A 69,803-nucleotide genomic window follows, 5' to 3' on the forward strand; every position below is an offset into this window, starting at 1 on the left:
AGGAAACATGCATTGTAATACCCGGCTAGACCCCGGTATCGGAATTCGTACTTTCCGGCGGTTTTTCCGTTGGAATCCGGGATTCAAGGATGTCGGAGCTTGCCCTAAGGGTAGAAGAGAGGTTTTTAAAATGTTTTTATCATGTTTGCATGGTTTGAAATGCGTCAAAGCACAACTATTTCACATCTCAGATTGGACATGACCCCAAAACTCCCTCTGTCAGTGTCCGGCCCCCAAAGGAGCTCACACAGGTCTTTCGCTAACTACTCATGGTGCCCGACCCTAAAAGGGCTCTCACAGGACTTATCCAAGTTATATGCCCGGCCCCAAAGGAGCTCACACAAGTCTTACAATAATGACAGACTATGGGCTATTGGAGTCGCCTCGGTCCAATCCACATATACAAGTAATAATGCAATGCATCAACTTCGTGTATACTAGGGTAATGCAAAGCATCCTACATATCATGGCAGTAATGATGCATGAGGCATGCTAAAACATTTATTAACTTTAAAACAAAGTTCTGTTCCACTCACCTCTGTCAACTGCTGAGCAGTCTCTGTAACTCTAACTCTGTGGGCCTCCTTGGTCTCTCGGGTCCGCACCTACACAGGTGGACTCAAATGAGGACCAAACTTACTTACACATAGCTCTTAATATCTCCCCAAAACCCCTCTAAAACATCATAGGCATGCATGGAAAAATGGACAAAAGAAGGCTGGACAGGGCACCTTCGGCGGCACTTTCGGCGGCCGAAACCCCTCTCCAGAGACGAAACTCATGCATGTTCGGCGGCAACTTCGGCGGCCGAAAGTCTCGTCCAGAGACGAAACTCATGCACTTTCGGCGGTCGAACTCCCTCTTTCGGCGGCCGAAAGTCCCTTTCTAAACCGAAAGCCTAGCTTTCAGGGGCAAGGTTTGGCAGCCGAAACTGCTTCCACAAGGGGTTCGACGGCCGAACCTTGCTTCGGCGGCCGAATCTGGGTCCTCCAGAAAGGCAGAACCCGAGCACAACTCATGCTCTCAGCCTCCAAAAACCTATAAAACGCCCATAACATGCATACCAACACTTCTCAACTAACACATAACATATCTCATGCATATAGGGGCCTATAAACGAGCTCAAACCCCAAAACAACATCAAAACGCAACAAAACTCATATGTAGTAGTATAGAGTAATGGACATGATGTCCAGTACAGAGCTATGTAATGAATAGAAATGGTGTAATATTAAGTTATGTACTGAGTTATAGAATTGTGCTTGGCCCTAGTGTATGTGTATCCCTTTGTACATGATCTTTTTATGTCTTATGTTTATGTGGTTATGATGATGAGAGCTAGGCTTGGTGCATGATAGTATTACCCTAGTAGTTCCTGTATGGTACCACAGCAGGTATCACTCTCTGAGTGCATACAGACAGGGCATGCATAGTCCAAGCTTAGTGTATGAGAAAAGGTTAGAAAGCAGTGTAAGAAAAAAATGAGAAGAGAAAAAGTAAGTAACAGCTTTATGCTTTAATTTGATCATGTATGGGATTTAGCAGGTTCACAGAGTTTACAGTTGGCTTACTACGGGTCCCAGCGGCCTTAAGCCGATCTGGATCCTAGTGCCAGTGGCGGTCCAAATTCCGGGCTGTTACATGCATCGGTTGATATAGTGATAGATAAATGCCAATTCTCGGATGTTAAAGTTTATATGAATTTCTATTTTTTTTTAAAAAAAAAGTTTATATAAATTTGTAATATATTAATATAGCTCAATTTAAAAAAAAAAGTTTATATAAATTTATAATATATTAATATAGCTCAATTTTAAATAAATATTTTTTAAAAATAAAATATTATTCTTATATAAATATTTTTTTATCTTTCATAGATTGATAAAAGCGATTTATTTTTACTATGTAAAAAAATTTATATTTTCAAAGATTATTGAACTAAAACATATATAAGATGAGGGATAACTCAAACTAAGAAACCATGAACAAATCAAGCCAACTACAATCTACACTTAAGTCCAGTAACACCAACTAAAAAAATAACCCAAAATCCAGAATAAACGGTTCAAAATCGAAATTGTAATAATCAATAAGACTAATATATACCATGCATGTAATTTTATTAAGTTACAGCGTGAAAATTATAATGCTGAATAAGTTAAAAAACAATTGACAAGCAGTGAGAACTAAATTCAATACCACAATCACCACAGAAAAATCAAGAAAAAGGAAAGCGAAGAGCATGCATACAACACAAGAGAACTCAGCAAATAGGATTGGATAGAGATATAGTCAAAAAAGAGTTAACACAGCGAGAGAAGAGGTATTGCAAACTTAGCCAATCATTAGTCTATGCGAGCCTTACCCAAGGATGAAAGGCTTAAAAACACCAAAACAAACCTTTTCTGCCCAAAAAGCATAAATGGAGAATACAATCACACAAAGTCCATACAAAACCACACCAAAAATGAAGCTTCCTATTCACAACACTTTGACAAAACTCAGACACTGACAACAGCCTGCCCATGCGCTCGAATTATTCACTTTCCTTGGCATTCTCTCTTTGCTATACTAGGCTAGCCTATACTAAAACTTGCTATAAAATGCACACACAAAAAAGCGATTTTAAATCACATTTCATTTGGATGATGATGGCTTTTTTTAACATTTTGATAAAAAGTCTTAAATAAAGATTTGGTTTGACTTGGGCATTAAAGAGGATTTTTTTTCCTAAAAGGAGAAAAAACAAAATATTTCTTTTATCCAAATTTAAAAAAAATAATTTTTCAAATCAGACAAAAATGAAATTTTAATTAGTATTTTATTTTTTTTCAAATAAAATCCTTACAGCATATCAAACATGCAGTTAGGAGTGTTATTTTATATAATAATTGTTATTATTATTATTATTATTATTATTAATAAAGAATTACTATTAAATCTCTAAATTTAAGAAATTTATTTATTTATATTTTAAAATTATTTAATTAAAATATCTATGTATTTTATAAAATTGAATTTTTTTTATATTTTTTGTCAAATAAATTGTTGGTCAATTTTTTTTATTTTTAATTAGTGAGATATGAATATTCTAAATTATAAAATTTAAATAATATATATTTTTAATTATATTAACTAAATAATATAAATATTTTAGGTGGCTAAATAATAATAATATAAAATTATAACAATTAAAAAATAAAATAATTTCAAAAAAAATAATTTGAATAAAAAAATTCCATACTTAAATTAAAACACATAATTTGATATAATATATTTTTTATAATAGAAAGATCAACTAATAAATTTTTTTTATATTAAATAGATTAAATATTAATACTTAGTATTTAAAATTAATAAAATAATTGATTAATAGTCTTTTTAAATTTTTATAAATATTTTAATATATTTTTAAAAATAAAAAAAATCAAATGCATAAAAAATTAAATAGTAATTTTTAATATTATATATTTATATACATATATAGCACCTTATAAATGTGGTTTTGCGGCAAAATGCGTTGATTTAAGAAAACTTTTCTCTAAATTCAGGTTTAATAATTTTTTATTAACCTTATTAGGCAAAAAGCCTATTTAATACATTCAACATACTTTTTATTATGAGTATTCATCTCCTTTGTGATTCACATTCTAAATTTGGTGATAGAAGTTATAAGAAAAAAAAAATCACAGTGGATTTTTGCCTAACTAAGTGTTCTTCTATTGCAAATCCATTAAAGTGAGAAAGATACTAGTCTTAATTCACTAAGAGTAGGTAAACAAATTCTAATATTTTATCTCTATATCTTAGAAAAAAAATTATCTAGCGCGGGTCGATATAAATTAATTATGTAAATGTATGGAGTTTTATATGAGTTTTACTCTTATTTTATACTATAAGTATGATAATATATAAATAACATGACTCGTTAATATCACGACACATAGAATTCAAGAAGGTTCTGCAAATCTCATCAATTGGTCCCAATCGGCCAGCAGAAAATCCAATCTATGAGATATAAATATCGAGCAACACTCTTGACCTTACCAAAGAGCAAAACAGATGAATATACCCCTTTAAGACTTGGCATTGATACAAGCCTGACTATTATAAGTGATTAGGGGAATCCATTTCAATACAGGACCAAGCAGAACATGATCTGATTAGATCAAGGTAGGATGCTGACCTCCTTTGCATTGATTGCCTCCTCAGTGTACTGTCAAGGTCATAAATATGAGTATCGTAAAATAGGCTGACGTGACAAGTACAGTAGATAAAATATGAAATTAGTTGACTTCACATTTATTAGTCAGTCATTCATTATTTAATAAGTCATCCATTATTTAATAAGTCATCTGACACACTTGTAAAAAAATACCTCAGTCTAGTCCGATGAGATATAATACAAGAGATATCCGATTAGAGTCATCTGACACACTTGTAAGAAAATACCTCAATCTAGTTCAATGAAATATAATACAAGAGGTATCCGATTAAAAATATATGTACCACTAGTCTAAATCCAAAAAGAAAACGATCTCTCACACACTCTGACGTATACGTTTAAACATATCATCTTTCTTCTCGCTCCGGAACTCTCTTTTTCTTGTTTTTTTTTTCCTTTTTTTCTTCATCTTCACTTTGCAACTCTTTGTCGCTTTGGCAGGTTTCTGACTAATTTTTAATATTTTATAAACCCATTTCTCGAAATCAAACATGAAATGACCCATGTAAAATTTAAAAATTATTAACTCTTCATCAAATCGATTCCATTAGTCTTCCCATCAAATTAAACCAAAGCTCAAATGTCCCATCTAAGAACTACATTAGATGTCATATCATTTGAGTCCATATAATTTGAGTCTAAGCAAAAATTTTCCCACTCATCTAAGATATTATAATTATTATAGAGACAGTATTGCCACACAGCACTGATATTTTATAATTTAATTTCCCTTAATTAGTGCTGCATAAATTGTCTTGTCAAAAGACTTGCTATATTTGGATGGATGCCAATGTGTTTTACTTTTCTAACACCTGACTTATCTGCCATTGGGCTATTCACTATTAAAACTACAAGATTATCATCAAATTTCTCAGACCAATAATGCTTAATTATCTTAGGTTTATAAATTATATTTAATTAAATTTTTTTCCATCAATTGAAATGAATGAATTTAATTTTTTTAATTCAAAAATATTTTTAAATAAATGAAAATTATACATAATTTTATAAAAAAATCATTTAATTTTTTTCTATAAAATAAACTATTTCAAACAAAAATTATACAATTGGATTATAAAAATATTTTAAAAAATATATATTGTAATATACGAGCATGTCTCATTTGAAATTAAACTAAAACACCAAATTAAAAGTTCCCCTCAATTATTTCTTTTTAATTATCAAATTTTTATTTATATTGAATTGATTCGTTAAAGATTTAAAATTTTCGAATCATCTCTTTAATTAGTTTTTAATAACAATAAATTTATAAAAAAAAATTTAAATAAATCTAATTCCCTATAAACTTAATTTAAGAGATATTGAAGTAGCTTTCAACTAACTCATTTATTTTCTAATTCAAATTTATGTGGACCGAATTCAGGCAAATGGGTAGGGGAGAGCAGGGTTGGGTTAGAAGGACTCGTGCTCTAACCTTCCGGTCAACTGCTCATCCATGCTAATATAGATTTTCTCAGTTGAGTCAGCCGGCCGGTATTAGCTAACTTCCATCACGTGACAACTGACCCTTTTCTCTCAATAGTCTCTCTGGTAAAGCTACCACCAACACCCACAGTATTAATCTAGCTCCCTTCTCCATCACTCTCCATTAAACTTCTTGCCAATCTCTTCTGCCTTTTAATAATCAGCTCGCAAATCTCTAATTTAATTCAAATTTATTTAATTATATATACAACACTAAGCCTGTAGGCATTATATATATAAACCTTGAATCCCCAGCATTACTTCATCCACCATAAAAGCACTCGTTCTTACTACAGTGGTGAACCCGATGGCTGCCAGAGTTGAAAGCTTGTCGAGCAGTGGGATTCTGTCAATCCCAAAGGAGTACATTCGCCCACAAGAAGAGTTGACAAGCATCGGCAATGTTTTCGCAGAAGAGAAGAAAGTGGAAGGGCCTCAAGTTCCCACCATTGATTTAAAGGAAGTGGACTGTGAGGACGAAGTTGTTCGCGAGAAATGCAGGGAAAAGCTTGTAAGTGCGGCTAAAGAATGGGGTGTTATGCACTTGGTTAACCATGGGATTTCTGATGATCTCATTAATCGTGTGAAGAAAGCTGGGAAAGATTTCTTTGATCTTCCTGTTGAGGAAAAGGAGAAGTATGCCAATGATCAGGCTGAAGGGAAGATTCAAGGCTATGGAAGCAAACTGGCTAATAATGCTTCTGGGCAGCTCGAGTGGGAGGATTATTTCTTTCATCTTATTTTTCCTGAGGAGAAGCGTGATCTGTCTATTTGGCCTAAGACACCCACCGAGTACACGTAAGTTCATGTATTTTGCTTATTTTCTGCTTATTAAAAATTGAAATAACTAGCTTTTTAAAATTTATTCTCTTAATTTTAATATGATAGTACTAGTTGAAAGTTATCAATATATGAAATGAGATGATATAGGTCCTTGTTCTCTAACTAGAGGATGGAGCAGTTTGCCTTTTAATGGACTTACCCGGCACAAATTTAGATAGTGGAGCTAATACATTTCAGATAACAGATGGTTTATATTAAAAAAATATAAAATTTATTTAATTGGCATACATACTTGTTTAGCTTGGTTCATTAGATTAATTCATGCAAATCCAAAACATGGAAAACAAAAATTTTGCAGGGAGGCGACCAGTGAGTATGCAAGGCAACTGAGAGGCCTAGCCACCAAAATGTTATCAGTACTATCAATCGGGTTGGGGCTAGAAGAAGGGAGACTAGAAAAAGAAGTTGGCGGACTTGAAGAGCTGCTGCTCCAAATGAAGATTAACTACTACCCCAAGTGCCCTCAACCAGAACTTGCCCTTGGAGTTGAAGCTCACACTGACATTAGTGCCCTCACTTTCATCCTCCACAACATGGTTCCAGGTCTCCAACTCTTCTATCAAGGCAAATGGGTGACAGCCAAATGCGTCCCAAATTCCATAATCATGCACATTGGTGACACCATTGAGATCTTGAGCAATGGCAAATACAAGAGTATTCTTCACAGGGGACTTGTTAACAAGGAGAAGGTGAGGATTTCTTGGGCAGTTTTCTGTGAGCCACCAAAGGAGAAAATCATCCTTAAGCCATTGTCTGAGCTTGTCACAGAAACAGAGCCAGCACAGTACCCTCCTCGCACATTTGCTCAGCATATTGAACACAAGCTGTTCAGGAAGAACCAGGAGGCTCTTCTCTCCAAATGAGGCTGCTCCATTCTTGCATGCCAAAAACTACTCCCACATGTTAAAATAATTAATATATGGGTTTGGCCTTGATGTCTTGTGTTGATTTTAATTAGTAATTATGTGTATGTCCTGCACTTTTCGTTCATTTCTTCAGTCTACCTGCTTTGGTTGATTAATAAAAATTGTTGTACTCTGTTACTTCATCAATGCTCCATTCATCAATGTTCATCAATGTTGAATCATGAAATTTTATGTAGCATTTTGCAGCGAAAAGATCAATGCATTGGCAAGATGTTGATCTCAACATCTGAATGATTCTTTACCAGAGTAGAATTTATTGTAAAAACAGTTGAATTTTGATCAACTTACTAGTGGGATAGTGGAAATTTTATTCAATATATTTGAACAAGTGACTGCAGAGGTTCATTCGAAAAGAATGCCTTCAGGTTTGCACAAGTTAGATCTATCAATGCCTCCATGGATTCTGGAGTGAAAACAGCACGATGTGGAGACAACACAACATTGTCCAGACAAAACAGCTCCTTTGGCACATCAGGCTCATTCTCAAACACATCAAGACCTGCCCCGCCAATCTTTCCTTGCACCAAAAACTTCACTAGCTCCTTCTCATCAATCAGCGAGCCGCGGCCAATGTTAATGATCACCCCTTCTTTTCCCAAGCTTGTCATCACGTCTTCATTAATCATATGGTGAGTTTCTTCTGTTAATGAGCAAGAAAGAATGAGAATGTCACTATGAGCAGCAAGGTCCCCAACATTGGCATAGTAAGTGAATGGAACAGATGGCTTCCTCCTCCTTGAATTGTAGGCAATGCTGCAACCAAAAGCCACAAGCCTTTTTGCAACTTCAGAACCAATGCTTCCGAACCCAACAATCCCAACTCGTTTCCCCCCTAACTGCAGTTAATTTTTTGCTGTTTAAGAACAAATTTGATGATGATATGCTCTATGAGATCATGTATAAGCTATGTGTCAGAAAAGAATGAAGCAACAGGGCCCATTTTAATTAAGGAAGGTGCCTGAATCAAGGCAATCATGGAATCAAATCATGAATAATCTGATAAGCTTTTCTCCACAGTATCATCCATCTATATAGTTCTTGGTCCCAAGATTTGCAAAATTTGGATCAATCCTTTGAATAACCTTCCAAATTTCCAATTACTCTCACCATAAAGACATCAGGTTTCAAGTTGTAATGTTAGAAATATAAAAATATGTTCGTGTCCCTAAAGCTTGCAGAAGATTGGTTTTTTAAGGTATATCCTGCTTAATACGGTTCTATATAAATGAAAATTAACCAAGAAAGAGTCAATTTTAAATCTAAACTGAGAAAGAGACAAGAAATAGACCTTGGAACCAAGAGGGTAATCTCCCATCACAGGCCACGACCCACCACGGACAAACCGGTCAGCTGGTGATACTCTACGTAAAACATCAATCAGCAGCGCCACCGCATGGTCAGCGGCATCCTCCGCGAATGCCACACTGGCGTTGGTGATGTTAATACCACGGCGATGACACTCCTGCAGATCGATGTGGTCAACGCCAGCACTACCCGCTACTATGAGCTCCAAAGAAGGGAGGAGACTCAGAGTCTCGGAGGTGATGGGGGTGTAGCCCACGCAAAGGAGGGCTCTGACTGAATTAGCATGGATTGACAGGAAAGAGCTGATGGGTTCTTGTGAATCAGCAGGATCGAGGAGGAGGAAGTGAGGGGATAGGCGGTTTCTATGTGGAAGGTTGAGTGATGGGAGACGATGGAGAAGGACAAGAGGGAGGTTCTCTTGGTATTGCTTGGCAGCCATTCATGAAGCACTGAAGTTTCTATTGTCAGAACTCAGAACATAAAATTTCTCTCCTCTCTCCTCTCTCCTCTCTCCTCTCTCCTCTCTTTTATCCAGCTATTTAGGAAAGGCGTCCATTGGTGCTTTCTCTTTTTGATGTTGGCTGCTTATTTATTGATGGAAATGGCGTAGGCGCACTCATCAAATTTTAATGGAAAGGAGAGAAAAATCTTTTTATTTTTGAGCGCTAGTCTTATCTTCCTGATCAAGTCTTTTTACGCTCTTCTAGATAAGAGAAAGCCCTCTTTCTTTTATCTAATTGTGTATCTCCTCTTCACACGATTGAATAGTTGCTGAGGAAAAGTAAGCATTTTATGTTAATTCGTGCGTTCTACTATATTTTAAATAATTTTTTTAAATTTTAAATTAAATATCATACTTCCACTGGACGGATATATACATCCGGTGGTGGTGGAATTTTTCATTCTTCTATAAGATAAATTTTCTTTCTTTTTCTTTTCTTTATTAATCATAACAAGTTTATGAACTGATCCCTTAATACTTTGCATATATATATTCATCACTAATAGTCTTTATAGTAAAAATTTTGAAATTTAAATATAAAAAAATTGAGAATCTTTTTTAAAAATTTGAAATTATATATTATTGAAATTCAAAAGTTTAGTTTAATTCAAAAATAATAATAAAAAAATTATAATAGATTGATAATTTATCAAAATTTGCCATTGAGATAACTAATTTTTTAATAAAAAGAAATTGTATCTTGGGTTCCCGATGGATTGGATCAAAGACAAGTTTTTACCGCATTGAAGTTGGAGTGAAAAGAGATTCTCATGGGTATAAATCCACGAGAAAAGTGGCCGGTGGCATGTGTTAGAATTGAGAGTTTTTTCAATAAAAGTTTCAGAATATTTAGTAAATTAATTAAGTATAGATGTAGTTGATTCTAGAGAACTTTAGTAGTGTCTTATCAAGTCATCTTTTATTGACAAGTGTAAAAACTATAATTTTGCCACCTAAAATTTTTCGGAACTCTTGTAATACCTCTGTAAATATATATGTAAAGCAAAAGATGTTCTGATGATGATGTATGTAAATGTGCTTTGAAATATAAGAGAAAAGGGTTTTCGTCCAGCAGCTGTGAGTTTATTTTCTTTCATGTCTATGTTGTCTTCCTTTCTACTTCTTTAATGTCAGTTTATGTTTGATCTGTTTAGCTCCAACAGTGGTATTAGAGCCCTTCTTCCTATGGGTCCTGTATTTTCTGTTTGATTTATTAAGTCTTTGTTTTCTTTTTAATTTCGGTGGTTTCTCAAAAATGTCAGCAAGCATTTCCTCCATTTCAGCTCCTATTTTTACATGAGAGAATTATGATTTCTGGGCTGTCAAAATGACAGCATTCTTGAAGGCTTATGATCTATGGAAGGTTGTTTCTGCAGGTAAAGAACCTGCTCCATTGCCCACAGATCCTACATTGGCGCAAATCAAGTATCATAATGATGAGTGTTCCAAAAAATTTAAAGCCTTGAAATTCATCCATCAATCTGTTTCAGATGCAATTTTTCCAAGAATTTTGGGAGGTCAAACAGCCAAAGAGGCATGGGACAAGCTGAGAGATGAGTTTCAAGGAAGTGAAAGAGTTAGATTAGTCAAGCTTCTAACTCTAAAGAGAGAATTTGAGATGTTGAGGATGAAGGAAGGAGAAACCATAAAGCAGTATTCCTCAAAGCTAATAGAGTTGGTGAATCAAATGAGACTTTATGGTGCTCAATTTCCTGATAACCAGGTTGTTGAGAAGATTCTGATTAGTCTTCCAGAGAAATTTGAGTCAAAAATTTCTGCAATTGAGGAATCATGTGATCTCAAGACTCTCACAATTACTGAACTCATCAACAAGCTTCAAGCTCAGGAACAGAGATGCTCCATGAGGAATCAAGAAATCAGTGAATCTGCATTTCAAGTGAAGCAAAAGGGGAAACCAACTCCAAGCAAAAATGGAAAGAAATTCTCCCATGAAAAGCAGGGGAAGAGCAAATCAATTGAGAATTCAAGAGAAGAAGCAAGAAAAGGCAAGTTCCCTCCATGCAGCATTTGCAAAAGGACAAATCACTTGGAGAAAGATTGTTGGCATAAAGGTAAACCAGTGTTACAATGTTGGTATTGTAAAAAGCATGGCCACATTGAAAAATTCTGCAAAGCAAAGCAAAGCAAAACAAGGAGCAGCAGGAGAAGCAGCAATCAACACAACATGCTAACTCTGTTGAAAATCAACAACAAGAAGCTGAAGAGCATTTGTTTATGGCCTCTCATCACTCTTCTTCCTTTTTAAACAGCTCTTGCATATGGTTTATTGACAGTGGTTGCATTGTACACATGGCTAAAGATGCTGATTTGTTCTCTTCTCTAGATTCATCTATCAAAACAAAAGTTAAGTTGGCAAATGGCCAACTAGTGCAAGCTGAAGGCAAGGGGACTGTATCAATATACTCCAAGTCAGGTACAAAGTTTATTTCCTGGCTTGAATCAGAACTTGTTGAGTGTTGCCCAATTATTGAGAAAAAATTATTCTATCTTTTTCAAAGATGAATCTTGCATTATCTATGATTCTACTGGTGCTGAGATTGCTAAAGTCACCATGATTGATAATTGCTTTCCATTTGATATAACACATGCATCTCATCATGTATATAATGCTGCTGATGTTGATGTGAAGTTATGGCATAAGAGATTTGGCCACTTTAATTTAAGTGCCTTAAAATCTCTCTCTTCAATTGATTTAGTCAAAGACATGCCTGAGATCCATCTAAATGGTGATGTGTGCCAAGCTTGCCAACTTGGAAAGATGCATAGACAATCTTTTCCTATAAATCAAGCTGTTAGAGCTGGAAAAAAACTGGAGCTTATCCACACTGATGTTTGTGGCCCTATGTCAGTTCCCTCAATAAGTGGGAACAAGTATTTTATTCTATTTATTAATGATTTTTCAAGGATGACATGGGTCTATTTTCTGAGTGTCAAATCTCAAGCATTTTCTGTATTCAAGAAATTTAAAACTCTAACAGAAAACCAATGTGGCATGAAAATTAAGACCTTAAGGTCAGATAATGGCATGGAGTATAACTCTTTGGAGTTTGAGAAGTTCTGTGAATCAGCTGGTATTCAACATCAATTGACTGTGAGCTATACACCTCAATAAAATGGTGTCTCTGAGAGGAGAAACAGAACTATTATTGAAATGGCAAAGTGTATGTTGGCTGAGAAGAACTTACCAAAGCACTTATGGGCAGAAGCAGTATTTACAGCTGTTTATCTCTTAAACAGGCTTCCCACTAAGTCTGTTAAAGGAATGACTCCATATGAAGCATGGTTTGTTTGGAAACCATCTATTAAACACCTCAAAGTATTTGGCTCTCCTTGTTATGTTCATGTTCCTGATGTAAAGAGATCTAAGCTGGATGATAAAGCTATAGTGGGAATTTTCTTTGGATATGCTGCAAATTCCAAGGGCTATAGAATTCTTGAACCAAAATCTAATAAGATAATGGTTGCAAGGGATGTGGTGGTGAATGAGCAAGCTTTTTAGAATTGGAAGAAGGAAGAAGTTGAGATGCCTTCAAATGATTCTATCGCAAGAAGACAACAGGAAGATGCAATTTCAGAATTGCATGCTTCCTATGATGATGGAAGTGATTCTGAACTTGGTTCTCCTAATGTAAAAACCAAGTCAATTGCTGAAATTTATAAAAAATGTAATATGGTGAATATGGAGCCATCTAATTATCAAGAGGCAAGCAAGTTTCCTGAATGGCAGCAAGCTATGGAAGATGAAATGACTATGATTGAGAAAAACAAAACGTGGAAACTCATTGCCAAACCAAAAGAGAAGCATGTCATTGGAATAAAGTGGGTATTTAGAACAAAATTGAATCCAAAAGGCACCGTATTCAAACACAAAGCAAGACTTATTGTGAAAGGCTATGCTCAGCTGCCAGGAATTGATTTTGGGGATATTTTTGCACCAGTAGCAAGACATGATACCATCAGGCTATTACTTGCATTTGCAGTTCAAAAAGAATGGAGGGTATTCCATCTTGATGTCAAATCGGCTTTTTTAAATGGATTGCTTCAGGAGGAGATTTATGTTCACCAACCCGAAGGATTTATTATTGCTAGACATGAAGATAAAGTCTATAAACTAAAGAAGGCTTTATATGGATTAAAACAAGCTCCAAGGGCATGGTATTCTAGAATTGATGATTATTTGATCCATCATAGTTTTAGGAGGAGCTTGAATGAAGCCACTCTCTATATAAGAACATGTCAAGATGGAAATATCTTAATTATTTCTCTCTATGTTGATGATATGTTTGTTACCGGAAGCTCTTCAGAATTGATAAAAGATTTTAAGCTCCAAATGCAAATGGAGTTTGAGATGTCTGATCTGGGCTTAATGACCTATTTTTTGGGTATGGAGATTGAGCAATCACATTCTGAAATTTTCATTTCACAAAGAAAATATATATTTGATGTCCTTAAAAGGTTCAGTCTGAATCAATGCAAAGCTGTGGCAACTCCTCTTGATCCAAATATGAAGCTTAGTAAAGAGGATGATGATTCCATAATAGACACTACAAGTTATAGAAGTCTAGTTGGGAGTTTATTATTCTTAACTTCAACAAGACCTGATATTATGTTCTCAGCAAGTTTCTCGTCTAGGTTCATGAACTCTCCAAGTAATTCTCATTTTATGGCTGCTAAGAGAGTTCTGAAATATTTGAAAGGCACCTCTGATTATGGTGTGTTGTATTTAAAGAATGAAAATGCAAAACTTGAAGGATATGTTGACAGTGATTGGGCTGGTAGTGTTGAAGATATAAAGAGCACTTCAAGTTATCTATTTTCTCTTGGATCAGGTTATTTTTCTTGGATTTCTAAAAAGCAAGAAGTTGTTGCTCAGTCTACCGCGGAGGCAGAGTATATAGCAGCTGCTGCAGCCGCAAATCAAGGTATTTGACTTCGTAGGTTACTTGCTGATTTTGGAAATGATCAATCTAAAGCTACTTTGCTATGGTGTGACAACAAGTCAGCTATTGCCATTGCTAACAATCCAGTGCAACATGGTAGGACCAAACACATCTTAGTCAAATATCATGCAATCAGAGAAGCTGAAAGAAATCAAGAAGTGAAGCTAGTGCATTGTAAATCTGAGATGCAGGTTGCTGATATCCTCACCAAGGCACTTTCAAGAAGCAGGTTTGAATGTTTGAGAAACAAGTTGGTAGTTTCTAAAAAAACTCTCAAGGAGGAGTGTTAGAATTGAGAGTTTTTTCAATGAAGGTTCCAGAATATTTAGTAAATTAATTAAGTATAGATGTAGTTAATTCTAGAGAACTTTAGTGGTGTCTTATCAAGTCATTCTTTTGTTGACAAATGTAAAAACTATAATTTTGCCACCTAAAATTTTCTGGAACCCTTGTAATACCTCCGTAAATATATATGTAAAGCAAAAGATGTTCTGATGATGTATGTAAATGTGCTTTGAAATATAAGAGAAAAAGGGTTTTCTTTCGGCAGCTGCACGTTTATTTTCTTTCATGTCTATGTTGTCTTACTTTCTACTTCTTTAATGTCCGTTTATGTTTAATCCGTTTAGCTCCAACAGCATGCATGCCCAAACTTGCAGGAAATTCAGATTTTTTTTAATTATCCTTTCTGTTGCATTAAATGCACAGGAAATTATAGAATTATAATTTCATTGTCCGCAATCAGATATAGCAACAGGATTTTATGACGCAAGTCATTAGCTTGCCTACTAAGTTCAGGATAACTGCATCCTTTTTTCATTCGAACCTCACAGAGATTGGACTCCTGACAAAGTGCTTAGCAGAAACCCATGACATATATCCTTGAGAAAATTCACTTGTTTTGCCGCCATTTCCATTACGAGTGAATGTCACCGAGTATGTTGCCTTCTGGTTCATCCCTGAGAAGTAAAGTTTAGAGGGCTTGACACTCACACCAACTCCTGGCGGAGGAACAATGGTTGGCACGTAAACTGAATTTGCATCCCCTACATTTGTCACAGTCCTTGTGAAAGTCTGTGAAGGTCCAAGTGTGACTGAAAATGAAGGATAGTTCAGTTCAGCTTCAGGTATGCTCGGTTTGTCTGAGCACTTTATTGGTCTATGTGCAATTATGCTGATTTGCTCATCTTTGTAGCCCAGGCCACACAAGTAAGGTATATAATCGTCTGGTTGGATGTCATAAATTAATCCTGGGTCATTTGCTCTTGGAGGATTTACGTGGCCTGCACCAGTGGCGAAGATATCAGCTGCTTCATGTGTTTCATCAACAATGGGTTTCCCTTCCAAGTTCAGGATATCGGCGGTGGTCATTATGGCGGATTTAATGGCTGCTGGTGACCAGTAAGGGTGGGAGCTCTTGAGCAAGGCTGCAATACCGCTAAGATGAGGGCATGCCATTGAAGTTCCAGACATTATGTTGAAGGTTGATTTTGTGCCTGTGTTAGTATTGTCAAGTGGGAAAGGCCATGCAGCTAGAATGCTCACACCAGGGCCAATGATATCAGGTTTCAGAATTCCTGGGCTTGCCAAGCTGGGGCCTCTCGATGAGAATGAAGCAACAGCTGGAGATAATGGATCTCCAATCATAGTTCCTTTGAATAAGATAGTTGACATTGGCATCTTTGTTGAATTTATATATGCTTTGATCTTCAGCCCTGAAGAAAAGCTGACATGTGTTGCAGGAAGGACATGAGGATCAGCTATGGTGTTGAAGCCACTAGCCTCATCATTCATGAGTATCATAGCAGCACCCCCAGCGTTTTTTACTTCCTCTCCTTTAGCAATTCTGCCAATTCCTCCTCCTCTTTCGCACAAAACTATTTTGCCTTTCACATCCTCACCTTCCAATGCTCCCTCACCACAAAATGCTGACTCTGGTTTACCGTTCATGCCAGCATAAACGATTGGTAATAGTGTTTTGGAGAAGTTGCTAGGCTGGAAAACGGATTCACCATCTAATTCTTCACCATCACCGAGCTTTGCTGTTGCAACAATTCTTCTATCTATGGTGCTTGCTCCAACTGTGAGAATCCACGGAGCTTCATTGGATAATGTGCCGTTGGAAGGGCCAGCATTTCCTGCTGCACAGCTTACAAATATTCCTTTCTGAATTGCTGCAAACGAGCCTATTGCGATGTTATCTTGGAAAAATGGCATTGACACATCACCAAGGGAGAGTGAAAGCACATCAACACCATCCTGTACTGCTGTATCCATTCCAGCTAATACATCACTTTCAGGACAATCATCATTAGGATCTCCAAAGCACACTTTGTAAATAGCCAGATGAGCATAAGCTGCCATCCCAGCTGCTGTGCCTTTGGCATTTCCTAATGTATCAGCGTTGTATACAAATCTACCAGCGGCTGTGCTTGCTGTGTGAGTCCCATGGCCATCTACATCAATTGGCGGCTCGTCCGCTGCTCCCTTCATGGCCGTAGCTGCGAGATTGAAAGTCCTTGCACCAATTAGTTTGTTGTTACATTCTGATGCATTGAAGTCACATCTCCCTTTCCATTTGGCTGGCGGTGGTGGTATTCCTTCATCACTGAATGAAACATGGCTGGGGAAAATGCCACCATCTAGTACTCCAATGATCACTCCCTTGCCAAAGTTTGATTCTTTCCAGAATCCCATTTGCTGGTTCAAACCCAAGAAGCTGGGAGTGTGTGTTGTTTGTAAACGTATTTTCCTTTCAGGACGTGCTGACACAAAGCCGTCAATCTCCTCCATGGCCTTCACTTCCTCCTGTGTCAGTCTTGCAGCAAAACCACTGATTATATTCTGGTACGAGTAAAGAAAACGTTGCTGCTGCTTCTCAGAGCTCGCCATGTTAAATGGTAAAAATGACTTGTGCCACCTCTCCAGATCATCTGTCTGGGAAAATGTCCTTCCTTCTGGTTTACTGACATGGATAATGTAGGTCTGTAAGTTGTTCCTTTCAGCGAATTCATTAGTGTATTCAGCTGCGTGAGCAATCTCAAAGTAGAAGTTGGACAAGAAAATCAGAAAGAGAAAATGTATGGCAGCCATTTGTAATGAAAAATTACTCTTCTTCATGGATTGGAAGAGTAAAATTGCTCAGTTGTTTCTGTTTTTGCTGCTGCTCGTGCAAGCTATATATATAGCAAGAGAGTTGAGAAAGAGGCCGGCATATTCTTATTCTTTGTCTTTATGCTTTGAGCATTGCTATTGGAGCATTATGATTTTGCCCATCCGTTTCTTCTAATTTTCTGTGTACCATTTATAGTAAATATGATGACATGGATATATTTATTTAAATTGCTTTTGCTCTGTTGTTGTTGTTGGCTTTTTTTTTTGTTTTCTCTCTCTCTCTCTCTATATATATATATAAATATATATTTTATCAACTTGTGCAAGTGTTTGATCAACATGTCCAAGCTTTGCTGAGCCTGGAAGGTCTAGTCTACTCTTCATTTATAACATTAAGGCTGAAAATTTCTTTGAGTTCCTATGACTTGGTCTTCACTGTCCAAGATACATTGCTTTCCAAGTCTACTTCGCATTTGTCATCTTTTGCATGATTACGATGGAAAAGCCTTTGCAAAAGAACCTAGATAAGGAATTTTTGCCGCTTTAGTCGAAAACCTTACCTTCTGGTAACCATCTCAGAGTCATGCACCCTTTGAAACTTAGCTTTTGTAGTTGTCCTGATCTCGATCAATCTGTCCTAGATGAAACCAGAAATAAGCTCTTGTATCTCACGGATGAAATGGGTACTTTTACAAGGGAAGCATGTAACAGAACATTCTCCTGTAGAGATGTCAGATCCATAGCTGCTCATCAAAATACTTCCAGAAACATGCCCTGATCCTTTTTTGTCAGTTTTTTGTGAAGTTTTTGTGGTCTACTATGATTCGCGTTCATGTAGAGATGCAGTATTAATCCATTTAGAAAATTTAAGAAGGTCCCTAATAAGCTTTCCCATTGCCATGAAAAGCTCAGATCTTCAACAGGCCACCCTGAATGCCCCAAATATTTTCAACATACGCAGATTCTGAATTTAGATGAGTTTTCTCTTTAACTCACACATCAGTGTATTGTTCCCCTGTATTTGTGGCAGTTTGCTATGCATTTGCTTTCGTAAGATGCTTGAGAGGGAAAAAATTATCATACATTCGTGGTTGTGACTTTCTATCAAACTAATGATAGGAGGTACTGAAGGGGCCATGCTCTCCTTACCTTCGGCTACCTGAGCAACAATTTGGGCATAAAAAATTCACCAATGCTGAATACACAATATTGTCCCCTGTAAACTATTCTGTGGCAGCATTTAGCAGATGTGATTCTGTTTACTGTGTTCTAGTTATTATGAGCATGAAATTAGTTAAGAATATGAAAATGCCATTAATCAAATCTTAAAAATGAAGATCAAAACAATTTATTTTGGATTGTTGCAGGATACAACCTTGCTCAATAGCATTTCCACTCTTGGTTATTCCCTTGGTGGTCTAACTAGACAGGCTCAAACAAGCCAATAATTATTTTCAACTATAGAAGAAAGATATCTAGCAAAGGGTAAAGAGATTGTTGACATCTTTCATGGTTACCATCAGCTCTGGCACTTACTCCTCTGTTGAGAATAGGACCAGTATTTGGCTTCTAACTGAATGCTTATCAGAATCCCATTTCAGATATCCCTGAACAAATGTGTCTCCATTGTTTCCATTGCTTGATTTGGTAAATGTCACTGTGTATGTTGCTGTCTGTTTTTCCTGGGTGAAAACAATCTTAGAAGGCGAAACTGAAACGTCTATTCCGGGAGGTGGTGCAACTGAAACAGTATAAGATGAGGCAGCTGGGCCAACATTTGTGATTGTTCTGGTATATGTCTGAGATTTAGGACCAAACTGGATTGAGAATGTAGGATAATTCAGTTGTGCTTCAGGTATGCTTTGCACTTCTGAGCACTTAACCTTGCGCTGCACAATATATGTAATGTCTCTGTCAGTGTAACCCAAACCACACAAATATGGAATGTAATCATCAGGCTGGATATCATAGATAAGTCCTGGATCACTGGCTCTTGGTGGGTTAACATGGCCTGCTCCAGTGGCCAAGATATCAGCAGGAAGAAGCCTTTCATCAACAATTGGCTGGCCGCCAAGGTTTACCAAATCAGCAGTAGTCATAATGGCAGATTTGATAGCAGCAGGTGACCAGTCACGGTGAGCACTTTTCAGCAAAGCAGCAATTCCACTAAGATGAGGACAAGACATTGAGGTGCCTGAAATCATGTTAAATGTTTCTTTGGTATTCGTCTTGTTCTCCACTGAAACTGGCCATGCTGCTAGAATGCTTACTCCAGGACCTATGATATCTGGTTTTAAGATGCCAGGGCTTGCCAAGCTTGGCCCTCTAGAGGAGAAGGAAGAAACCATTGGAGCAGTTTTTACTCCAATAACAGTGCCTTCAAACAATAACATTGCTGTTGGTGATGATGTTGAGTTTATATAGGATTTGATGCTCAGCCCATCCTTGTAGCTCACATGTGATGCAGGAAGGACATGAGCATCAGCTAAGGTGCTATATCCATCAAAATCCTCATTTGCAAGAATCATGCCAATCCCACCAGCTTCCTTCACTACTTGTCCTTTCTCAACTCTTCCAATCAGTCCACCTCTATCACACAGAACTATCTTGCCTTTGACATCAAAACTTTCCAATGATTCTGGTGCACATACTGCTGCTGATTGGTTTCCATCTTTGCCTGGATAAACAAGAGGCCAAAAATTTTGAGTGGAAACTTGTGGCTGAAAGAGTGATTCCCCAAAAAATTCTAAATTATTTCCGAGTTTCACAGTTGCTCTAATGCTTCTGTCAATGGTGCTTGCTCCAACAGTGAGAATCCATGGGGCCTCATTTGATAAAGAATAATTATCTGGACCAGAGTTCCCAGCTGAACAACTCACAAAGACTCCACTTTGAATAGCTCCAAATGCACCCACAGCAATTGAATCTGCAGGAAAAGGAGCTGAACCACCACCAAGAGAAAGAGAAAGCACGTCAACACCCTCTTCAACAGCAGTATCCATTGCAGCCAATATGTCACTTTCAGCACAACCAAAGTCGGAACAGACTTTGTAAATAGCCAAGTGAGCCAAAGGTGCCATTCCAACTGCTGTGCCATTGGCATTACCAAAAACATTGGCACCACTAACAAAATTGCCTGCTGCTGTGCTGGCAGTGTGGGTGCCATGCCCTACATCATCAACAGGTCCTTCAGGATTTGAGGGATGCTCAAAACTTTGGAAAGTTCTTGCACCAATGAGCTTGTTGTTGCATTGAACAGTTCCATTGAGTTCACATTTTCCTTTCCACTTAGCTGGTGGAGGAAGCATTCCTTCATCACTAAACGAAGGGTGATCTGGTGTTATTCCAGTGTCCAAAACTCCAATAATCACTCCCTTACCATAATTTGAGTCTCTCCATAGTCCTAAATTTTGGTACAACCCCAAGAAGTTGGGGCTATGAGTTGTATGCAGGGGCAATATTTTTTGTGGTCGGACCGACACAAGACCACCTTTCTCTTCCATGGCTTTTGCTTCACCTGCTGTCAGCTTTGCAGCAAACCCACTCACCACATTTTTATAGGTATATATAATCCGTCGTTGCTGGTGAGAGATGCTAACTGGCAAAAATGATTGGTACCAGCTCTCTAAATCCTTAGATTGTTCTGAAACTCCACCTTCTGGCTTTGCTACATATACAATGTAAGTTTGCAAGTTGATTTCCTCATTGTCACCGATAATTTTCTTGCTTAGTACTCCCTTGTTAAAGATTGCTTGAGAGGAACTCAACAAGGAAGAGAGAGCAACAATAAAGATAACCAAAGTGGCTGGCAGCAGTTTAGGCTTCTTGTTCTCCATGGTAATAGAGAAACTTAGGAATGTTGATTATTTGAGTCAAGACAGCAACCCTATTGAGATATTTATAGTAGACATGGACGGAGAAAGAGAGAGAGAGTGAGAGGAGATTGTGTGGCTATGAACAAAGCTGATCTTTGTTTCTTGTAGCAAGAGCCGTCAATGGAGCCATGTCAGGGCTTTTCTGATAGTGTTATTTTGGCGATGCATACAAGAGATTAAAATTTGGAGTGTTGCATTTCAATTTGGTGCAGCCTGCTGATCTTTGTAGTTAACAACTAGGTGATGATAAATTTAATGCAATCTCGAGATATTTTTTCCTTTGTTTTTTTTTTTTTAGTACTTTTAATGTCAACTTTATTGTAATTTGCATTCGTTGACTTCACTATACAATTGCAAGGAAAAATCAATCCTTGGTTTTGCATTTGTTGACATCTATTGTCAATTGTCAACTTAATCCTTGATTTGCAGCATTATTTGTTTTGTGCATTATTCAGTTTGACATAGGTTTTTACAATTGAAGATGTATGGTTGATTCTAATTATTCTCATTCTTGTAAACTAATACTTAACTTTTTTTCCCGTTTGACATATCTTTTCTGCTGATTTAATTCTATAACTTCTGCTCTCTGCAAATTGGTATCAGCATTTTTTTCCAATTCATGTCTGTAATTAAATGTTGTAGGACATTAAATGAGACGTCCCATCTATTACAATTAATATTAGAATTACCTACTCAGAAAATTATGCGGAATCAGTGAATCTGCAACGAAACGCCGCAAGGCCGCAGATAGAGCGGTCCAAGATATTAGCGGACTACGGTACCCGAATATCCTAACTTAATAAATGTATTCGATTTGATTGCAATGAGGACGCGATAAAAATTTGACGAGAAGAGTAAATCCCACATAAGTGGGTGAAGAAAAATTGAAGGGACATATATTGGCCTGCTTAAAAACTATTAAATAATTTAATTAATCATTTTGAATTAGGTAATCAGTGGATACAAAAATTATTTGAGTAAATTTGGGTGGGTACGGTACGTTAAAATTTTTATGTTTTAATAAATTGTGAAAATATTCCAGCACATTCTATTGGTCAAATTTCAAATAAGTGACTATTTCATACATGAGTTTTTACGTTGTTAACAATTTCATCCATTTATTTTAGAAAAATAAACTAAAACATCCTTTTTCTACGGCGATATTTTAGTTTCTTTTTACTTATGTATTAACCACTAAGTGGATAAAGAGACAAAAATATTTAATAGAATAAAATATAAAACATATTATAATGGGATTGTGAAAATACAAGAGTAGGGGCATTGCCCAGAAACATTTTTTAATTACCAAAAAAAAAGGCAATGATGTTGGATCAATGAAAGATTAAAGTCCAAAAAAGAAAAGAAAGAAAAAAAGACTAATTTCAGAAAATTAGAGTCCAAATCCTGATTCTTTTCTTTCTTATGTTACCCCAGAAAAGGTGTTCTGTCAAATTAGAGCTTGTAGAGGAGAGGTAATAGTTAACATTAGAAAATGAGTTTCAGGATTGTGTGTGTATTCCCTGTTCTAATATGATGTAAATATAGTAAATCAGTTAGTGTCCTTGCATATGTCTTAGAAGATAGAAATGGACCACAGGTTTATAGAATATGAACAATCAGTTTTGTAAAATTCAGGAATTCTGAAATTGGAAATGTTCTATAAGAAAGAAAAGTATTTTAAAAGGTTATGTATGTAGTGTTAAGTAGAGTGGGCATGGCTCTTGATTTTGATTCATATTCCTGTGGGCATTTTATTGATTTTCTTTCACGGCCCAATTTACCTCTATTTTGCCGGTGAAATTTCTGGTGGTTCACAGCTTGCTCATAAAGGACTTGTTAGTTCTTAAAAAGATTTTCTGCTTGCAATAGGTTTCTTAGAATTGGAAAGCATGAAAAGTTTTCAGCAGATTTATACTTGGATTGCAATAGGTTTCAATCAATGTGTCAAAATCAATCAGTAAATAATTGGACATCCAGTAATAATTGTGTCATATTATTGAAATAATTAATATAAAAATCAAAATCAATATATCAAACCAAAGGAAGAGCAGAACAACAGATCATAAATACTTCAATCAAAATCAATCCCTTGAATCTTCAGCATTGCAGCTATGTTATTGTTATCAACCTGTGCCTTGTTTATTCAAATAAGACAGCAATTGGGCTTCTAACAGTATATCCATCAGCCACCCAGTTCAAGTATCCTTGAGCAAAAGCACCACTGCCATTTCCATTTTTGCTAAATGTCACCGAGTATGTAGCTTTCTGGTTCACTCCACTGAAACTAATACTACCTGGTGTTACCTTAACATCCACGCCTTGTGGCGCAACGATCTCAAGAGAGTATGCAGAGTTAGATTGACCCACATTTGTTACTGTTCTTGTGTAAGTTTGTGGAGTAGACCCCAATTTGATGGAAAATGAAGGGTAATTTAGCTGAGCTTCAGGTATGTTTGAATCATTTGAGCATGTCACTGGGTGCTGCACTATAAGTCCCACCTGTTGATCAGAATAGCCCAAACCACATAAGTAAGGAATGTAATCGTCAGGTTTGATGTCATAAATAAGCCCTGGATTGTTTGCCCCTGAAGGGTTCACATGGCCTGCACCCATGTCAAAGAAAGTAGCTGGAACAAACTGCTGATCAGAAATGGGCTTGCCTCCGAGGTTATTCAGATTAGCAGTGGTCATGATGGCAGATTTTATGGCGGCAGGTGACCACTCAGGGTGGGAACTTTTGAGCAGAGCAGCAATGCCACTGAGATGAGGACAAGACATTGAAGTGCCTGATATCACTGCAAACCTGTTGGTAGTATTGTCAACTGAAACTGGCCAGGCAGCTAAAACTTTCACTCCAGGGCCTATAATGTCAGGTTTCAGAATTCCAGGACTTGCCATACTAGGACCTCTGGAGGAAAATTCAGCAATTTGAGGAGCTTCTGGCAAGCCAACAACAGTTCCTTTAAACAAGATTGTAGCCATTGGTGAAGATGACGAGTTTATATAGGCTTTTATTGCTGATCCTGCAACATAACTCACATGTGATGCTGGGAGCACATGAAGACTGGCTGTTGTAACAAAGCCATCAAATTCGTCATTCATTACGATCATGGCAGCACCGCCATTTGCTTTCACTTCTGCGCCTTTGGAAATTGTCCCAAATCCTCCACTCTCGCACAACACTACTTTGCCTTTAACATCAATGTTTGTCAATGATCCAGGCTCACAGAGTGCAGAAGATATATTACCATTTGCACCTGGATAAACAAGCGGCAACAACGTTGCAGGAAAATCTTTTGGTTGGAAAAGAGATTCACCATTTAGCTCGGCATTATTTCCCAGTAATACAGTCGCTCTTATTGCTCTGTCTACAGTGCTTGCTCCTACTGTCAGAATCCATGGTGCTTCATTTGATAAAGAGCTATTATCAGGTCCTGAATTTCCTGCCGAGCAACTCACAAAGATCCCCTTTTGAATAGCAGCATATGCACCTAATGCAATCACATCATCATAGAAAGGAAGGGAACCAATTCCAAGAGAAAGTGAAAGCACATCAACACCATCCTCAATTGCTGCATCCATTGCAGCCAATATCTCACTATCACCAGCTTCGCTCGCTCTTCCAGAAACTTTATACATTGCCAAGTGGGCTAATGGTGCCATTCCAATTGCAGTGCCATTAAATTGCCCAAAGTAACTGGCACCTGGCACAGGACTCCCAGCTGCTGTGCTAGCTGTGTGAGTGCCATGTCTGAACTCGTCCAACGTGTTATTACTATCAGTAGCAAAATTTCTTGCACCAATAAGTTTATTGTTGCACAGTGTTCCATTGAACTCACATTTCCCTTTCCATTTTGCCGGTGGAGGAGGCATTCCTTCACCGCTAAATGAAGGATGATCAGGTGTTATTCCGCTGTCAATAAGTCCGATAATCACTCCCTCGCCGTAAAATGATGAGTTCCATATTCCTGAATTTGGCTGCAAACCCAAGAAGCTAGGTGTATGAGTTGTGTGCAGAGGCACCATCCTTCTGGGTCGGGCCGACACGAACCCTTCCTTCTTTTCCATTGCTCTAACATCCTCTGGTGTAAGTTTTGCAGCAAACCCTGTAACCACATGGTGGTAGGAGTGTACCATGCGTTGTTGATCAGAACTAAAGGTGTTAACTGGCAGAAATGATTGATACCAGCTATCTAAATCTTTAGACTCTGTGAAAACTCCAGCTTCTGGTTTCTTCAGGAGTACGATGTAAGTGTTTAAATCACTTTGCTTCGCATCTGCAGCATTCGTTGATTTCTTAATGGCTTGAGAGGAGCTAAACAAGGAATTGAGAATGACGAGGAACACAAGCAACATGGTTGGCGATACTTTGCACCTTCTGTTTTCCATATTATTAGAAAAACTAAGACAGTGCTGGTGGTTTGGTTTTGAGCTATAACAACTTGATCAACATATATATAGAACTCGGACATGCATGATAATTCATGGCCGGCATTTACAGAAGTTGAAATTCTTTTGATTGGAAATTTTATTTTATTTGTCCGACTTGTTTAACCATCTGGGAAATTGTTAGTTAGCACAAGGACTAGGTAATGCCGGCTCCAGTTCATTGCTGCGATGAAACTTATGTAGGATTGATTTTTCTTTAAATGTTAATTTTGGACATGGCTTTAATGCCAAGTGGTTCATCATTCCTCGTAAACAACTTGTCCTTCGAACTTTTCTTCATCAGAATATCAGATTTAACAAGGAGCAAGGAAGTATTAATTAAGAAGTTTGCATTAATTTGCTCTTTTCTTCGTAGGTCATCACGAATCCTCCTTTTTTTTCTCTTTTCCGGGATTTGACAATGTCTGCATCTTGTGTCTGTCTTCCAACAACAACAGCAAGTGTTTTGGTCATTAATTAGCTTAGTTTGGCTTTATTCTTTTTGCTGACGAGTTTTTCAATAAAGGGATTGTTAAGTGTGTGAATAACAGGTTAGCGCAAACTTTAAACGGAAGGTCAGTCCATGTGCTGAAGCCAAAATTAGCTCGTCTTTGGTTCAATTTCATTAAAATATTTTATATAGTTCTATGGTTTTCATATTCTTCAATTATGGAGTTTAATTAAATAAAAGAAAATAGATAATTGAAAAAAATTATTAGATACGGGCATTTTAATCCAAAACATATTGTGTATGTGTTTTGCAAAATTAAGTAATCTCAAATCACATCAAGAATTTATTTTAATTATAATCAATTTCAAAAAATTAAATTTATAGAATTAAATTTTAAGTTTTGTTCAAATCAAATAGACATTATGCAATTTAATTGAATTCCACCAAATTTTAAAAATTGAACTTAACCAAACCTACACACAAAATAAAGAATGAGTTTCTGGGATATTTTCCAAAGCACACTCCACAAATTAAGTTAGAATGAGCTTTTGGGGTATTTTCCGAAGGACACACCACAATCAGGTTAATGAGCCCCCTAAATTAGTGAGAGTTTAGAGTACTTGGAGGTTCTGAATTGAAAATCGTATTAAAATGTATTGTATCGAATTAGATTTATATTTATTATTTTAATTTAATTTTTATTTTTTATTAAGAATCAAAATGAAACCCTTCTATAACCATATCCAATCGAAATCAAACTGAATAATAAATTTTATACATTTGTCTTTAAATGTATTTATAATTTAATAAAGTGAAGTTAAAAGAAATAAAGGGATAGAGTGACGGTAGTCACATTCTCTTTATAGCCGTGGAGAGGCCTTAATTTCACCATTTGGCATCCACCCTTCCACCATCTTTGCTCAAATTTGCAAAAACAATCGTCTACGATAACCTATTCGAGAAGGAGAGAGTATATACTTTAATGATGGGGCCAAAACTAGAACAAAGCAACAAGAAGCATTCCTCAACCGGATAACAAGGATTGGTTATATCAAAGATACTTGTGAGAAATTTTCTCTCTAAAAGTTGGAGAGATATTCCCACATATAGCTCTTTTGCCAATTAATAACATCATATAATTACACCAACTTGGAAATATTGTAGCATGGATAGTTCCCTTCCCCAATTCATATTTATTGACATTATATTTCTACTTATAGAGGTTTTTTACTAGTCTTATATACAATTATTAACCTTGACTACACGCAAATAAATACATATATGTAAATTCTAGAAACCAATCAAAATTAAAAGGATAATATACGATAAATATTTCTTTTTGATCATGTAAATAAAATTGCATTAAAAGTAAACCGAACAACCTAATACAAAGCTGATCAGAGCAAAAAGTACTGAGTAAGTCAAATAATAATTCATATTAGTATGGTTATTATATCTTTGTAATTACTACTTTTCTGTGTAGCTGTTATAGATATTTGTAATTATTATATAAATAGCTTTCTTTAAGTAGGATTATAGCTACTAGTCAACCGAACCTAATTTCATATTTTCCTTAGATATAATTAAATATTTTGGATAACGTGGGATTATTTGATGCAATTAATTCTTTTGGAAGTAATATTGGTGAAAGTAATTCTATGGAAAGTGATGTTTGGTTAATTTTGGGGAATGAAGGTGATAATAGAGATGACAATAAAAATGATGATGAAAGCTATAAATGATGTATTTGTTTTTTAATTTCTTAAGAACTTATTATGTTATGGCTATTTATTATGGGTTTAAGTTACCTGAACAGTTGCATTAAGTTTAATATTTTAATTAATTTTATTGTAAATTAAATATGAAATTTATATTAAAATAGTACTAATATTATTATGTAGGATTTCATATTGTGCTCCGGTTCAACCTCAATCCACTGATTAAAAGTTAAACTCTGGACTCTTTGCCTTTATCCGTTCTTAGATTAGTCTAGGTCTAACAACCAAGCATAATAGAGAATTTTCTTCTATATTCTAGCTCAAATTTAATAGCCAAATATACACTTAAAGTATTAGAAAAATCTTGTGACATTTTAAATTTTAAAAACGTCTTAAAAATAAAATAATCTCAAAATCCCAATATTGATAGTACTTTTAGATCAATTTGAATTTTAAAAAATCACTTTTAAATGTTAAAAATAGAAAATGAATTTTATAAAATTATATATTACATATAATAATAATAATAATAATTATTATTATTAAATTATTGACTATTAATAGTAAAATTATTCAATGATTTGAGTCCTATAAATATATATCAACCGTTTAAATATATATCAGCCATTTATAATTCATGTTACTTTATATTAAAATTATAAAATAATTTTAATTATATTTTTAAACAGTTTATATATATTATAGAATATTTTTAAAATTTAAAATGCCACAACACCTTGATATAATTAAAGAGTCCACATACATATATTTGACCATGGTTTAATAGTGTTTTAATGCATTACCACTTTTCTAGTTTTTCTCATTCGGTTCTATGAACGGGTTTATATACTAATTTTTGGATAACAATCACAGCCTTCGCCATAGACCACATTTACTACCGTAGTCCCAGCCACATACTAGTATTTTAAGGTATTATCCAAGTCGAATCATCATTGGTCAATCTTGCACGATTCACTTCCTGAGAAGTCCTGAATTACTTCAATCTACACAATTTTCACGATCAAAATAATAACCCAATAATATATGATTATCATTAAAAAAAGCATGGGAAATGCTAGCGTCGGATAAAACAAGCAACACATTCGGACCCGTTGATTCCCGCAAGTCCAACATGTATTAAAAGATGACATGCACATAAATCAACGGTCTAAATACGTCAATCGTGTTACCAGTGACTACGCTAGTGCTCATACGAAATTGCTAATGTACTAGTCGATGCAAAAATGGTTGCTCAGAAGTCCATAAACGTAAAACTGAATAACCAGACAATGAGACTTCTCTATTAGATTGAGGAGTTTGGCGATCGGGCTTTGGAAGGCAAAAGTCCTCCTTTCTTTGCCATCTCATAAAGTGCAATTGCCATTAAAACCTTAGCATCAGATGTCATGCGCCAAAGATTACCATAGGGCACCACACGAACCTTAATCAGCTCACCGTGATCACGAAGGCCCGTCTCTTTGCCTTGTAGCTGTGTGATAACACCTTTATCAACACATCCTCTGTAAAGGAACACGCTAATTTCTTCATCACATCCTCCCTAAACATGGTAAGTGTAAACAACTCATGTAAGGTGCAGATTGTATCTTTAGCAAAAACTATTACTGTTTTTAATAATTGTGAAGCATGTCGAATTTCCAAAGCATATGATTCAATAACTCCCAAGAAATTTGCATGCATTACAGATACTTCAACTCCCTATGGATAATCTCAGATTGCAAGCACCAGCTCGTTCACAGGCTATTCTATAGCAACAATACCATAGACATGTTGACCAACAAAAAACAACATTCATGGCAAACAAAGCACATGTTTTGACACATGTTAAACTGTTAGTTCCAATTATTATTAATATATCAAAACACTTATTCAGCCCATATTATTCTAAGATGCAAGAACCTGGTCTTTTCATCTTTTAACAAAAATGCAGTTCCCAGTTAAAACTATTTTTAAACCCATTATAGCATGATAATCACAAATTAACAAGAATCCCAAACCCAGTAAACAGTCCCCAGTATTTTGGTGTACATTATTGGACTTATGAAAAAAATCAAAAAGGATTGTATCACAATCGGAAACATACAAGATGTAATCTACTATTTGGAACAAATACTTCCACAAATCATAACCAGAAAAAGATGAAACTTTATGCCAACATACTGGAGAAGGAATAACTCTGCCTCCAGTGGATGAGTCCAGGAAAGCTGTGAGGTCAACCATGTCTTCCAGATTCAAATGAATACCAGTCTCCTCTTCAACCTGTCAAAGCCATCTACTATATTAAACTTTTAGATCCACTTAATTACCCCAATCTCCTTTCTAAAAGAGTTACGCTCCCTGTACAGACAGAAACTTTCTGTTTATTTGCTGTTGTTTGGTTTGTCTTTCAGATGTTTTAAGAACAAAATTATTTGTTCACCAAACAGAACTACTTAAGAAAAGCATACCTCACGAACTGCAGTACCAACAAAGTCACCCTTGTCATCATCCAGCATCCCAGCAGGTAATTCCAAAACAAGCCTCCCAATGGGGACCCTAACCTTAGATGTTTATGAAAAACCAGCAAAAAAAGCAAAATCTGTTAAACTTGAATCTATTTTTGTTTGCATTAGATCTTCAAGAAATTCAGGAAATAAAAATTGCAAAAGTACCTGTTCTGTAAGAACAGCATAAGTTTCACCCTCAGATTCCAAAAGAATTAGCACAGCTACAGCTGGTCCTCGTGCAAATACTATACCTGGAACCTGAGCATGATTTAGTCCTTACAGAAGGATATGGGATCACAGCATTCATAGCTTTGCACATAGACTGCTAGCAGCATGGATAAATTTGTCTGTGGTGGAGGAAATGGCCATAATGCACTCCCTCCCTCCAAAAATGCAGAACACCTATCACAATTGAACTGAACTGTTTTTCTCAATTGATCTTAGGACTTTCTAAAGTTGGCTCTGTCATATTTGATCATATTAGGTGGAAGTTTTGTGATTTTCTTTTAAGGTGACACTATTAGTGCTCTGCCTATTTATATTCTTATTCCACATAATGTTTCTAACAGTACAAAATATATAAGTGAAATACAAATGCGCAGGTACAATAATATGATGGTTAGTCCTGAAACAAAAATAGTCATGCATAAAACAATGGCATGGGTTACTATTCTTCAGTAATTAAAACAAATAAAGAAGAAATGCTAGTAAACAATTAATGGTTTTCTTAGTTAAAGATCTTTTCTTGTAAAACATGCAAACACAGAGTTTACAAGAACTCCATTTAAATAAAATTTGTTGTGTATTGGAATTTTTTTTTCTTTTATAAATTATAAATTTACAATTAAGATCCCCCAAAAAAATTAAAAAATAAAATCTTTTTAGATTAAACCTGGTAAGCAGAAATATTTTTACTATTTTTTACATCTCCACGAACAAGAATGTAAAGCAAAAAGATTCGTGGATCTTATGAGGAACTGTATTCAAGAATGAACACTACACATTCATAAGTCTAGTAATCATTAAACATTGCATATGTTGATAAGGAAAAAAAATAAAATGGACCAAAAGTAAAATAAATAAATAATTATAATTATGTTTGCTAGACTTGATCACATATAAGTTAAAGATTCACACTCAGAAGTTATGCAGGCACACGGCCAAATACCTTATTCCCTGTTTGCTGACAAAAAATATTGCTAAGTTCAATCCCAGATAAGTTAAAATTCACACTCTGAAGTTATGCAAGGACATCACCAAATACCTTACTCCCTGTTTGCTGACAAAAAATATCTGCTTTGAATTTTAGAAAGCCAATGCGTTGTCCAAACATATCCACTCCCTACACCAACGGCACACTATCAATTACGATATCTATAAATCCAGAGGTCAAAAATAAAAAAGGGAAACACACACTGCAGATAGCTATGGTGAGGGATAATTAAGCTATACTAAGAAAAATAAGATAGTTTAATTTTACAGCAGCACCAGCAATTATGTGAAGTAATATTGATCAAATAAAGATTATATTGGCAACAGAGGAAATTGGAAATCAAGTTCATACGTTCCCACTGCAAAACAAAGAAAATATTCTTGTTCCTCAACAAGAGTTCCATTCAATTCCTAGAAATAGAACTTCAACAAATCCTTCCCCTTTTTATTCCCCTAAACATGACAGTATGCTTAAGCATGATCTCTACGGTATCGAAGATCAATGAATAAATCTGTAAACTAAAAGGCTAAAAGGGAGACCTGAACAAGTACTCGCTTTAATGAAAAACCGCCGCTACCTAAAATCCCAGTTTCAGATTGCAAGTTCTTTAGCCACTGCTTAAACAATGAGGAATCAATAGCACTCCTGCAACCAACCCCAATCAAAAACAAAACCATAAAGGTTCATAAATCTTTGTTCGAGTTTTCAATAAACATACAGTAACTTAGAATATTAAATAAAAAATGAGAAATTACATATAAAAAATACTCGCCTGAAATCGGAATCGGAGACGCCAGGGGCAGCGACGACCTGGACGGGTTGGCCGGGTTGACTCGCCAAAACGAGAGACTGAGTGAGCTGCGGCGGGGACTCTGCCGACATTTTGAGACAGAATGCTCTTCTAGTTCTGCGAGATTGATGCAGCAGAGAAAGAGATGTAGCAAGAACTGAGCATTTTGGGAGTAACAAAGACATTGACGATTCGAGAGGAGGATTCAAGTGAAAATGAGCAGCTCCAAAGTTAGTATTCAATACATGGCTTCGAACACGTGCCACTCAAATTTACATACCGTCATTATTTATATTAAGAAAATTACTTTTTAATCCTTAAAATATAGTATAATTAACGAATGTATCATGCTATGTTTATAATCAACACTTCCGTCCTTAATATTCAATTTGTTAAAAAGTCCTTTCCTTTATATTCTATTTTTTAAATAAAAATAAATTTATGAACTTATTAAAATAAAATATATTCTATTTTAATTTTTATTATTTTTATTTAATTTAAATTTTAAATTTATTAAAATTTTTATTTATTTATAGAAATTGAGTTTGAGATTTTTATTCTTAAATTTTAATAAAATTAAATTTCAGAAAATAAAGTATTAAATTTAAAAAATAAAGAGATAAATTTATTAATTATGTAATATTTTAGAAATAAAAATATATTTTTTTTCAATAATATTTTTGAGAAAAATATTTATAAATGTGTAGAAATTAAATTTTAAAAATTAAAGTGTTTCTTGAATAATTCGACATTTTTTCTATTACTAATAATATTTTTTATGAATGAATTTTTAATTTTGAAAGAATTAAATTTAAAAATAAAAATTTTAAATTTAAAAACATAAAGAGATAAATTTGATAATTACTCTATAAAAAAATAATTTTTTCTTTAATTTAATTCATTTATAATAAATTATACTTTAATTTCTAACTTTTTAATATAATTAATAAATCAATTTTTATATTTTTAAAATTAAATATTTAAATTTTTATAATTTTAATTTATTAAAAATTAATTATTTTACCTATTAATAGTGAGAGTTAAAAGTTTTTATTATTTTTTAATTTAAAATATCACCTAAAATTATAATTTTTATTAAATATTTTAATTTTTAATTATTGTTTTATAATATATTTTAATTTAATAAATAAAAATTTAATAAAAATTAAACATTTTAATCATTTAGTCATCATTACATAATATATCTTAATTTTTATAATATATCAATTAGTGATGGTTCCAGTTTTGGGATAGGTAACTGAAACTAAAATCGAAAAAGTTAATTTTTTAAATATTTTAGAATTAAAATCAGAATTATTTTGATATAGTTTTATGTATTTCGATTTTAATATCGATTCATTTTCGGTTTTAGTATTGATTTTTTTTCAATTTTAGTTTTCACAAATTTGTAATTCTTATAATAAAATTTAAATTTAAATAAAATAATTAAACACTTTTAATATAATAATAATATTATTTATATTAAACTAACAAATTTTACATTTTAATTTCGAAATAGTATTAAATATCTATAATATTATATAATATTTTCATCTAAAATATATTAAAAATTAATAACTAAATATAATATAATCTTTTATTATAATTTTTAAATTCTTAAAAGGTAAATGAAAAGTAAAAAAATTTAATAAAATTTAATAAATTTATAAAAATTTTTAATAAAATTTTTAAAAATTTTATTGCAATATTTTCATAAAAAATAAATTTTTATTTTTATTTTTATATGGTACAAATATATTTATTTTTTCAAAATTTTTGATGGTAAAATTACTTAATTTCAAATAAAATTATATTAAATTAAAAATTATATAATTTAATTTAATTGTATTTTTATTTTAAATAGTCATGATTATTTTAATTTATTTTATTTTTAAATAATAATAATAACGATTGTAATTAATATATATTATTAATATGAAAACAATATGTAATATAATATGTTTAAATAAAATAAAATATAATTAATGAATTAAATTAGTTGAATTAAATATTTATAGACTAATAACTACAATATATAATAATTATATATATATAAATACCAATAAAAATTATAAATACGCATACATATATCAATCTATATATAATTATTTTAATAATTTATATTTTATTAATACAATTCAATATTAATATATATACATAATTTATGCAGATAATATAAATTTTAATTAACTAATTAAATTAGTTAAATTATAAATTATAAATATTTAATAATTGATTAATAATCGAAAAGTATAATAATTTTATATTGTTATTATATATATATATATAATAATTATAAATGTATATATGTATGTATAATTATTTTAATAATTTATATAAAAATGTATATATGTATGTATAATTTTTTTAATAATTTATATTTTAAAAGAATAATTCTATATATATATATATATATATTATTTACATAGAATAAATTATAACTAATTAATTAAATTGATTAAATAAATATGATAATATAAGTATAATTTTATTGAAATTATATGATATATAAAACTTTTATTAGAAGTATATATTAAAATTATAATATTACACTATAAATTATATATATATATCGATTTAAATTAGAATCGAAATTAAATAGTTAAATAAATTCGATTTTATATGATTTAATTTCTGTATTATCGATTTCAGTTGAATTTATTGTTCAGCATAATTTAAAATTCGAAAAATCATATACTGCCTAATATTAATATTATAATATTAAATGTAATTTATATTATTAAATTTAATTAATTTTAAGTACTTTTATCTTTCATTACCACTCATTAAAATACATTGATTCTCAACAATTTAAATAGATGAAATAAAGTATATTCTGAAAAGAAATTTATCACCCACCAATCTTTAATTTAATGTTTCAAATAGATTAAAAAATTAAAATTTTAAGCCACTGAAAATATAAAAATCAATTCATTAATTCCACTAACATTAAAAAATTAAAGTGTAATTACCCATTCATTTATTAAACAACCGTCTTTGCTTTAACTTTTATTTGAGGAGGTGTTCAATAAAGCAAGGAGAGCGGGGATAAAAATTTAATTTAATTATTTTATTTTCGTACATTTTTTTTCTAAAATGAAAAGTTATAATTTTTTTAATTTTAAAAACTATTTTTTCCTTTTTAAATTAAAAATATTCACTTTAAAAAATTGAAACCATACATAATTTTTAAATGGAGTTACTTTGTATTTGGATAGGAAATTGTTAAAGCAATGAATATATATATACAAAGTTTTATAAATCATACAGAATTCTTTGGATGATATCCATTTGAGCATAGCTGCAGAGGAAGCTTCTATACACACAAGTAAATAAACTCTAAGCAGCCTTGACTAACAGATATACCATGAGATAATCTTTTGAGTAATGAAACAGCTACCGTGTGGAAAAATTAAATTTTAATACAAAATTAAACGTCTTGGTGTCGTGGTGTAGTTGGTTATCACGTCAGTCTAACACACTGAAGGTCTCCGGTTCGAGTCCGGGCGACGCCAGTTCTGCTTTTTTTGCTTTTTTTTGGTACTAATATGGTTGAAGATCAATTTGTTAGGCAACTGCAATGAAGGTGGAAATTATGCTTATGAGCTATAAACTTTGCTTACTCGGCACACCACAGTATCAAATTTCAAACTAAGATTTGATTTTTTTTTTTTCCCTTTGAAGTCCCAACTCAACATTGACCAAGTTTTTGAGAAAAAAACAAATTTCCCAACTCTCAATCCACTACATCAATTGGATTTTGTCTACATTTCAGAAGTCATCAAACATTTGAAACAACTACATAGCATTCAATTTATAAGGTAAAGTTAATGAAGAGAGAATGAGCTTATTTGGACTTGTACTGATCATTGCTAAAGGATTAGAATAAAAATTTAAATTTAATTTTAATTTTAATTCTTTAATAAAAAATTTAGCTCGAATTGAACTTCATCTCAAATCAAGAAGAGGTGAATTTTATCAAAGTTAAGTTTCAAATGGTTTACCAACAACTCGATTGAGTTTCAAGCCTAAAAATAATGTAATAATTTTTCCTCTACTTGGGGTGTATGACAGAAAGGGACATTACATGGAACTTAGTAAATACAGTTTGCTAAATAGACTTCAACACATATCCACACACCCCTTGGTCTCTTAACATGAGCTGCACCAATTCGCTTCGCTAGTTGCTAACTTGCTCCTGTTGTTCTCTCGTTTTCCCTAATAAAAAGCTTCCCTTCACATTTCCCACCACACACTCAGACGTAAACTCAACACCCAAAGTGTCAAGTGGCGAGTAGCCGTCCTGCATGATGCGAAAGTTTGCGTCACGCACTGTGGATGAGAATGGTTACACAATATACAATACATATCCAAGTGAAGCAGAACACAACAAAAGGCTATTTGTCTTCTGGCTATGAACAGTAGGTCCCACTCGCCTGACATCGCGTGTGTTTCTGTCAATAGCTCCATGAAGGTCTGACATGTCAGAAGACTTGCAGTCTCTCCTCACTTTGCAACTGTTGTCTTGAATAGATGCGCATGTAAGACAATTTGTACCTATGGCACTATCTGCTGCCTTCTGCGCTGCCTTGGCGTTCTAAAGCTGATTTTTATGGCTGTAAATTTAATAAATCACCCTTTCTTTTCTTCCTTGTTCTCTCGTTTAATGTTATTAAGTTTCTGAGTTCTGACTCGAGATCTATGGTTGCTGCAGCTTGCAGATAAAAAGCAAGTTCAATCTTTGATTTTTCTTTTCTCCCTCAGCGTGTTTCCTGCTTCTCTGCTCCTTTGACGAATTTTTCGTTCCCACATGCGAGAAATGGAGTCCCAAACTCCACCTTCGAAGATTGCCCGTCTTGCCTCTGGTACACACACACACTCTCTCTCTCTCTCGTGTTTTCAAGTTTTCTCTTCTTCTTCTTCTTATATAAACTCTGTTTTATTTGATGTTTAGGTGTTGGACAGACAGGTTGTTTGAACATGGAGAGACATGGGTCCAGCGAGGGTTCTACTACAGGGTCACCTCCAATTGCGTTGGGACTAGCTCTTGGACTTGATGGGTCGAGTGATCACAGACCAACACCAATCCCTGGCTGCTCAAAACCTTACGGCTTCACCATTCTCCAACTGCACGAGCTACAACTGCAATCTCTCATCTACAAGTACTTAGAATCTGGATTCCCAGTCCCCTACCATCTTCTTCTTCCTATATGGAAGAGCGTTTCTAGCTCTCTCAACAGTGTCAACGACTCAAGCTTGTACCAACTCTACCCTTCCTGTAAGTCCCCACTACTATATATGCAGTTCTTCAAGTAATTGGTTCTTAAGTTGTCATGAATAATTTGATTTTGATTCTTTTGTGGGGTGTCAACAGTCATGGGAGGTAGCTTCTCATTGCATGCAGATTACAGAAATGTGATGGAAGCGGAGCCAGGGAGATGTAGAAGAACAGATGGGAAGAAATGGAGGTGCAGCAAAGAGGCTCTCCCAGATCAGAAGTACTGTGATAGGCACATGCATAGAGGGCGTCATCGTTCAAGAAAGCTTGTGGAACCTTCTTCTTCTCAACCCATTAGTGCAACCACCAACCTCTCCATTTCACTTCCAGTAAGTAGTACTGTAACAATAATTCTCTCTCCTCTATGCCATTCAAATATTGATGATGGAGCCTTTTTTTTTTGTTTGCTCATAGATCTCGAATGATCCCTCAAATGGAGAAGTTGGGTTGAGGCCATAGTTTCAGAACAGGAGAAACGCTGTTGCGTGTGTCAAGCACTGTCAGGTGAAGGATCGGAAGATGGAAAATTCGTGGGCTCCAGCGGTTGTTTAATTGTAGCTATTCAAACGGGACATGTTTGTTTTCATATATTGTTGAAATGTTTATGGTGTTTGATTAACCTTTGTTGTCTAGGCTCAACCCTTCTTTCTAGTTAATTAATTTTGGTTTTTTTTTAAGATTTTTTTTTTTCCAGTTGGGAATTTGAGATGTGAAAACTCAAATCTGTATTTTTTAGATAAATAATATATTTTGCATAATAATTTTGCATTGATGGTAATATAATTATTCTTTCTCCCATTTATTCAAACGAACTTGGTCAAACATTTATACTATTTCATATTAAATTTCTGAATTAAAATTATATTTATTTCAATATTTAAATTTATAACAATTATAAATATTAAGTAAAATTTAATTATATCATCGATAACTTATTAAAAGTATTTAAAAAATAATACTATTTAATTTTTATAATATAAAAAAATTTATTAATAAATCTCTTAATTTTAAAAAATATATTAAAATATTTTTAATATTTTAAAAAATTTAATAATTAATTTTAACTGTTAAATATTTTACTATTTAATTATTATAATTTTAAAAAATTTATTAATTAATTTTTAAATTTTTAAAAAATCTATTAATTAATTTTTTAAATTTTTTAAAAATTTATTAATTAGTCTTTTCATATTAAAAATATTTTAAATATTTTATAATATTTAATAATTAAAATTAACAGAGATCAATTAATAAAATTTTTAAAATATCAAAGTTATTTTCAAAACTATAAAATCTACTAATGAGTTCATACCATTGAAATTAAATAGTAATTTTTTTAATATTTAAAAATAATTTAACTTACTACTAATTATACTTAAATTTTGTTAATTGGTCTTCAAATTTAAAAAAAAAAATTATTCCCATCTAATTTTATCAATAATTTATCAAAAAAAGTAAAAAGTGATTATGCACTTTGAATTTTTTTAATTGTAGGATAAAAGTATTATAATACAAAAATTCAAAACTTTTTAATTTTTATAAATTTTAATCTAATTTTAAAGTTTTATTTTAAGTACAGTCAACCAATTAATTTCAATTTAAATTAGTTAAATTTAATATTTTATTATTTAATAAAATAAAATAAAATTTTAATTTATTTATTTTATATATATTATACTACGTAAATATAATTTATCACTACCTAATGCATTATTTATGTTGATACAATTTAATTCTAACCTAATATTTCTATTAATTATATTTTATTTCTAAGTAAAATATGTATTAACTAATAGTTGTAATTTCTCCTTTTTTAGAAAATATTTAAATATAAGTATTTTAAATAGTGTATAGGTAATCTATAACTAGCAGTAAAAAAAATATGTGATTGCTGCCATAAAATACAGATAAAAATAGATAAAAAAAATATTAAAGATAATATTATATATATTTATTTTGATATTTTTTTATTATCATATAAATTAAAATTATTTTTATAGAATTACAGTTTACACTAAAATTCAATAAATATTTATTTTTTTAAAATATTAGTTATACAGGCTCATTCAGATTTTAAAGAAAAATGATTAATTTGAGAAAAAGTATAACTTGTTTCCAACCTTACTATTTCTAATTGTAAAATATTATATTTATTTCATAAATAATATTTATAAATTATTAAAAAATATAATAATTATACTATCTAAATAAATAAATATATTAATTTTTTATTATATTAAATAAAAAATATTAATTTTAAATAATTTAGATTAAAATTAATCAATATAATTAAAACAACAATTTGAAATTGAACTATAATCAATGGATATAAAAAAGTTTTAGATTTTTTATTATGAGACTTTTAGCTAATATCAATAATATCGAATAAAATATTAATATTTATTATATATTAATTATTATATCAATAATTTTTAATTTCAATTTTAATTATAGACTAAAATTAATACTAAAATTTTAAATTAAGCTAAAATTAAAAAAAAAATAACTAAAATTGACAAAAATCCTACGTTTCAGCCTAATTTTTATTAGTTTAAATATTAAATAGGTCATAATTTTAGTACAAATATCCTATAGATTAATTTTAATTGAAATAAAAATATAAGTATATATTTTTATAGTCAAAACAAAATTTACAAAAAGCCCAAAAAGAGAGAAGCAATACCAAAGAACATCAATAGAAGAAACCTGTTAATTAGTGGGTCCCTGGCAGTGAAAATATGAGAGGCTGCAGTGAGCCCATGTCACAAACATAATTTAACTTATACAATTGGGCCATTTGGGCCTGAAGGAGGCCCACAGATGTCACATATAAACTGGAAAATTTATAAAAAAAATATAGAAAAATTATTATTTAATTTCTTATTATGAAAAATTCATTAATTAATCTATTATTTTTGAAAAATATATTAAAAAGCCTTTGATATTTTAAAAATTTTTTTAATTAATTTTAATTATTAAATATTTTATTATTTAATTTATATAATTTAAAAAAATTTACTGATAAAAAATATTTTATATTTCTTTTACATACTTAATGGATAAAATTAATAATAAAATTAAATAATAATTTTTAATATATTAATAATATTTTAATATATTTTTTAAAATAAATAAATTAACCAATAAGTTTCTCATAATATTAATAATAAATTTTCTAAGAGTATAACAATATAAATGCTAAATTGTTAGGTTGGCGGTGCAATATAAATTATAAAAAAAAATAGTTGATACCGTAAAAAATAATATCATTAAAGTAATATAATAATTTAATATAATATTTATTATAAAAATTTATTTTTTTAAATTAAATTATGTAATTTATTAACTATACAAATAATATTTCAATTTCATTTTTTTTTAATTTAAATAATCTACTTTATTATCCATAAAAATAATACTTAATTTATATTTAGGATTTTTTAAATTTAAATTATCTAATCTAGTATTATTAAATTTATATTTTTGAAATTAAATTATTTTTTTAATTTAAATAGTACATAAAACTAATGAATTAATAAAACATTATTCATAAAATATATAAATAAATTAAAATTAAGTGAGATAATTATTTTTTAATAATAAAAATAGTGTATAAAACTAAATTATGCAATGAGTGAATAATTCTTTTAAAAATTTATGTATTGAAGTTAAAGTTTTAAAAATAAAAAATAAATTTTTAGATTAAAAAAATTAAAGAATAGAAGGAACCAAATAAAATGAACAATTTTAAATAACATAAATGTTAAAAGCGAATAAGAATTTATTCGATAAAAAAAATTAAATAGTTTAATTTTATAAATAAAATATTTTAATTGAATAATTTTAGAATAAAAATTAATTAATAAATCTTTTAAATATATAAAAATTTAATAATAATTTTTTTAATTATAAATAATTTTAAATAATTTAAAAAATTTTAGAGGGACCATACCCCTTAACCAACGTTGACTCCGTCTCTTAATGTTCCAAATCATTTTGTTTTAAAAATGAAATAATAAATTTATTGAATTTAATGTAAAATTTAAATATTTTTATCAAATCACACATTAAGTGGTTTGGTGTTGAAACTTGTCACGTGACAAGTGACCCATGAAATCGTTGATTTCGTTGAAGTATTAAGCTATTGGAAAGTTTCTAAATTGAGTGTGATTTTCTTTTGAATGTGTTTTTTGCATGCACTACAGGACATCATATCCTTAGTAAAATAACTAACTTGTCTATTTAATCAAATAAAAAAGATTTTTTCTTCTTATTAATAATCACTAATAAAAATAATTATAATACTCAAAATTTTAAATTCACGTGTATCTGAATAAATTTAAAAAATTTTAAATTCTATTCTTTTAATTTTCATATCAAAAAAAATATATTTAAATTCTCATAATATATAGTCTTTACTATTTACAGCGTTAATAATATATTGGTAATGTTTGTTTTGAATTTTATGAAACTATAAAAAATAAATAAACAATAGAAAACATATTTATGACTAAATAGAACATTAAATTATTTTAAAATTAAAGAACACTCATTTTACAATTTTAAAAACAAAATTAGTGTGCTTTTTTTTTTTTTGAAAAAAATAGAATACTGCCTGCGGTTCTGACAAAAAATGACGCGGTAATAAAAACACGGTAAAATCTAGTCAGACCTCAGTCAGCTCTAACATTTAAAAAAAAAAACAAAAAGTAAGCGTACCCATTACCGACACTCTGACTATAACATTGAGCTCGCTTCACGAGGAATCTAATGATTTTTACTCTCCTTCTATACTCTCTCTCTAATCCAACGGCTAATATCCTTTTCCCATGCCAAATCTGAATCTCCACCGTCCAATCAGATCCATACACCTCCCATCCCTTACAGCACACAAAATATCATCATCCTCATCCCCCTCAGATCTAAACCAAAACACAGACGCACTCTTTGCTGGCGCTCTCTCTCTCTAGGCAACCCGCAATTTGGTGAGAGAGGAGTTTTTTCAATTGCCCATTTTGTTCCTTTGCCGGAGATGGTGGAGGCACAGACATGGACTACGAGGAGAATGAGCAACCCAAGGCTGGATGCCAACTCCACCACCGTGGCTACCACCACTGACCAAGTTCTTGACATTCCGGCTACCCCACCTGGTGATGTACGGAATAATGCTTACTCCCCCGTCGGATCATATTTCTCTCCTAATATTTCAACGGCTATGATTATTGCTTCATGGTACTTCTCCAACATTGGCGTTCTGCTCCTCAACAAGTACCTCCTTAGCTTCTATGGCTACCGCTTCCCAATATTCCTAACAATGCTGCACATGATTTCTTGCGCTTGTTATAGCTATGTGGCTATAAAGTTTCTCGAAATAGTGCCATTGCAGCATATTTTATCCAGGAGGCAGTTCTTAAAGATCTTTGCTTTAAGTGCAATTTTCTGTTTCTCTGTGGTTTGTGGTAATACTTCCTTGAGGTACTTGCCGGTGTCGTTCAACCAAGCTATCGGAGCAACGACCCCATTTTTCACTGCCATTTTTGCTTTCATAATAACCTGCAAGAAGGAATCTGCAGAGGTTTATGGTGCGCTTTTGCCTGTCGTTTTTGGAATCGTTTTGGCTAGTAATAGTGAGCCGCTGTTTCACTTATTTGGGTTCTTGGTTTGTGTTGGTTCTACTGCTGGGCGTGCTTTGAAGTCCGTGGTTCAAGGGATCTTATTAACCTCAGAAGCTGAGAAGCTCCACTCTATGAATTTGTTGCTCTATATGGCACCAATGGCTGCTTTGATTTTGTTACCATTTACCCTTTACATAGAAGGGAATGTTGCAGCAATTACAATGGAGAAAGCGAGACTGGATCCCTTTATTGCGTTCTTGTTAATTGGGAATGCGACGGTGGCTTATTTGGTGAATTTGACAAATTTTTTGGTGACCAAGCACACAAGTGCTCTGACTTTGCAAGTGCTAGGCAATGCCAAGGCTGCAGTCGCTGCTGTTGTTTCGGTCTTGATCTTTAGGAATCCGGTGACTGTGATGGGTATGACGGGATTCGCAGTTACGATCATGGGGGTGGTGCTTTACAGCGAGGCAAAGAAGAGATCCAAGGTTACAACCCATTGAAGATATTAGATGATAAACCAAAAAAAAAAGATTCATTTTGATTGCCACAAACACTGGTGCAGGTTCTTTCTTCTCCTTTTGCTTTATTACTTTCGCTTTAATGTTGAAGAAAGAAGAGAATTTGGATAAAATTTGATTGTACAGCACAGTGGAACAAATGGGAAAGAGTTATGCCCTTTTCCTCCTCTTCTTCTTATCATAATTTTTTTTTTTGGCTTTGAATTGTTACTGTTGGGATGGTTATATAGAAAATTTCTCTATAACTTTCCCTGTGTGTAACCTTATATATTGAATTCGCTGCAACTGGAACACAAAACGAACTGATGCATATATTGATTTTGATTTGTTTTTATTGGAGGGAGAACAAAGTTCTCTCTTTTTATTTGTCAATCTTATCATCTGTTGCTATATTAGCCTTGATCTTCAAATTTGTTGTTCTCTTTCGTTTTTGTATCTCTATGTTTGTCATGAATCTATGATTGTATCTGTTCATTTCTGGTTGTGGAGGTATTTTGTCTTGCTGCCCTCAGCTAAACTAGCAAAATCCATGTTTTGGCTGCTTTACTCGATCCAATATTTGGGTCAGAAAATTCCACCTTATAAACTTCTTTTAAACAGAGGAGGAGGAGGGATGAAGCTGTGATGCCCTTGGTTGTTACATTAGCCTTGCATTTATTTGTGATTTTTGGTTATATCTATAATTTCATGTTGATAATTCATATCTTGAAGACATCCATATCAGCCTGCTGGCAAACTACTGGATAAGCACGCTGCTGCCTAGTGATCTATTCAGTCGCTTTCAGTGAAAAACATTAGAACTTTCGAGTGTTGACGTCTCTGTTCATATTCACATGCTTGTATGATTCTGAATTCTTTAAGAAAGTGATTTGATGTTGAGCAAGTAACTGTAACAAGCTTTTCCTTCAAAATTTTACAACCACGCTGCTGGTATATGAATACAATAGCTTGTCTAATTCTTCAGACGAGTTTTAATCCCTGTCTGTCATTGTTTCAAGATTCTTTCTTCAATCCGCCATGATCATGACTGAGTAATACCAAGATTCCATCTGGGTAGCCATGCACAGTAAATAGTTTAGCTCTCCGGTGGGAATGATATGACCATAATTGAAAGTTTCATGAGAAATTGTGTCCAACTCGAGCTCTGCTCATTTGCATGACTGATTAAGTGAGGATTATGTTTTTAAGGAAAATGCAGCAGGTGCGTGTTGGGTCAGTTAAGCAGATTGAAAGCGACCGACTTTAACATGAATGTGAGACACAGAGTTAGTTGTGAAGTTGCCTTGTTGTCTGTGGCAACAACCGTATATTGCCACGTAACTGATAAGTAGTTGTTCCATTTAGTTAACTTTGTGGGCAGCATCATTTGTTATACTTGCTTCAATTTGATGGTTGTTACAACTTCCTTCTCAACTTACTTAGCTTAGCATTTTAGAGTATGGTTAAAAGTCTTGGCTCAATTCTAGTAGTCATCCTCAGGTGATTGGAGTCGAGCCAAGACTTTGAAAGCTTGAGGTTTGGTTATTGGACTATCATGCAATTTAACCAATTTCGCCAACTTTTACCACCAAATCTGCATCAAGATGAATTTCGGCTGCTTAAGGGATTTTAAAAAGGAGTCGAGAATCGTGGGTTTTGACATTTCTAATTGGGCAATTAGGCCGGCGAAGGTGGGGTGGCTGGCATTCAAATGAGTGACTGATACCATGTACATCCAACAGATTTTTCCACCCTCATATCCCTTCTTCGTTGCCAATTGGAGTGAATATATAATTTGAGGACTGACCTTTATACAAAAATTCAAGGGTTTAATAATTCTATTTTCATAGAGGCTATGTATTAAATAATAATAAAAAATTTAAAATATCAAATTACATATTTGTTCTTAATGGACTGTTGTTTTATGCAGCTAAGACGGAGATGCAAGCTTGATTTCTGTCTCGGCTATTGGATGTCATTTCGAGAATCTTCACTCCTCGAACTCCCAGTCTATCTCAATTCCATAAGAGCCTCTGTAGATTTTCAGTTACGGTAAATAACCAAAAAACGAACCAAGGCTCTACTGCTAACCAGTCTTCTATCCCTACTCCTCCCTTATACCACCGCCTCTACTCAAACCCATGTGTAGGTACCAAAGAATATTTAGCAAAGCACCAAAGTGCCATATTCTCCTTAACCCCTTGGCCAATGAAGACAGGGGCGGAGGGAGGGTACGGCAAGGGGCACGTGCCGTACCGGCGACCGAAAAATGCTTTGAAGGAGAATGAAGGTGCCACAGCAGTGCGCAGCGGTGCCCTACCAGAAGAAAGCTCCTCCCTCCGCCCCTAAATGAAGAGATTAGTCTTCTGCAGTGGTAAACTTGTATGACATGGTAATATTACTTTCTGTCTCATTATTTTTATTATTATTTTTTATTATCTTAAAATTATTATCTATTTTCTTTTTTTAAACTATATTAACATATAAATAAACTATTAACATGAATTAAAAATAAAAAATTTCTCTCTCCTCTTGTTTATCTTCCATTTTTATTCACTTTCCTTTCCTTTCTCCACCTATAATTCAAAAAATTATTGATTTTCTCTTTTCCCTTATTATTTCTCTTCCAAAAATACACAATTTTATTTTTTAATATATATAAAAAAACAAATTATTTAGTTATCTAGAATTAATATAATTACCCATAACAAAAAAGTATATAAATTTCAGGTAATTAGAGTAATTTCTTCTTTTCTTCTTGAATTAGCACTCTTATGCATTAATTTAAAAAAAAAAACAGTTAAATGCAATGTCTCCTTTGTATATTATTTTTTTAATAAATTCAATGGAATATAATTTATTTATTACCCTTTAAGTGATACTTAATAAATAATATTATTACTCATAGAATTTTATTTTGTTATTTTAAATATAAAAGTGTTAAATGATATTTAAACCAGCGAACAAACAACTTCTTTTATATAAATTATTATCTAAAAAATATTTATTATTATTTAAAATAAAATTATAAAATCTTTTAGAATGAATTTAAAAATAAAATATTAAATTATATATTAAATTATTAAAATAAATTAATGAATAATTAATCAGTTGCATTAGTAAATAGAAAATAACAAAATAAAAGAGAGAGAAAAAAACAAATTAGAAAATAGATGATAAGAAAGAAAAAAAAAAAATTTTTTATTGATAAACCTGAAAACTGTAGTAGATAAAAAGAAGTTTAGTAAAATTAAAATTTGAGAAGTTTTAAGAAAAAATTTAAAATTGACTGATTAAACTGAAAAATATTTTAAAATTGAGTGATTTTTTGTGAAAATTACCATTTCTTTGTTGTATGGATTGGGCTGCTAGTGGCCTGGGCTTGTTGTATTTTCTCTTTTCTTTTGGACTAGTGGGATCTAAATTTATCTACTATGTATTCGGGTACGTTATTTCCCTTGAACTTTGGCCTCTTAACGAATGACCTTATTTTTGAAAAAAAAAATAATAATTCTCATGGTTTTTATTTTTATTTTTCCCTTTTATTTTTTAATATATCATATCTACGAGATTTTTAAGAAAAATATTTTTTAGAAGAGAACAGTTTACATACTCCTGCGTCTTCTTCTTCTGTAAAATGAAAATTTAAAAAAAAAAAAGTATAACCTGCAGAAGTCTACAACAATATATTCTTCAATTTTCTACCTCTATAGTGAAAATTAAAATAATAAATAAAAACAACACAACATAATTCTTTTGGCTAAACCATGACAATTCCAGGAATTCCAGCAATGGCAACAGCAATCCACCCACCACATCCTGATAAACCAGTCCTGCCTGTTGCTACTGCAGCAGATACTGGAGAAGGTGAAGGTGAAGCCGTCGGAGATCCCAACTCAGCCAACACAGTTATGGTAAGTCTCATGTTCCCGGACTTGCAATGATTACCCATACTACAAATGTACCATTTCTTGCCCGGAGATGTGAGTGTGAGGGTATCTTCTCCGGTGGTCAAGGCCTCAGTTCCAGCAGGTGCCTCGCATTTTTCGAATCCAGTTCCATTAACTCTCACCACATTGTGTACTCCTGGTGGGTACCTAAAGACTGCACAAGCAAAAGCAAGTTAAGGGCACTCGACTATATAACCGATCAATAAAAAAATATCATATTTGCAAAAATCTCTATAGTTATGAAAACTTTTACCAAGTTTGTCTCCAACATGGAATTCCTTTCCATAAGCCCAAGCTTGATAATCAAAGTTGGTGGTCCATCCTGTCTCATCACCAATCATGAATTCTGTAGCCAAAATTGAAGGGGCAAATACAGCTGCAATGGCAATGACGATGCATATCTTGGAAGAAGCCATTGCAATTTTTCTTTTTCTCTCTGTAAATATTGATTTTCTTGATGAGATGTTCTGTATAACTCGATTGATATTCAGTGCTCTTTGCCCTGCCTATTTATAGAGTTGAGTGATCACTCAAAACCAAATTGAATCTAATTAACGAATATAGCATATGGGTCCGGCTGGAGGCGGCACTGCCCAATGGCGCAATGGAAGTGCTCCACAGAAATGGTAGCATCATATTAACGCACGAACCGTTCAACTAGAGTGCAAATGCTGGATAGAAACGACGTCGTTGATATGTATGTAGATTATTAGTCACTGTTGTTCTAATTCTTGTGGGTAAATGAATAAGATAAACTTTGATGGAGAAACAATTACGGGTAAGGTTCTCTTTCATTTCACGACCACCGATGGGTTTTATTTTCCTCTGGCAGCAAACTGATACATTAGTGAAAGAAAACGAGAAAATTGCAGCTGGTTCAAGCAACTCAGAGCCACAATTTTGTCGAATCATTTGAAGGACACGTGAAATATTGAAAGTTAAGCTTATTTTTCTTGTTTTTAGGTGCAGGATTTAGTTAATCTGTATCGATACTAGAGGCTCTATAACAAATTTTTTATTTTCCATCACGAGAAATCCCTCCAAAGATTATCTACTTTTTTCCAAGAAAGTATGGTTTCCATTTCATGTGCCAAACAAAACCCGCAAACCTGATCTTCCTTTCACACTTCTCGTGATGTCCCTTGAGCATCTGGGCACAAAAGGAAGCATGCATTATATTTATATGTCATGTAAGCAGCAACACATTAAGAACTTGGATTTCTTCTAGTTTGATTCTTTGGAAGAAGCATAATGGAGAGTAGAGCAAGACCAACTTCTAATTCTCTTGAAATCCATTTTGTGGATATCCATGAAGCATTGCACGAGGAAGAAGAAGGACGAGAAAAGAATGGCAGACAAAAAGAGGTGTGAATAGACAGTTTCAAGTTAGAGAGGCAAAGAGACCCAATAGGAGTTTTAGCAGGCAAGTTTCGCTAGAGACAGGATTCACAGCTCTCAATATAATAGAGAATCCAAGGCTAAAGATGAGACAAGGGCTCTTCCAAGAAGTGGACGTAGTTTTGGAGGATTGATTCAATTAATAGAGTTTTTTTTTTCTTTTTAACAGAACAATTAATAGAGTTAATATTGGAGAAACAAGGAGATCTTAGTATCTTCAAGACCAAAGCGACTCTGAATAAGAAAAATTCTTTAATGCCCGGAAAAAAGGAGAAAGAAATGGAGTCTCAGAGATTTGATGGTTCTAATGGACATGATGACCCTGTTAATGAAGGAGTTCATGCTGGGAGATACTTTGCTACTCCCAGAGGACCAGAGCTAGACCAGATCAAGGTGTACAGACTCATCTCATATTTGAAACTTAATTTACATAGAGTCCTACATATTTAATAGTCTTCTTCTTCTAGTATTTTGCAAGCCATGAGCCTTTTTGATATCTTTCAATTATCTTCAACTTTACCTGTGACTACAACTGAAGATGCCATAGAAAGTCATTAGCTCTGTCAACTATGTTTCTCTACATATTTTGCTGTGCGGGAGTATGAAGACATTCTCCTTCCAAAATATGAGAAATGGCCCTTCCTTCTTTGATTCCCAATTGGTCGTTTTGGCATTTGTCTTGGCTAAGTAGCCAAGTTTTCCTATGGCTACCAAATTTCTCCACTTTACACTATTCGTCAACATTGCTCTCTGGCTCTTAGCTGTAACTGTCCTATTCTCAGTTTCCATCACCTATATTCTCAAATGCATATTCTATTTTGTAGCTGTTAGAAGAGAGTATTTTCACTCACTTCGTGTCAACTTCTTCTTTGCCCCATGGGTTGTGTGCATGTTCCTGGCTATTAGTGCACCTCCCTTGCTAGCTCCAGCAAAGTTGCACCCTGCCCTTTGGTGCACCTTCATGGGCTCGAGCTCAAGATCTATGGCCAATGGCTTTCCGGTGGAAAGAGACGGCTTTGCAAGGTAGCTAATCCATCTTCACGTCTTTCTGTAGTTGGAAATTTTTTGGGGGCAATTTTAGCTGCTAAAGTGGGGTGGATTAAAGCAGCTAAGTTCTTGTGGGCAATTGGCTTTGCACATTAAATTGTGGTGTTTGTGACGTTGTATCAAAGGTTGTCCACAAGCAAAGCATTGCCCAAGGAACTGCATCCTGTGTATTCTATGTTCATTACAGCACCATCTGCAGCAAGTATTGCATGGGAAACTATTTATGGCGAGTTTGATGGGTTGTCAAGGACTTGCTACTTCATTGGATTGTTCCTCTATATTTCTCTAGCTGTACGTATCAGCTTCTTCACGAGACCTATCCCTCTCTTAATTCTTTACTCTCCTGGTTAAGTTAGAGGCTAGCTTATTCTCAAGTGTAGAGGAATCTAAGCTGTAAACGAGAGCAACAGAGTACTTTAGTTTCAAACAGATCCAACAACTTCACAGGTGCTCAGTGGCATAGTGGCCTTACACATTCCGCTTGACAACAGTATCAGTTGCAACCATCAAATATGCAGAGCAAGTGCCTGGTGTGCCAAGCAAGGTGCTTGCACTTTCGCTTTCTTTCATGTCATCAAAGATGGTATCTTTACTTTTTGTGTCGACCTTTTTCCATGTCTTCGTTTGGCATACATTATTCCCCAATGATCTTACTAATAAAAAGTAAATTTCACCATTTATTATTGATGCAAAAACTAAGTGATTGTCTGTGCTCGTACACATGATGCACATGCTATGTTGTAAAATTTGCCATTATATTATGTTCTGTCTGCCATTTTATGCCTCCATGGAATAGTTGACGAGTGTGATAGGTTTACCTGAATGGTTAATAAAACTCGAAAAAATTTATATAATCTATTCATCGTAGATCTCTTTATAAAAAAATAAATGCGATTAACTTTTTTATATTTTAAATTGATGATAAACCGAATTTAATTAATAATTTTTCATGGAAGATCATGTTAAATAAAATATAAAATTTCTATGATTTTAGTAGTTGTGTGACATAATTTCTTAATCGTTGTATGATTTAATTCCAGTTATATATACAAGCCTAACTCCTTGTCTAATGCTTTATGTCATCAGTTAAATTTCAAATCAATAAATATTCTTTTCAGTTTTAAATTGCTTTTGCTTTTTCTTTTTTACTGATAAAAGATCAATGTTGACCCCTCAAAAATAATTTTCTTTTACAATCATTTGTACCTCGATGATCGCCTAACTCACACTTTCGAGTTTTCAATCTAATAGATATATCTGAAGGAATCTAATAGATATATCTAAAGGACACTCTATTTTAGTCTGTCCAGATTAATTTGACTGCAATTTGGGTAGATCTATTTCACTAGATATGGCCATCTTAATTTGGGTTGAATTTTTCTTGTGGGTCAAAGGAAACAAGGTCAGCCTGTTTGAGCACCTTACTCTGCCTTGATTGGACTCTTTGGTCAAATTAGTTTTTGAATAACCTTTTTTTTATTACACAAAATAACCAAGCGATCATACAACTTACAGAAAATCTCATGGATGACAATTATAAATTTAATATTATACCAAGAACTTATTATTTTATGAAATTTATTTTTCTTTTTCTACATAATTATAGTTACATATTGAAAAATTACATATATTATTATTTTATTCTCTTAACAGATGATTTATTGTTGTATACAACATTTTTAATAAAATAATTTTAATTTTAAGTACGCAGAACAAAAAAAAATCTGGAATTGGATGTAAAAACAATAATTAAAAAGAAAAATGAGGCTCAGATAAGTACTCAGTTTCAGCACACGGAGAAGCGAATGAAAAAGCACAGAAGATGGGGACATGACAAATAAGTTTTGTGTCCCAACAGTACCATGCGGGCCAAGTTATAGCATTTTGGCTTAACAATGGCAAGAGTACAAGAATAATCAACAGCACAAACGTGGCATAGACTTGCCTTTACATTTAATTTTAAGGAAAAAAAAAAAAAAAGGCATAAGCTTCAAAATTATAAAATATATGTCAATACATTAGTGAGTAATAACTTTATATATTTCATTTACAAGCAATTCCTTTCAAAATTCCAATTTAACCATTTCAAGCCAAATTTTTCAATCATATACATAATAACAATTGAAAGAAATGCAGACCTAAAGAAGTGAGGAAGAGATAAATGGGGGGTAAGAAAAAGAAGACTATGTTAGATGTGTCATCTTCGACCCATGTCCGTTTAGCACCATTGAAATTCTCATGCTATAACACCTTCAATGGATGAAGTTGTTCAATAAAATACAACCTCATCCACTCTGATCACGCTTCTATAAAATATTAAGTGAGCCAGATATCATTTCCCTGACTCAAACTATATTCAGAAGCTATGACAGTAGAGGTTCGTCTTGCAATACCTTGAGCTTGCTCTTTGCATACACGGTAAAGACAATAGTGGTGATCACTGTTACGCAGAAACCAATGACATTGAAAACAATTTGTTGAGCTGAAAGGGAGTGTCCATCATCTGAAGCATCTGCCAAGGTCTGTATAAGGATCCCACTGCAATAAATCAAAGAATATGAGTTCAGGAACAAGTAACAAATATGTATGTTTTGCCAAACAACCATATTCAATAATCCTGTCAAGCGAGTTGATGGGCTAGCTACTTCGCATAAAAGTAACATAGTAGTGATGAAGATTGAATTTATCATGCAAAGAAAGAAAAATGGAACATCAACAAGTCATTTACTACAAGAAAGATAGACAAGCGATACACACACAGAGAGTATCTGACAATAAAAATGTTTCATGTGTCAGTAGAACTTTTCTTACATAATTTGCTACTATTGGAAGTGAATGTGAATGCCAAGTTCAAGTTATCTGGGAAAGTTGCCAGAGAGGCAAATTGGAATTGAAGCAAATGATCTAAGGAAAGAATGAGTTAAGACAGTAGCAAGAAACTAGCTAAGAAAGGTGATCTAGTTGTATCTACTAGAATGATGCAGTTGTTCCTTGTACAGATGATTTTACACGTTAAAGCCTAGAACAAGCCTAAAGTCAGCCACAAAGCCCAAAAATCAGTTTTCTCTCTGCCAAATGAGAATTTATGACATGACTGCAACAAGGTAATGAGAACCCCAAGTATCTAGCTGAAGTTAACCCATTTGCGATTAAAATATTGGATTTAGTCTTAGCAACTATCTAGGAAGTCATTTCATTAATGAGTTTTTATCAGGTGAGGGCAAGGGCAGAGGGTAACACCAAACAAGGTAATGCACAAAAAAGTTTCAATCTGCATATTCAACAGAATACATACAACAATCAAAACCTACCCTGCAAGACACATGCTCTTTATGCAAAAAAAATGTACCTTCTAAAATCATTATATGCCCTCAATATGCATGAATGATGTCAAGCCATACTTGAGCAACGTGACTGAGTAATTTAAGCAATCATAACATCCAAAAATTATACCCATGTAATCTTCCCACCTCCAAAAGGAACTTACAGGAAGGCAAAAAGTTGAAAAAAGTAAATATGTGCCAACACCCAGGAGTAAGCATGCAACATATTGAAAAGCCAGACGGACAAATTATAGTCGAATTCTATATTTAAGGTGCACACTAAACACAAGCATATAAGTTTCTTCAATTAAAAAAGGAAGGCATTGATAGAGCAGCGCTCTTACGTGTAGATTGCAACAAAAATCTCCGGCACCACTCCTACTAATGATCCTAAGATGTAAGGACCATACTTAACATTTGTGGCAACAGCACAATAATTATATAAAATATATGGAAATGGAGAAATCCTGATTAACGTTACAGCTCGAAATTGATGAAACCAGTTTCCTTCACCAGCTGCTCTCAAAATGGCAGCTTTTTTTGGATATTTTTCTAACCACCCCTGTATCAAGGATTGGGAAAATACATTAGGCACATAAAATTTAGAAAAAAGAGTAAATAATTAAACATGAAAACTCGGTGCAAGATTAATACTTCAATTTTATGAAGGAATAATGAGCCAATGAAATATGGAAGTGATACACCCACAGCTGCTGCAGATATAATTAACAGAAATCCAAAGCCATAACCAAATGTCATCCCAGCTACCCACATAGAAGGACTAGATGGTAAAAGTAGGGTGGGGAACAATGCCACAGAAGAAAAGACCAGAAGTGCCAGAACAGGAGTGCTAAATGTTGTTGTCTCCCAATGAATGATAGGGATGAGCTCCTGAAAATTTATCAACCAAAAAATGACCAGCTTTAGATATGCATGAATATCCAATAAATGATTAGCTGGTTTTAGATTAGTGAATCCATGCTAACCAATTTAATCATATTCGTAAGTCCTAAAACCATGCATCTATGTTAAATCATCAAAGGGCACAAGGAAAATGAAGCACCAGAAACATGCCCAAAATCGTAAATTTGGAAAAGTACTATAGCAATATCCACAGACTGATTCTGATTTGAAACAACAGAAAAATTGGTATGCGACAATTCCAAGAGGTACTATACATATCCAGTAATACAACATATATCAAAATAACAACTATCGGATGCAACTTCTTCACAAATCACAATTATCCATTACATGTGTTTACACATAACAGAAAACAACAATGCCCTTAAATAGACTCATAAAACCTCAATGAAACGTAAAAAATAATAATAATAAATAAAATAACAACGTTGCTCAATTTAACCAATCCCAGAACTGAGAATGAACCCTGAACATATAAATAACATCAACCATATGACCAGCTTTATCCATAAAGGCTTATATATATTTGAGAGAAATGATAACCAGCATCAGAAAGAACAGAAGCAAACAATAAATCATATTAAAATGTATAACTACAAACATAAAAACATACAAGAATTTCATATCCTTTAAGGAAAGAAATAAAAACTGGCATTTTCCAATTGTCGAGCAACTCAACAAAACCCATAACAAAAAGCATACAAACTCAACTCTTACAAAACCTGCATAATACAACTATAAAGAAAAGGACCCAAGTTCATTGAAGAACTAGCCTTGTTTAACAATTTTATATGGACAAAAGATCACTAGCAATATCCTCCAATATAGGGAACTGCAATAAGATTGGCCAAATTAAAGAACAAGACCATCTCATTCATGAAAAGCACCAATAACAGCACTAGCTACATGTTACTAAAAGAATTATGAAAATCACAATCAATAAACCCATGCCATCTACAGATTACGGAATCCACAAAATGCATAAAGTGAAATAATCTTATCATGAGAAAGACCACAGCCAATTTCCAGAAATGCAACACATCCCGAAAAAACATCAAATGAAAAGCACAATCAACGAACTCAAATCACAAACAGGCATTATTTCAACCCAAAAAGCATTATAAAAATAATTATCAAAACCAACCTTGTCCATGAAAAATGGACCAACCCATTTGAGGAAAACAGCAGCCAATAATCCCAAACAAGTAAACAACAAAGCCAATTTGACCCAATACCATACCACCGACCCTCTCCATCTCCAGAGACAAAAACTAGACCCTTCTGTTGCTGCAATAACCCCACATTCCTCCACCTCACAATCTCTCAATTTCACAAAGTCCCCTTCGCTATCACCTTCATCATCAATATGAGCCTCTAGACTCATCCTCAGCTCTGGCACCAATCTATCTTCATCAGAATATGTCATCTTATGAAAACAAAAATCCTAATGAACAGAAGAGAAATAAAGCTCGTATTCTGTTTGGTTCCTGAGAAAACCAGCGAGGGAAACCCTCAATGCATGGTCCTTGTGGGAAACAAACAGAATGGACGAAGCGAAGACCGCAGATGAAAACAGACAATCAATGAAGCATTTAGAAGCCAAGGCAAGAGATTAAAAAAAGCAGAGATTTCTGTTTCGCGAAATTCCTTTTTTTAAAAAAAAAAAAAAAACAGCGAAATTCTTATTTAATTCATTAAACTAATTAAATATTCCATTATAATATTCCTTTATTCTTATTTACGATTCTGCCAAGTAAAAACGACGACGTTTTTCCTCTCCTTTTTTTAAAGATGGCGTGACGGGAGTGTGTGCGGTGGTGACGTGGAGTTGAGGCGTGAATGTTGTCGTGACTTCGCCGTCACGGTAAGCATTGGAGTCACTGAGTGAATTACCGAGTAACGAGTTAATCCTTGTTCAACTCGGCTGTTTTTATCGCTTTAACGTTTAGTATTAGATATTAGCTTCGGTTGCTTTAAGAAATAAGGCTTGTCTGACGATTGTTTGAGGATAACACGGGACAACGCAATCAAAATATGACACGTTTAGATACATAAAAGCTGGCATCCACAGAGTGCAAGCATTTAAGAAAGGATGAGATTAACTTCCACAACCGTAATGGGAAACAAAATTTAGTGGCATTTCTGTTTTAAAAAATTGCTAAGAGAAGCATATAACGATAAATAAAGTCTTTAAATTCTATTTATTAAAAGTTAATGGATTCTAAATTTTAAAAAATAAATTATATCATTAAAAAATATTTTTTATAAAAAATAATTTATAAATATAAATTATTTTTCGGGAGTCCTAAAATTTATAAAATTAGGTAAAATAACATGGGGCAATTATTTTTGCTTAATTAATTTTTGTTAATTGAAAATGATAATGATATCAATTATGTAGTCTTAATCATTTGCCAATAATAACAAGAATTAAAGACAAAACGAGGAAATGCTGAAATGAATAATTTTTACCAATCGTGTGTGTACATCACAATTTAAATAAGTATTAAATACTATTTCTGGAAAAATAAATAAATAATATGAATATAGTGATTGAAATATTAACAATTTATATTCTATGGATTACAAGTTAATACAATTTAATAATTTTTTCATTTAACTTATTATCATCGAGAGATATTTATTCTTAAAATATAATATTAAAAAATAGTATTATTTTATTTTAATTTTTATAAAATAAAATTGAACGAATAAAATCAGCTTACCACTAAATTAAATATATGAATGCTCTTAGTTCTTTTATATATTTTAAAAGCTTTTTATCCATTTTTACCATAAGTAATTTGTTTACATTATCGTGATTTTAATTTTTTAAACCTTTTCATCTATTTTTTACCAAAAACTAAGTAATTTGTTTATTTTCACAAAAAATGATAAATTAATGTTTTCAAAAAATTGATTAATATCTTATTGATTATTTTTATAAAGAAATAACTAAAAATCAGAAATTTATTTTTTTTTATGCTTTAAAAAAATTATCTAACATCTACTTGAAAGTTAAAATATTTTATTTTTTTATACATATTTTCTCTTAAGGATGATTTTTTAATTAATTTGTAAATTTTTATTATATTTAATGAAATATATGAAACAATATGAAAATGATAATAACATATATTATAAATAAAATAATACATTATTTTATTTATTATTAATATATATAATAAATTAATTATATAATTTAAAATTTTATATTGAAGATGGCACAAATAATCTTTGATGATCTGAGATCCAGAAAAATAGGGTTTTATAAGGGTTCTGTAAACTTAGCAAAAATTTAGGCCTAGAGGAGGGCAACCCTCCTTTTATCTGTTTTCTTTTGTCCGCTAGTGACGTATGACAAACTGTCTATCATTGGGCCACCTGTCCCTGCCATGTTGATTCGGACGTACGAGAATATCATATCCCTGCCCCATGTGTAACGAACCCTGATTCTCCCCGGGCATGCGTGTGGATGGACCCACAAGACAGATGGGTTGATCTCCTTCCTGGTTCCGGGCTGGGCCGGAAGATAAGATTAAAGCGGGGCCCAGAGGGGATCTGCTTGAGGGGCTATGAAGGCTGGGACGGCCTGGTTGAGAAATTCAGATGGAGCCCGGTCTCAAGGCTTGAGCGGACTGGATCTGGTTTGCGTGGGAGGCATGAGGGTCTCCAGGTGATGGGCTATTGTCATGGGCCTGGCCCCAGACCGGGGTGAAGAAACCTAGTGGTCATCAATTGCCCTTTTACCTTCTCGTCAGTTATTGTCCGACTGATGAGGGGGTAAATACCGAGAGTAATAATGACCACGCCGCCCAATGGACAAAACTGCTCAAAACATATTTTCGGCTCTTCACTGTTTCAAATTTCATTTCCTGTCAGTCTCCTCAGAACGTTTGCTCTTCTCTGCTCTACTGCTCTCTTTGCTTTCCTCTGCTCGTCATCGCTTTTCAGGTACGCCTCTTCTTCTACCATGGATAGTTTTAGCCTCCCCGATGTCGTTAACCTAGAGTCTAGCATCACCCCGTCCAATATTAGGAGTTTCATCTCCAAGGAATACCTGGATACCCCTCTTTTTCACATCCGGCCTCCTTACCGGAATGAGAGGATCGTTCTCCTTGATCCTTCTCCCCCTGGCCTAGTCGACCCTCAAAGAGACGTCAGTCTAGTCTTCTTCATCAAGTAGAGGGAGTATGGTTTGTCTTTTCCCTTTTCTCCTTCTTCAACGAGATCTTCCGGTATTTCGAGATTACCCCTCGAATGCTAACCCTTAACTCTATTCTTTTCATGTCTTCCTTTGAATCTGTGTGTCTGAGCTGGGGGTTCACACCCACGGTTCATCTGTTCGTTAGCTTCTTCAGGCTGGTTAAGGCGAGCCAAAAATTTTACTACTTTGCCCCTCGCGGAGGGCTGTCCATTTTCACGGGTTATAAGGACTTCATTAAGGGCTGGGTAGAGGGATTTTTGGTGGTAGAGTTGAAGAACCAGACGGGGTTGGCTTGGGAGCTCGATCTCCCCTGAGAGGATGTCTCTCTAGGCTGCAATGACCTGCCCCAACTGAGCCTTACCGACCAGGTCGGATTCCTTCGACTGACTTCTGTGGAGAAGAAGTATGACGTCGAAAAGTGCTTGTTCGCGTCCAACCTTCGGGATATTAAGGGCGCGGGTACCTTATTTCATTTATTTGTTTTGCTTTATTTTTTCGTTTTTTGTTGAGGATTGCTCTTGATTTGCCATGGTTTTAGATTTTTGCAGCTTCCAAGGTGAATATGGACCAAATCAAGCCTCCCAAGAATCTTGTACTGTCTCGGGAGAGCATGAACGTTGCTCTGGATGCCCTCCTGGCTGGGCAATCTGTGGGGGAGGCTACCCAAAGGGTGGCCGAAGTTATTTCTTCCAGGTCGGTTACCCGACCTCCTCTTCCCCCGGTCTCTTCTCAGGCTCCCAGACCGAGCTCCCGACGTAGCAAGTCGTCTCGGCCCTCCAGCCGCAGCAGATCGAGCTCGGCTCGCCAGTCCTCTCAAGCCCCCCGACCTCGACGCGCTTCTACTGAGAGGACGGAAGAGGTTCCAAGAGTTATTTCTAAAGTGATTGAGGACACCGGGCTGGCGAGGATGGATCCTGTCTTTCCTCCTATGGGGGCATTTGAGGCAGGGTTTGGGGTTTCCGCTATTGAAGAGAGGGCTTTGAAAGGAGGAGCGGAGGTCATCCTTGTGGATGAGGGTGATCAAGGAGTTGATATTGAGGGCACTCCTATCATCGAGAGGGCTGAGTCTGAGCTCGCGGATGAAGTCCTTCCTCAGAGGGAGTCGTTGGTTGCCTCGGAGGGCATGGCAAAGGGAGCTGGGAGCAAGCGTCCTTCTCTCTCCGACTCTCCTGTCCCAATTCCAAAGAGACCTCGGGCCTCCGGACGTATTGCCCCAGCTCTGCCTCCGCTTGAGAAAAAGAAGGCCTCGGTGGTGCCTCTGCTCTCTGCCTCTGATATTGACATCCTCAACACAGAGGACATCACCCATCAATTACCCGCGAGCGTGGTTGCAGAAATAATTCAAGAGCAGATGTTCGGTGGAGTCACGGAGGCTTTGGATCCTCGCCTGCTGGGTCTCTCTGGTCTCTTGGCCAGCTCCACTCGAGAACAGGTGGCCTTCCGGGCTCAATCCAGAGATCGGCTTGGGGATACTGCCAGGGAGCTGCTCTTGATGGTAATTCGCTCGTGTTTCTTTTCTGTTTTAATTGATTTCTACCTATCTTCACTTTCTGGTTCCATTTGTTCTCTCTTTTGCCAGACAATGGGCATTTTTATGGAGATGGACGCCCGGGATCGTGCTCTCAGAGACTCCGTGGACCGCCGTATTGAGGAGGCGCATCTCGAGGAGAACTTGTCGGCGACCAGCGATGCTCGGAGCAATCTAGCCGCGGCTCAAGAGCATGCCAAGTCCCTGGAAGTGGAGTTGTCTCACGCCCGGAGAGTTCTTAAAGAATCTGACGAGAGGGCAGCTGCAGCTGAGGTCCGCTGTGAAGAAGTCTTGAAGCAGCTGTCCTCCATGGTGGATGCCCTTCGTGAAAGGGATGAGGCTATGAACCAGAAGGACGAGGTCCAGCGTCAGTACGAGGCCTTGAAGGCTGATTTCGAAGGAGCTCAGGATCAGCTTAACAAGGTCAAGGTTCAGAAGGAGGGGGCGCTAGCTCGGGTTGAGGTTCTCGAGTAGGAGCTGAGTAAGAGTTCTGATCGCATCAGAGATCTGGCCTCAGCGGCAGAGGAGTCTAAACTTCACAGTCAAGAGCTCCGCTATGAGGTCAAGGTTTTGGAGCACAGATGCTCATCCCTGCTCGAGGACGCTAAACTTGTTGAAGATAGGATTCAACTGGAGTGTGAGAGGTGTCTGATGGAGTATAAGGAGTCCCCCGAGTTGAAGAAAGAGATCGAGCAGGCCTGTGAAGCTCGCCTTCAGAATTACAAGAGTTCTTCTGAATTTAAAGCCGAGGTAGCTGAGGCCTGCGAGAAGCGACTTGCGGAGTTTAAAGCTTCTGGCGAGATGAAGACAGCCATATGGAATAAAAGCTTTCGCATGTTCGTCTCTGGGTACAACCGGGGCTTAAAGACAGCCAGATACGCTCCCTCCACCCCGTTGGCTAAACTCCGAGCTGCAGAGGAAGACTCTGATGGCGAGGAGGTACTTTACGGGGAGGACGATAGACCTCTGCCCAAAGGAACTTCTCGCACTGCAGCTGAGTCTTCTGAGGCAGAACCCGAGCTGGGGAATGAGGATGCTGGGCCTCAGGGGCAGAAAATCATACCTTTTGTGGGTACTGGGGGATCTGAGCAGGAGGATGCTGGGCCTCCCATGAACAGCAATGTAAATAATGTAAATACAGATAGTGTAAATGATAGTGTAGATGATAGTGCCCCTAGGCATGTAAGTCCGTTAAGGACAGTTTTTCCTTCAGTAGAGTAAATTGTAAAATAGGCTGTAATTACTTTTCTCCTTAATGAAATTTAATTTTATAACTTGTGTTGGTACTTTGAGTTATTTTACTCGTTATTCATTTCTTCTGGCTTCATTAGATAATCTGTTAAAACCTATCAAGTTAGTGCATTAAGGATAAACACTTAAGCCTTATGTCCAGTGATTTTTCTAAGGCCCTTAAACTAATCAGGGCTGGCCACTCAACAAGGGACTTGCTCTCTGACTTATGAATTCCTCTAATCTTGTAAAGGTATTCATACTTGTGAGTTTTTCCGAACTGGATTTATCTTAAGCATAACATCCCTTAGGCTATGTATTCACTTAATCTTTCACAGAGTTTAACCATGTTGAGCCTTCCTTCCAAGCTCGGTTCTTTAACAGTTAATTAAGCTCTCAACTTATGAGTTTTAATGGTTCTCATGAAGGTATCCTCATCTTTCTTTCGTTGTTCCATTGATATGAGCTCGGGTGTATAACCTTCATATAACCAAAGTAAAGAAGATCATGTACCTTTTAAGGTGATGAGCAAGGCCGACCTCTTACTTCAAGTTTTGTTCGATTAGGAATCAAGGCCGGGGCCCTATCTGCTCATGCCATTGGATTTCCTCTTGGATCATATGAGATTTGTTGCCTTCGGTTTGCCTTTGAGCTTTCTGAGCTCGGCTCTCTTTTTGCTTGATTTTCCAAGTTTACACTTGCGTGTCTTAGATCGGAGTTCTAGCGTGTAATCTGAGTTCGGATTTAGACCTTTTATCTCTGCCTCAGTACCTTCGTGAGGTCGGCACGGCGCTTTGCCTCCTTTGGCTATCGTGTGAGATTTGAGTCCCTTTCTCTTAGGACCCGAGCTCCTTTGGGAGGTCGGGGTCTAGTTTTGCTCCGGGAGATCTTGGGGATCTTCGCTTGCCGTTTTTGCTCCGGGAGATCTTGGGGATCTCACCGGCCGTTTTGTGCCAGGAGATCTTGGGGATCCTGGTCTTATACCTCCTTGAGGTCTTCTGTAAGATTCGGGCTTTGCAGCTTTACTGCCGCTTTTCAAGCTCTTTAGTCTTGCATGGGATTCAAGCTCATTGGCCCTATTGTCGCTTCGTCATCTCAGCCGGTTTTGTGGTGGCGGGAGCACTTTGGGGGCCCGATCACCTGCCTTACTGAGGTCTTCTGGGATCTGTTCTTTTCTTTTTCAGAGAGAGTTAATACTCACAGTAATAGAGACGTCATTTCTTTGTCAAACAGTGATGTTATTCCATTCATTCATGCTTTCAGAGTACAAGAATTTTCTTTACAAATATTTTAAGGGAAGTACCTCTTTAGGTGCTGGATATTCCAGACGTGAGGCTTAGGGTTTCCCTGCATATCCTCGATTCGATATACCCCTGGTTTGATCACTTTTGCTATTATGAACGGGCCCTCCCAGGTCGGTGCCAACTTGCCTACCGCCGCTTTTTTTCCTGTTTCTTAGGGCCAGGTCTCCTACCTTCAGGCTTCTCTCCCTGACCCTTTGATTGTAATAGCGGGCTGCTCTTTGTTGATAAGCGGCAGTACGGATCTGAGCTTCCTCCCTGACTTCCTCCAGGGCATCCAGGTTACTTTTCAATTTATCGTCGTTAGTGCTTTCACTGTTGAACTGGACTCGGTGCGTGGGGACTTGTAACTCGACTGGGACTACAGCCTCAGTGCCAAATGCGAGTGCAAAAGGTGTTTCTTTAGTGGACGTCCTGGGGGTAGTTCGGAGTGCCCACATGATGCTATTGAGCTCTTTCGCCCAGTTCGCCTTTGCCCCATCCAGCCGTTTTTTCAATCCCTGGAGGATAGCTCGGTTGGTGACCTCTGTCTGGCCGTTGGTTTGAGGATGGGCCACTGAGGAGAATTTGTGCCATATGCTCATATTTGCCGTAAATGCTCTGAAGGCACTACAGTCAAATTGTCTGCCGTTGTCTGAGATGAGCACCCTCGGTACACTAAACCTGCAGATGATGTTCCCCATACAAAGTCTATCATCTTGCGGGCTGTGATTGTGGGGATTGCCTCAGCCTTTGGCCATTTGGAGAAGTATTCCACAGCTACTACTACAAATTTTTTCTGTCCCGTGGTCTTGGGAAAAGGTCCCAGGATGTCTATCCCCCACTGCGAGAATGGCCACAGGCTGGAAATGCCGGATTGAGGAGTGGCTGGGACATTGATGGCGTTGGCAAACCTCTGGCATACATCGCATCTTCGGACAAACTCCTCTGCCTCCTTCTTGACAGTGGGCCAGTAGTACCCTTGCCTGAATATCTTATTAGCCAGCGTTTCTGCTCATTCATGAGCTCCACACATTCCCCTGTGTATCTCTTCCATCACCTTTATTGCCTCCTCCGGGCTCACGCATCGGAGTCACGGGCTGGATTTTCCTCTTCTGTATAAAGTCCCCCTTACTGCTTGGTAATTAGCGGCACGAGCTGCTATCTTTTTTGCTTCATCTTTGTCCTCGGGGAGCTTTCCTTTTTCTAGGTACTCCAGGTACGGGGTCATCCAAGTCTGATTCTGCTCCACCTGCAATACAGTGGCCGTTTTGTCAAAGGCAGGTGTGCCAATATGCTGTATGTATACCTCATCAAGGAGTTGTTCTAGTTCTTCTCTGGTTAGCCGACTGAGCAAGTCTGCTTCCTCATTCTCTTCTCGAGGTATTCTTTGGTATTTAACTGTGACTCCCCGACCCTTGAGCTCGGCTTCTATGGCTTTTACCTTTGCCAGGTAATTCTGCATGGCTGGGTCTCTGGCCTGATACGCCCCGGTTATCTGATTAATCACCAGCTGGGAATCACTATTCACTTCGAGGTCGGTTGTCCCTACCTCCATTGCTACCAGCATCCCATTTATTAGGGCTTCATACTCTGCCACATTATTAGAGGCCTTAAATTCTAGGCGCAAGGCATAGCAGACTTTGAATTCTTCAGGTCCCTTCAACATTATTCCTGCGCCACTGCCTCCAGCGCCTGATGCCCCGTCAACATACAACTTCCAGCTAAACTCCTGAGAGGACTGCCCTTCTCTCTCATTTTCTAACTGTTTCGAAGATGGTTCACCTTGTTCGATCTGTTCTTCATTGAATGAACACTCTGCTATGAAGTCAGCAAGGGCCTGAGATTTTATGGTTGTCCGAGGTCGGTATTCTAGACAGTAAGGGCTAATCTCAATGGACCAAGCCAACATCCGACCTGATGTTTCTGGTCTGTGGAGGATCTTCTTTAGAGGCTGGTCTGTCATCACTACTCCCTGGTGGCTTTCCAGATAGACCCTAAACCTCCGGACTGCTAGCAACAGAGCGTATGCCATCTTCTCGATGTTCAAATATCTGATCTCGGCATCTTTAAGCACCTTGCTGACATAGAAGACAGGCTTCTACTCCCCTCCTTCCACCCTAACCAACACGGCACTGACGGCTTATTCTAAGGCTGATAAATAAATCAGGAGCTCTTCTCCCTCTATCGGACTGTTGAGCACATGAGGCGAGCTAAGATAACTTTTGAGCTCTTTGAAAGCTTCTCGGCAGTCCTCAGTCCATTTGAAGTTCGGCACTTTCCTCAACTTCTTAAAAAACGGCAAGCATCTTTTGGCCGACCTTGACATGAAGCGATTGAGCGCCACCACTCTCCCGGTAAGTCTCTGGACGTCTCTTACGCAGGTTGGCTCTGGCATGTTCAAGATAGCTTTCACTTTCTCAGGATTGGGCTCAATGCCTTTCCCACTTACCATGTACCCCAGGAATTTTCCTCCCCTGATGAAGAAGGCACATTTCGCTGGGTTCAGCCTCATTCTGTACTGTTTAAGCACCTCGAATACCTCCCTCAGATCTACCATGTGCTGTTGGAAGGTTGGGCTTTTGACCACCATATCATCTACATAAACTTCTACATTCCTGCCGATCTGACTTTTGAAGATTTTGTTCATCAGTCTTTGGTATGTTGCCCCGGCGTTCTTCAGCCCGAAAGGCATGGCCTTATAGCAGTAGGTCCCATCCTCCGTTATGAACAAGGTTTTTTCTTCATCCGACCTGTCCATTGGAATTTGGTGGTAACCAGACATAGCATCCAAAGACGACATATAATCAAAACCGGCCGTAGAGTCGACCATTTTATTAATATCAGGGAGGGGGTAACAATCTTTGGGGCATGCTTGATTTAGGTCAGTGAAGTCTATACACATCCTATATTTGCCATTGGCTTTTTTGACTAATACAGGATTTGCTAACCATTACCACTTCCCTAATAAACCCGGCCTCTTCTAGCTTTCGTACCTCCTCCCTGGTGGCCTGTTGTTTTTTCCTTCCTACCACCCTTTTCTTCTGCTTCACCGGCCTGGCTTCTGGGAGGACATTCAGCTTGTGCGTCATTACTCTAGGGTCAATCCCGGGCATGTCAGAAGGCTTCCAGGCGAAACTTGACGCGTGACCTCGGATCAGGGCCATGACCTCGGTTTTCTGCTCTTTGGTGAGGCCGGCATTGAGACTGAAGACTTTATCTGCCTCTGCTTCTGATAAGGGAAAAGTCTCCAATTCTCCGACCGGCTCTGTCCTGGCCTCTTTCTTTTCGTCCCTGACCTCAAGCACCTCTGAGTCTAGCTTCTCTCCTACCGAGCTCGGCTCTGCCACTGCGGCTAGGTACACCGCTCTTGCCTCTTCCTGGCTTCCCCTGACCACTCCCACTCCTTCCTCCATTGGGAATTTCATGGCCAGGTATCTGATGCTTGTGACGGCCTCGAAATCGAATAGTGCAGGTCTTCCCAGTATTGCGTTGTAGCTCAGGGAGAGTTTGACCACTAAGAACACCGCGTAGTGGGTGCGAGTTCTTGGCGTTTTGCCTAAAGTGAGAGCCAGTTTTACCTTCCCCTCCACGGGTACTGGGACTCCTCCAATCCCCTTGACCGGTGCCTGATCCCGGACCAACTGTTCCTCAGGGATTCCCATTTGTTGAAAAACTCTGTAGGGTAGCAGATTCACCTTGCTTCCATCATCCACCAAGATCTTCTTCACCCGGTAGTTGTGAATGATGGCTTCAATGACAAGGGCGTCGTCATGAGGCATTTGAACACCCTGAGCATCCTCCGGAGAGAAAGTGATGGCCATAGGAGTATGCTCGACGACCTGCATGACTTCGGCGCTGCTGCTTTCTCCCTCTCGACTCCTCTTTCTTCCCCTTCAGCTCATCCGACCTCCTGACCCTCCGACAATCATGTTGATGGTCCCACTGGACCCATCATTCACTGGTCCTGCTCCCGCTCTCCTGGGGGTTTGACCGCTGGGTTGGGCTGAGGCCTCTGTCCCTCCGGTTTCTTCACAAAGTTTCTGAGGTGTCCTCTTTTTATCAGCCTCTCGATCTCAGCAATCAACTGGTAGCAGTTATTGGTGTCATGGCCATGTGTACGATGATACTGACAGTATTTGTCAGGATCTTGCTGGTTTGCTTCAGCTTTCATAGGTCTGGGCCATTGAAGGAACTCCTTGTCCTGTACTGCCATGAGCACCTCGGCTTTGGAGGCGTTGAGCGGGGTCAGGTTCTCTGGAATCCACGGAGGGAGCGATTTCTGTTCTGGGACCCTAGGAGGGAGGGGTCTTTGGTCCCTTCGCTCCCAAGGCTGTCTGTAGGGCTCAGGCCTTCTGCCTTGCTTCTTCTCCTGCTTTTCCGGCCTCCTTTCCTCCGGGGCTTTCCCCTTATCTGCCACTCCTTTGGCGAACCTACTTATCATCAAGGCATCATCCTGCCTTATGTATTTCTCTGCCCTCTTCATCAGTTCGGCCAGTGAGGTAGGAGGCTTCCTGCTCAATGAGTCAAAGAACTTGGGCGAGGTCGTCCCTTTCTGCATGGCCTCCACTGCTCTACCCTCATCTAGCTCAGGAATCTGCAAGGCCTCTGTATTGAAATGACCAACGTATTCCCTGAGCAGTTCATCCCTTCTCTACCTGACTGTCTCCAGATAACTTGTCTTTCTGTCTGCAGGCACCCCGACAATGAATCGGCTGATGAAGCGAGTGGCCAGATCTCCAAAGCTTCTGATGCTTCCGGTCTCAAGGCTGTTAAACCATGCCCGTGCTGGCCCCGAGAGCGTCGTTGGGAATACCTTGCACATCAAGGCATCTGATAAAGTCTACAGTTCCATGAAAGTTTTGTAGTTCAAGACGTGCTCTCAGGGGTTCCCAGCTCCGTCATATGCGGCCATAGGCGGCATCATAAATTTTTTGGGGATGATCTCCTGCTGCACCCACTTTGAGAAGGGCGAAGAGTTTGGCTGGGGTCCTTCGCCCCTAACTCGGCCAAAAGCTGCTCTCTCATCTTCTGCAACTTTTGATCTATGCTCTCTTCTTCATGTCTGGGCCTTTTTTCCAAGCGACATTCCTCCTCCCATGCCTCGCTCCCTGTTCTTCCGGTTGTTCCGGCAGAGTAACTACCGGCCTCATCATTCCCTATCAGCTCCCTCACCCTCCTTCCGTGGACTCGGACCTCTGGTTCTTCCTCTCCCCCGGTTCTTCGCCCCCTTTCTCCGTTTTCTCGGCTGACGGCTTGAGGGTGATTGAAGGTAGGTTGAGGTTCATTGGTCTGGGGTTCTTCTACTACTGGCGACACATTCGCAGGGGTGCTAAGGCCCCTCTGTTGCAACATCTGCCCCAGCCAATGGGCGGTGTTTTGTAACTGGAGGGCCATGGCTTGGAGGTCCTGGTTGGATAAGACAGCTCCAGACATGTTCCCTGCCGGGTTCGGCGAGGGGTTGAAGGGGATGGGTGGTTGGTTGTTTGGAGTTGTAGGACTGGAGAAAGAGAACTGCTGCCCCTCTTGGACAGAGTTCAGGTCATTGGGAGTGTTAATAGTATTGTTTTCATTGTGGTTAGCTATCGTGGATCTCAGTGGGTATTGTAAGAGTGGAACTCCGGCGATGAAAAGATCTCCTTCATCCCCACAGACGGCTCCAATTGATGATATGAGATCCATAAAAATAGGGTTTTACAAGGGTTCTGTAAACTTAGCAAAAACTTAGGTCTAGAGGAGGGCAACCCTCCTTTTATCTGTTTTCTTTTGTCCGCTAGTGATGTATAATAAACTGTCTATCATTGGGCCACCTGTCCCTGCCATGTTGATTCGAACGTACGAGAATATCATATCCCTGCCCCATGCGTAACGGCCTCTGATTCTCCCCGAGCGCGCGTGTGGATGGACCCACAAGACAGATGGGTTGATCTCCTTCCTGGTTCCGGGCTGGGCCGAAAGATAAGATTAAAGCGGGGCCCAGAGGGGATCTGCTTGAGGGGCTATGAAGGCTGGGACGGCCTGGTTGAGAAATTCAGATGGAGCCCGGTCTCAAGGCTTGAGCGGACTGGATCTGGTTTGCGTGGGAGGCATGAGTAGGGGTGAGCAGTATTCGGTTCAAACCGAAAAAACCGACCGAACCGAACCGATTTGAGAATTTAGTTCGATTTTTTTTACATTTCGGTTCGGTTCGGTTTTTAATTTCAGAAATTTTAGTTATTTCGGTTCAGTTCGGTTTTGATCAGAAAAAATCGAAAAAACCGAACCGAATCGATTAGTGATAATAATATGTTTTTTCAATAATATAGAGAAATTAAATCATATTAAAATTAAAATATTTTAATTAAATTTTAAAATATTAAAAATAAAGTGTAAAAAATAAAAAAATTATTAAAAATGAAATTGATAAAACCGAATTGAATCGAACCGAATCAGATCGATTTGGTTCGATTTGATTTCTAACCAAAATCGGTTCGGTTCGATTTTCATAAACACTAAAATTTCATTTTCAGTTTATTCGGTTCCGAACCGATCGAATGTTCACCCTTAGACATGAGGGTCTCCAGATGATGGGCTATTGTCATGGGCCTGACCCCAAACCGGGATAAAAAAACTCAGTGGTCATCATCTTGTATTTTAATTCAAATTAATGGTGTAATTTATATAAATTTAAAATTATTATATCTACTTGATTACATTTTAGTATAGTCTAAAATAAAACATTATGAAAATTAATTAAAATTATTTCCGTGACTTTGATATTTTAAAGCTTTTCATCGATTTTTATGCAAAAATAAATAAAAAAGTAATTTTTTATTTCAATAAAAAATGAGAAATTTATATTTGAAAGATAGATTAATATCTTATTAATTCATTTTTATAAAGGAATAGCAAAAAGAATAATAAATTTATCTTTTTATTTTTTCAAGTTTTGAAACAAAAATTATCTCACATCTAATTAGATTTAAAATATTATCATTTTTTTTCTAATAAGGCTGATATTTTTTTAATTTTTTTATTATATTTAATAAAATATATGAAAAATATTTGTAAATAATAATAACATATATATAATAAACTTAAATAATATATTATTTTGTTTATTATTGATATAAGTAATAAATTATTTATATAATTTATGATTTGATTTTTTTGAATGGATAATTTATGATTTTATATTTATAAA

The 69,803-nt window shown here is 35.5% G+C and overlaps 11 protein-coding genes and 1 non-coding gene across 13 annotated transcripts; 5 read left to right on the forward strand and 7 right to left on the reverse strand.

The window, feature by feature from the left end:
• Nucleotides 1-5,807: 5,807 nt before the first annotated feature.
• LOC110628286 (leucoanthocyanidin dioxygenase) lies at nt 5,808-7,671 on the forward strand. Its single transcript, XM_021774889.2, has 2 exons — nt 5,808-6,508; nt 6,852-7,671. Exons 1-2 carry the CDS (start codon nt 6,018-6,020, stop codon nt 7,414-7,416), a joined length of 1,056 nt encoding a protein of 351 aa, XP_021630581.1. The 5' UTR covers nt 5,808-6,017; the 3' UTR covers nt 7,417-7,671.
• Nucleotides 7,672-7,706: 35 nt separating this feature from the next.
• On the reverse strand, nt 7,707-9,506 carry LOC110628293 (glyoxylate/hydroxypyruvate reductase HPR3). The gene is made up of 2 exons (XM_021774901.2): nt 8,768-9,506; nt 7,707-8,315 (listed from the first exon to the last, which is right to left on the reverse strand). Exons 1-2 carry the CDS (start codon nt 9,221-9,223, stop codon nt 7,791-7,793), a joined length of 981 nt encoding a protein of 326 aa, XP_021630593.1. The 5' UTR covers nt 9,224-9,506; the 3' UTR covers nt 7,707-7,790.
• Nucleotides 9,507-14,895: 5,389 nt separating this feature from the next.
• Nucleotides 14,896-17,384, reverse strand: LOC110616778 (subtilisin-like protease 4). Its single transcript, XM_021759268.2, has one exon. It carries the CDS (start codon nt 17,365-17,367, stop codon nt 15,064-15,066), a length of 2,304 nt encoding a protein of 767 aa, XP_021614960.1. The 5' UTR covers nt 17,368-17,384; the 3' UTR covers nt 14,896-15,063.
• Nucleotides 17,385-18,651: 1,267 nt separating this feature from the next.
• LOC110616263 (subtilisin-like protease) lies at nt 18,652-21,236 on the reverse strand. Its single transcript, XM_021758635.2, has one exon. It carries the CDS (start codon nt 21,195-21,197, stop codon nt 18,894-18,896), a length of 2,304 nt encoding a protein of 767 aa, XP_021614327.1. The 5' UTR covers nt 21,198-21,236; the 3' UTR covers nt 18,652-18,893.
• Nucleotides 21,237-23,208: 1,972 nt separating this feature from the next.
• Nucleotides 23,209-25,673, reverse strand: LOC110617216 (subtilisin-like protease 3). Its single transcript, XM_021759865.2, has one exon. It carries the CDS (start codon nt 25,623-25,625, stop codon nt 23,376-23,378), a length of 2,250 nt encoding a protein of 749 aa, XP_021615557.1. The 5' UTR covers nt 25,626-25,673; the 3' UTR covers nt 23,209-23,375.
• A 3,187-nt stretch (nt 25,674-28,860) lies between these two features.
• Nucleotides 28,861-32,584, reverse strand: LOC110617220 (nudix hydrolase 14, chloroplastic). The gene is made up of 7 exons (XM_021759877.1): nt 32,323-32,584; nt 32,090-32,195; nt 31,602-31,679; nt 30,503-30,595; nt 30,299-30,391; nt 30,012-30,110; nt 28,861-29,391 (listed from the first exon to the last, which is right to left on the reverse strand). Exons 1-7 carry the CDS (start codon nt 32,523-32,525, stop codon nt 29,137-29,139), a joined length of 927 nt encoding a protein of 308 aa, XP_021615569.1. The 5' UTR covers nt 32,526-32,584; the 3' UTR covers nt 28,861-29,136.
• Nucleotides 32,585-35,781: 3,197 nt separating this feature from the next.
• On the forward strand, nt 35,782-35,855 carry TRNAV-AAC. The gene has a single exon. It is a non-coding gene; the product is annotated as a tRNA-Val (tRNA).
• A 996-nt stretch (nt 35,856-36,851) lies between these two features.
• LOC110627008 (growth-regulating factor 10) lies at nt 36,852-38,293 on the forward strand. The gene is made up of 5 exons (XM_043950443.1): nt 36,852-36,958; nt 37,055-37,205; nt 37,295-37,618; nt 37,715-37,947; nt 38,033-38,293. Exons 2-5 carry the CDS (start codon nt 37,151-37,153, stop codon nt 38,075-38,077), a joined length of 657 nt encoding a protein of 218 aa, XP_043806378.1. The 5' UTR covers nt 36,852-36,958; nt 37,055-37,150; the 3' UTR covers nt 38,078-38,293.
• Nucleotides 38,294-42,392: 4,099 nt separating this feature from the next.
• Nucleotides 42,393-45,941, forward strand: LOC110628320 (probable sugar phosphate/phosphate translocator At1g12500). 2 transcript variants are annotated; one of them, XR_006350473.1, is made up of 2 exons: nt 42,393-43,798; nt 45,664-45,941. XR_006350473.1 is itself a non-coding variant. In XM_021774935.2 (1 exon), the coding sequence occupies exon 1, from the start codon at nt 42,651-42,653 to the stop codon at nt 43,734-43,736; it is 1,086 nt and encodes a 361-aa protein (XP_021630627.1). In that variant the 5' UTR covers nt 42,393-42,650; the 3' UTR covers nt 43,737-44,126. The 2 variants fall into 2 exon arrangements, 1 of the variants encoding a protein (XP_021630627.1); XM_021774935.2 differs by lacking the exon at nt 45,664-45,941 and having other exon boundaries at nt 42,393-44,126.
• A 1,374-nt stretch (nt 45,942-47,315) lies between these two features.
• Nucleotides 47,316-48,814, reverse strand: LOC110609434 (blue copper protein 1a). The gene is made up of 2 exons (XM_021749006.2): nt 47,937-48,814; nt 47,316-47,837 (listed from the first exon to the last, which is right to left on the reverse strand). Exons 1-2 carry the CDS (start codon nt 48,097-48,099, stop codon nt 47,494-47,496), a joined length of 507 nt encoding a protein of 168 aa, XP_021604698.1. The 5' UTR covers nt 48,100-48,814; the 3' UTR covers nt 47,316-47,493.
• A 33-nt stretch (nt 48,815-48,847) lies between these two features.
• On the forward strand, nt 48,848-50,930 carry LOC110601186 (guard cell S-type anion channel SLAC1). Its single transcript, XM_021738236.2, is given in 10 exon segments — nt 48,848-49,025; nt 49,028-49,140; nt 49,143-49,214; nt 49,249-49,275; nt 49,277-49,474; nt 49,682-49,763; nt 49,766-49,786; nt 49,789-50,046; nt 50,049-50,446; nt 50,574-50,930. Coding segments are annotated over 10 exon segments (1,482 nt in total). The 5' UTR covers nt 48,848-48,934; the 3' UTR covers nt 50,796-50,930.
• Nucleotides 50,931-52,061: 1,131 nt separating this feature from the next.
• Nucleotides 52,062-56,021, reverse strand: LOC110618163 (Golgi apparatus membrane protein TVP38). Its single transcript, XM_021761248.2, has 4 exons — nt 55,520-56,021; nt 54,106-54,342; nt 53,796-54,013; nt 52,062-52,666 (listed from the first exon to the last, which is right to left on the reverse strand). The coding sequence occupies exons 1-4, from the start codon at nt 55,799-55,801 to the stop codon at nt 52,492-52,494; spliced, it is 912 nt and encodes a 303-aa protein (XP_021616940.1). The 5' UTR covers nt 55,802-56,021; the 3' UTR covers nt 52,062-52,491.
• Nucleotides 56,022-69,803: the final 13,782 nt, after the last annotated feature.

This window comes from Manihot esculenta, chromosome 1 (genome assembly GCF_001659605.2).
Source record: "Manihot esculenta cultivar AM560-2 chromosome 1, M.esculenta_v8, whole genome shotgun sequence".
NCBI classification, from domain to species: domain Eukaryota; kingdom Viridiplantae; phylum Streptophyta; class Magnoliopsida; order Malpighiales; family Euphorbiaceae; genus Manihot; species Manihot esculenta.

Bases quoted from the DNA above. Each gene is read 5' to 3' on its own strand.
- LOC110628320 (XM_021774935.2), top strand. From the start codon at position 42,651: ATGGTGGAGGCACAGACATGGACTACGAGGAGAATGAGCAACCCAAGG.
- LOC110617220 (XM_021759877.1), bottom strand. From the start codon at position 32,525: ATGTCTTTGTTACTCCCAAAATGCTCAGTTCTTGCTACATCTCTTTCT. The intron at 32,196-32,322 runs GCGAGTATTTTT...GGTTGGTTGCAG, and splicing joins GTCTCCGATTCCGATTTCAG to GAGTGCTATTGATTCCTCAT. The intron at 30,111-30,298 runs GTATGCTTTTCT...TGGCTTTGACAG, and splicing joins TTGGTACTGCAGTTCGTGAG to GTTGAAGAGGAGACTGGTAT.
- LOC110627008 (XM_043950443.1), top strand. From the start codon at position 37,151: ATGCGAGAAATGGAGTCCCAAACTCCACCTTCGAAGATTGCCCGTCTT. The intron at 37,619-37,714 runs GTAAGTCCCCAC...GGGTGTCAACAG, and splicing joins GTACCAACTCTACCCTTCCT to TCATGGGAGGTAGCTTCTCA. The intron at 37,948-38,032 runs GTAAGTAGTACT...GTTTGCTCATAG, and splicing joins ACCTCTCCATTTCACTTCCA to ATCTCGAATGATCCCTCAAA.
- LOC110628293 (XM_021774901.2), bottom strand. From the start codon at position 9,223: ATGGCTGCCAAGCAATACCAAGAGAACCTCCCTCTTGTCCTTCTCCAT. The intron at 8,316-8,767 runs GTCTATTTCTTG...AATTAACTGCAG, and splicing joins ATTACCCTCTTGGTTCCAAG to TTAGGGGGGAAACGAGTTGG.
- LOC110618163 (XM_021761248.2), bottom strand. From the start codon at position 55,801: ATGACATATTCTGATGAAGATAGATTGGTGCCAGAGCTGAGGATGAGT. The intron at 54,014-54,105 runs GTATTAATCTTG...TCCTTGATACAG, and splicing joins TATTCCTTCATAAAATTGAA to GGGTGGTTAGAAAAATATCC. The intron at 52,667-53,795 runs GTAAGAGCGCTG...GATTTATTGCAG, and splicing joins ATTTTTGTTGCAATCTACAC to TGGGATCCTTATACAGACCT.
- LOC110628286 (XM_021774889.2), top strand. From the start codon at position 6,018: ATGGCTGCCAGAGTTGAAAGCTTGTCGAGCAGTGGGATTCTGTCAATC. The intron at 6,509-6,851 runs GTAAGTTCATGT...AAAATTTTGCAG, and splicing joins AAGACACCCACCGAGTACAC to GGAGGCGACCAGTGAGTATG.
- LOC110617216 (XM_021759865.2), bottom strand. From the start codon at position 25,625: ATGGAAAACAGAAGGTGCAAAGTATCGCCAACCATGTTGCTTGTGTTC.
- LOC110609434 (XM_021749006.2), bottom strand. From the start codon at position 48,099: ATGGCTTCTTCCAAGATATGCATCGTCATTGCCATTGCAGCTGTATTT. The intron at 47,838-47,936 runs GTAAAAGTTTTC...TTGCTTGTGCAG, and splicing joins CCATGTTGGAGACAAACTTG to TCTTTAGGTACCCACCAGGA.
- LOC110616778 (XM_021759268.2), bottom strand. From the start codon at position 17,367: ATGAAGAAGAGTAATTTTTCATTACAAATGGCTGCCATACATTTTCTC.
- LOC110616263 (XM_021758635.2), bottom strand. From the start codon at position 21,197: ATGGAGAACAAGAAGCCTAAACTGCTGCCAGCCACTTTGGTTATCTTT.